This window comes from Schistocerca cancellata, chromosome 5, assembly GCF_023864275.1.
Source record: "Schistocerca cancellata isolate TAMUIC-IGC-003103 chromosome 5, iqSchCanc2.1, whole genome shotgun sequence".
Classification (NCBI taxonomy): Eukaryota; Metazoa; Arthropoda; class Insecta; order Orthoptera; family Acrididae; genus Schistocerca; species Schistocerca cancellata.
In genome coordinates this window covers 105778725-105850813 of record NC_064630.1, presented here as the reverse complement: position 1 = coordinate 105850813, position 72089 = coordinate 105778725, and positions in this window count along the sequence as shown.

Here is a 72089-nt window from a genome sequence, read left to right as displayed (position 1 = left end):
GACTTACTTGCTTTATCAGAAATGGCGCAGAACATAGGTTCGAAACTTAACCCATCAAAAATACAAGCAAACTTAGTCGCTCACACTTATTACTCCTAAGCTCAGAGAATATCCTACACCCTTAATAATAAACAGTACAGAAATGACGGTATCTTCTTCTGCAAAGAATTTGGCGATAATTCTCGGCTATTAGCTAGAATGGACTGAACACATAACTGCAGTCTGTAAGAAAGTGTTAGCATCACTTAAATCATTACAAAAATATAAAAAAGTGTTTCCTCTTAAGCTTAAAAAGAAACTCGTACTTTTGCTATTACTCACTATCTTTGATTATGATGCTGTTGTTCTCCAAAGACTTCCGTATGGGAGCCATCTCCGGCTGGAACTGGCGATGGATCCTTGTGTGCGATGCATTTGCGATGTACACTACTTCAACCGCATCATTCCTGACTATCAACTATTACCACGGTTTTGTGCAGATAACACTAGAGATTATCACACATTGTGCTCGCGCTATCGTTTACTCAATCATTGCTGTCGTTCTTATTTATCTTCAATCCGTACTCTACTATCTGAACAGCACAGCAGAAATACTCGTTCTCAACAATGTAAAATCCTCTCTGTACCACTAAAAAACACTGCCGTGTTCTCTAAATCATTTTTCGTAGCATAAACTCGACTTTGAAACAATCTTCCTCAAAATATTAGAGAAATTAAAGTCCTTTCATACTTTAAAAGACAGCTACTGATCCACCTTCTGTCACAAAAAGTTATCATTTCTTGGAGCTCACTCACTTAACCGTCCCTCCCCAATCCCTTTTCCCACCCCCTTGTGTTTAGAGTTCTCTATTGAAATTCCCTTCTTCCCTAGTGGTCATTGTCACATTCATTTCAATCCCTTCCTCTTTCATTAACCATTCTTCTAAAGCGAAACAAGACTTAAAAAATGCTAAACTAATCAGTATGACTCTTAATGCCTCAACAATTTTTTTATTATTGTTGTTATTGTTGTTATTATTGTTATTGCTGTCGCAAATTATTCATCAACGCTCCATCTTTTATTGTTAACATTAGCTGACCCATCACACAATGCTCTTGGCAGTCTGTCTCCATTTTTCCTGGTCTTCTGCATCTCGAAGTAGCTGGCCCCATGTTTTGTGTGTTTTCTCCTTTATGTGGACTATCCATCGACTCGGCGATATTTCCTCTTCGACTTTTTTTTGGATGGTCGTCGTTGCCATGTTATCCTCCTGTCGTCGAATTATGTGACCATAGTACTGCAGGATTCGCTGGAAACAAAAAATGGACAGCATTTTGTCTGTCTTGAGTTCTTGAAGGATTCATTTGTTGTTCCGTTTGTCCAGCCATATTTGCAGCAACCTCCTACGTGTCTGCGTCTCAAGAGCATCAATTCTTTTGCGATGCTCTTCAGCTATTGTCCATGTTTCAGCGCCACAATGGAAAATAGGAAACGCCAGAGATTTCAGCACTCTCAGTTTAGTACGTCTGGCTAGGTTTCGGTATTTCCAAATCACTGTCAGCTTCGATGCATCATCCTTACACAGAACTATTTTACTTCATATTTCGTGTGTAGAGCCATCTTCTTCCCGAAACACTGTGTTCAGGTTGACAAAGTGATTAATTTCTTCATATTCTGATAGTACATCAGTAGCTGGTAGTGATTCACCTCTGTGAGTTATCATCATCTTGTCTTTTTCGTAGTAATTGACCATCCAAGTTTCTCGCTTTCTCGCTGAACTCTATCCGGTACATCCTTCAATTCCCCTTGTGATTCTGCCCACAGACTAGTATAATCAGAAAATGTTAAATACTGATTCTTCGTCCGATTCGGATCCCACCAGTCCAGTCATGAAGACTTTTTCTTGTAGTATATTCCCAACAGATGTTTACAGAACCGGCGATAAAGAGCACCCATGTCTAACTTCTTTTCATCGTTCAAAAATACTTGAAATAGTTTTATCTGATTTGCCTTACTGTGAGGTAAGAGATATCTGATAAGGGCAATAGACGATCAGATCTCTGCTGGTATGCTCCACAGTTCTTTCCAACGAACACAGACGAAAGCCTTTCAACAGTCCAGGAAACCTAGAATTAATAGGATTTTGAATTCCCTATGTTTTTCGTTTAGCTGTCTTACACTGAGGATCTAATCCCGTGTTTGTTGTGCACAAATCCAGCTTGCTCTGGTGGTATTTCTTTACCTATGTAGGTTCTCGGGAGTTCAGGGATAACATTTAGAAGAATCTTGCTGGCATATGAAATTAATGAAATGGTTTCGCTGTTCTTACAAAGCTGGGCATTTTATTTCTTATGCAACGGAATAATTAGTGGCATGGTCCAGCCTCTATCCAAGTTCCGTTATTCCATACACTGTTACATATTTCATGCATGATTTTTAGACGAAATCTCCAAATGGTTTGATCATTTCAGCAGTAATAAAGTCAGGCCCAGATGCTTTGTTATTTTTCAATTTAGCTGTAGTTTTTGGACTTCTTCTTTTAAGATGTCGAGCTCGCTGTGTACTGGAATGTTTGAACTATCAAGTTTCCAATTTTTATCCATTTACAACTTGGTGCAGTATGTTCTGCACCGATCAGCAGTTAGTTCTGTCTTAGAGCTGTACGTACCATCTTCGTCTTTTGTAAGCCATGTTCCTGGTTTGGAGGATCTTGTCAGTTTCTATATTTCATTGAACAAACACCTGGTGTCATTGCAGTCTCAGAGTTTTTCAGTTCTCTCACATGTTCCATTGGTGTAATTATTTTTCTCTCATCAGCAGTTTTTCTGTATTAAAAACGATAACGTGTGGTACTGACGAGTTCCCTGTTTCCTCTCATCTCCAGTACTTTCCTGTCCTCAATGATTTTTATGCTTTCGTTAGTAAGCCAGTCATTTTTATGGTCCACTTTTCGGGTACCTGATTACTTCCTCAGATGTTTTAACTACTGTCTCCTTCAGCAAATTCCATTTCTCTGCAGATATCATATTATCTGACTAATCGGCCAAAAGTGTTTCTTGAACCTGATTATTAAAAATTTCAATTTCAGCCTTTCGCGCTAATCATCTTCCTTTTGGCGGTGTCGCTTTACATTTCGACAATTTCATTCCCAGTTCCAGACACACAAGCTGATGGTCAGAACCACAGTCGGCACTAGAAAGAGTCTTAATGTTGTTAACTGACGATGTCCATCTTAGCCAGTCAAAGAATAGACAATCTAGGTGTTACGTCTTTGTAGAACGTGTTGGCCGTAACAAATGGAATCAGTTGATCTCCACGGTCATTTCTATTGCTTAAACCATGGCAGCCACGTACTACATCTGATTAGTCCCACCTTAGCATTAAAACCTCATTCTACTTTGGTAACTTCCTTCTTGAGTATTGACTCTAGGAAGATGGAAAGAGACTTATAAGATTCTCCTAACTCTTCATCATCAGCTGTTGAAGTTAATCCAGATGCCTGTATTGCATATACACTCCTGGAAATTGAAATAAGAACACCGTGAATACATTGTCCCAGGAAGGGGAAACTTTATTGACACATTCCTGGGGTCAAATACATCACATGATCACACTGACAGAACCACAGGCTCATAGACACAGGCAACAGAGCATGCACAATGTCGGCACTAGTACAGTGTATACCTACCTTTCGCAGCAATGCAGGCTGCTATTCTCCCATGGAGACGATCGTAGAGATGCTGGATGTAGTCCTGTGGAACGGCTTGCCATGCCATTTCCACCTGGCGCCTCAGTTGGACCAGCGTTCGTGCTGGACGTGCAGACCGCGTGAGACGACGCTTCATCCAGTCCCAAACATGCTCAATGGCGGACAGATCCGGAGATCTTGCTGGCCAGGGTAGTTGACTTACACCTTCTAGAGCACGTTGGGTGGCACGGGATACATACGGACGTGCATTGTCCTGTTCGAACAGCAAGTTCCCTTGCCGGTCTAGGAATGGTAGAACGATGGGTTCGATGACGGTTTGGATGTACCGTGCACTATTCAGTGTCCCCTCGACGATCACCAGTGGTGTACGGCCAGTGTAGGAGATCGCTCCCCACACCATGAAGCCGGGTGTTGGCCCTGTGTGCCTCGGTCGTATGCAGTCCTGATTGTGGCGCTCACCTGCACGGCGCCAAACACGCATACGGCCATCATTGGCACCAAGGCAGAAGCGACTCTCATCGCTCATCGTCCCTCCATTCACGCCTGTTGCGACACCACTGGAGGCGGGCTGCACGATGTTGGGGCGTGAGCGGAAGACGGCCTAACGGTGTGCGGGACCGTAGCCCAGCTTCATGGAGACGGTTGCGAATGGTCCTCGCCGATACCCCTGGAGCAACAGTGTCCCTAATTTGCTGGGAATTGGCGGTGCGGTCCCCTACGGCACTGCGTAGGATCCTACGGTCTTGGCGTGCATCCGCGCGTCGCTGCGGTCCGGTCCCAGGTCGACGGGCACGTGCACCTTCCGCCGACCACTGGCGACAACATCGATGTACTGTGGAGACCTCACGCCCCACGTGTTGCGCAATTCGGCGGTACGTCCACCCGGCCTCCCGCATGCCCACTATACGCCCTCGCTCAAAGTCCGTCAACTGCACATACGGTTCACGTCCACGCTGTCGCGGCATGCTACCAGTGTTAAAGACTGCGATGGAGCTCCGTATGCCACGGCAAACTGTCTGACACTGACGGCGGCGGTGCACAAATGCTGCGCAGCTAGCGCCATTCGACGCCCAACACCGCGGTTCCTGGTGTGTCCGCTGTGCCGTGCGTGTGATCATTGCTTGTACAGCCCTCTCGCAGTGTCCGGAGCAAGTATGGTGGGTCTGACACACCGGTGTGAATGTGTTCTTTTTTCCATTTCCAGGAGTGTAGCTTGCAAGATGTATTGAATTTCACTAGTATTTATTACTTTTTGTTACTAATACGAATTATTGTCCTTGAGCTTATTACGTAATGATTAAGCGATGTCATTCTTAATTCCGCCATTATTTTATCATGATTATCAGTGCTACGGTTATAATAATAATAATAATTATTATTATTATTATTGTCAGTTATTATTTTTATTAAAAATGAAAATTATTGTTGTTGTGATGGGTATGTAATAGTTTTTTATATATGTTGTTCCTGGTCAGAAGTAAGGGAGGGCCCTAAGGCCCTAGTCTGGTCACACTAAATAAGCAATAAATAAATAAATAAGTATGAAGGTGAAAGCCTTTATCCTACAGACAAGTCATTTTTAAACACAATTGTGAAATTTTTCTTAAGAATACAGGTCCTGGAGGTTATTAATTACTACACTGTAGGCCACTTAATCAGACATTGTCCATGTGACACTGCATTAACTACAGTGTATCTGAAGATAATGCTAGGTAAAAAAGTAATCCGAGCGTGCCTGAGTCAGATTCCATAAAAAGATTCTGCATGTGCGTTTTGGCTGCTTGTGAAATAAGATCTTCATTCTTTTGACTGCTGTAAGATGACGCCCATGAAGATCACCAGCAATGCCAGGTTAAACGTTGAACATAATGCATTCGCACACTCAGAATATGTTTGACGAACAGTACTTTTTCTCCTTACGATGAAACCGCAGAACACTGCAAGTAACGTACGACGTACAAAGTGTGATTCCGATGAAGAACAATTGTAACAGTGGGGCTACTCGTCAGTCTGAACGAAGATCTGGTCTCACAGAAAGTACTACAGTGCGCTTTGAAATCAATTTGTAGCTGATACTTACAAGGGAACATCACCAATCTGACCTCATATTGTAAAGAGGGAAATGCACACTTACAATATATCATACTCAAAAATAGATCCCATGTACGTATATATGATTATAATTAAATGCAATTAATGAGCCTAAACAACTGGATAATTGTAATGAAGTGCAGTTGATATATATTCATTTGTTTACACGGTATTTGTGAATCGTAAAGAGATCCGTGTCACAACTACTTGCTGGGAACTGCGCAATTTGACACACTGAACAAAGCACTATCGCTTGTTTGTTCACCGACGTTATGAGACTAATCTCTTACTAACTCCAATTTAGACCTACAGTACTTGTCGCTCGGCCAATAGGTGCTGCAGTGGGGAGGCACCAGTAAGAACCGTTGCGCGCAGATGTTTCAGAGCTGTATATTCAGAAGTTCATAGTTCCGAAGTATCGGAATAATAGTTCAGATTTTCGGACAGGATCTCCTTTTCCGCCTTAAAATATCAGGACAGGTTGTTGATATTTCCCTCTGAGTATAAGGGTTATCGAATAGTTTCCGTTTCAAAGCGTTGCTGCAGCGTATACACAAGCTATCAGGGCTTCGATGCAGGTATATAAACACCAACATGTAGACAGGGAGTTAGCAAGGCATTCTAATGGAAATTTTTCTATCACCCCTCATAACTGACTGCATCAGAGAAGAGGCGATCATTGCCTGTGACCAGTTAAAGTTTATTAACAGGTCATATTTTTACGTTTATTCCTTTTGTTTAGATCAAACAAGTCTGCCGAAATCGTTGTTGAATCTGTCACATTCCAGATACAAAAAAAAGTATGTTATCAAAAGGAGCTTAATTGGTTAGCTATGACGTCTGTAATTTTTTTAAATGTTTTTACCTCCGCAATATCATTATAAGATTTTACCCGGAAATAATTACTTGTTTTTACTCTTTTTTGCGAAGTGAGTGAGAATTAAATAATTATTTTTATAGCCATATAGAAGCATTAACGCTTAAACAGCTGCGGTAAAGGTGCGATAGTTGCGTGAACTCATTACAGAGACGCGCCTCGGTGATTTTGTGCACAGCTCAGCAGGCGCTGCAAATGATATATTGATTAATTGAACGCGAGGCCGTAAATGAAATACTCGTAGCGGTAAATCGGAAAACGGAGCTACTGACAGATTCAACATTCGTCCGATGTCACCACAGCTAATGGTACACTGACAGCCAGTGTCGAAACACTGTGAAATTAAATAGCGCCAGTGGAAACAGAGTGGAATGAGGGGGAGGGGGACGGGGGGGGGGGGGCAGTGGAAGCTACGCAAAACGCAATAACTGCGGCCGGTGGAGCAACCGTAACTACAGGTGGATCAGCGGAAGCTGCGTTTAATTGCTCCGAAAGACAGAAATTAAAAGATTCTAACCCATTGTGTAACCACCACGAACAGGGAAATCTACTCTTGCGATCCTGCGCAGAACAGCTTTATAATTCACCAGAGAACAGCGGAGACGGAGTGTACAGGTTTGGAAACTGAAAGAAGTTGTGATCCATGCTGTAACATTACATAGAGCTCGTCTGTTCACAAGAGGATGTGTCAACCACATTTACTTACCCTGCACCTATATACTGCTCCTCCCTTTCCTTAGTTGTCACGCCGTCCATACCTCGGTTTCAAGAATACATTGTAATCAGTATTAGAGCCACCTTAGAACTGAATACCCCAGTGTTACAGTGTGGAACATGTTACTGAAGATCCTGTCATTCAAATCCCACAAATTGGAACTGTTGCAGGCATTAAGAGAAAGAGATAAAGGAAAACGAGCTGAGTTTTGTGCTTAACAAAATGCAGACTGAAGAGGATTTTCTTAATAAAGTTGTGTTCAGTGATGAAGCCAGCTACCGTGCCTGCGGTAAAGTGAATCAGTATATTATGCGGATGTAGTGTGAGCGGAAACCACGTCATGGAATCCTACATGTAAGGGACTCAATTAATGTAAATGTTTTTTCCATCGTAACAAGGTATACCATCCTTTCCTGGTAACAAGTCAGCTGTAACTGGCATGTCGTTTCTGAGCGTGCTTAAACATTACCTAATGCCTCAATTACAACAGGATATAGGCATAGACTGTATTTTCCAGCCAGATGGCACACTATCACATAATAATCGTAATGCTGTCGCATACTTGTGCAGGAATGCGACGATTTGGAATGGACGTAGTGGACCAATAGCCTCTCCACCACGATCACCTAATTTAACTCAATGGATATCTGTGCATAGGGTTGCGTTAGAGACAAGAGTGTTTGTTCTTCCGATTCCGGGCATTGTAGACCAGCTGTGACAATAGGTCTACATCTACATCCACATGAATACTCTGCAAATAACATTTAAGTGCCTGACACAGGGTTCATCGAGCCATCTTCACAATCCTCTATTATTCCAACTCGTATAGCGTGCGGAAAGAACGAACACCTATATCTTTCCGTGCGAGCTCTGATTTCCCTTATTTTATCATGGTGACCGTTTCTCCCTATGTAGGTCGGTGTCAACAAAATATTTTCGCATTCGGAGGAGAAAGTTGGTAATTGAAATTTCGTGAGAAGATACCGTCGCAACGAAAAACGTCTTTGTTTTAATGATGTCCACCCCAAATCTTGTATCATTTCAGTGACACCTTCTTCCCTATTTCGCGATAATACAAAACGTGCTTCCCTTCGCTGAACTTTTTCGATGTACTCTTTCAATTCTACCTGGTAAGGATCCCACACGGCGCAGCAGTATTCTAAAAGAGGACGGACTGAAACGTCCCCTTTGAACAATTTTACATGTGAAACGTCCACTTAGAACAATTATACAAGCCTGTGCTTAACCTGACACACAATAATTTTAGCGCAACGCAATCTGACTATCAAAAATCCCTGCAAAAGAATGGCCCTGACTAACTTTAACCTATACCTTTTACAAATCACTTACCTCACAAAAATCTTCGCTACTCAAGCTACTGCAAAACAGCGAGCGCCACTACTGCCAGCTAAATAAAAGATTCAAACCACTGAAGGTACTAACTACTGATAGGGATAGTTAGCAAATGAAAGATATTAATAGAGAACAAACAATGTATTTACCTTAATATTCATAATTGACATTCAGTCTTACAGATTATGAAAACTCCGCCATCTCTCTCCCCACATCCACCACTGCTGGCGGCTCACCTCCAACTGCCCAGCGCTATGCGCTGTTCGCATCCAGCTATAGCAGTTCATGACAACAATGGCAGACAACAATTCAAACTAGCCACATACTGCACACAGCACAGCCAGTGATTTTCATACAGAGTGCTATGTAACGTTGCCAATAAAAAACATAAACAGCAAACTTACATAAAGAAAACATAAACAGCCTACTTACATAGCCCCCATGCTCCCCACAAAAAATTTTACAAATGGTGTTGGGCACTGGCCAATACAGATTTGAAAAAATTTTTCATAATTACAATCACAAAGATATCAAATGCACACACTGATTAATACAATGTTGGTCAAAAGCTAAAATTTTCTCACAGTCAATAAAGACAGTCCTGATCATTCACCACAGTAAAACTGCCGTTTCTTTTATCAAAGTCTGAGCAATAAAGACAATGCACACGGAAGTAGTGGATGTCCATGCAGTCTTGAAGAAGTAGTGTTGTCCTTCCAACAGAAAGACAGTGCTGACTCTTGAAATGCTGACAGGTAATGGGCCACAACAGAGCAAACCCACAGCAGAGTCAGTCGACGTGTTGAAGAAGATTGGTAGGTAGGTCATCACAGAGCAGACCCACTGCAGTCCTGGTAGAGAGTATTGGTGGGCCACCAGAGGTGCAGACCCACTGCAGTCCTCGTAGAAATAATGGTACTGGTGAGTCAGCAAAGGTGTAGACCCACTGTAGTCCTGTTAGAGATGGCCAGCAGCCATCTGGTGCGACAGTGCAGGTGCACAATCACCATTGAAGAGTCTTGCGTATAATAGAGCAAGTCCATGAACCACCACTTGTGCACTCACAAAGTTTTTTGGAATTGTCCTTAGAACCAGCAATGCTGTTATCCAGTCCCTTGCTGAATTATTAACACACGTGCAAACACTATCAGTCCCTACTTCTCACATATTGTCCATATACTATGACCAACAGAATGTGTGCAGTGAAATGAATGCTTACAAGCTACTTAATTTGATTAACTGGCGTCAATTACAATTATATAACATAAGAATACAATTACAAAGATACAAAATACTTCATTAAAAACATAACAATACAGATAATATTTGTAGTAATAGGTCTTTACAAAAGAATAGAAATAAACATATACATCAGTGTTACAGGAATTATGACATGAGTACAAAAATAAAAGATCAGAATAACTTTTGAAACGTCAACTTCACACATGAGCATTAATACAAAACAGAATAAATAAAGTCTAAGCATCTTTACAAAGAAAATAACAGAGTATTAGAAAAATTCTACAACATAGCTCTCATCAGCTAAACACATAAAGACAGAAAAAAAACACAAATACACAAGGGTACACAAACACATAGTGGGATAACACCAAAAGGAAAGGACAACACACAATTACATATTGGGAAAAAGCAGCAAAGAGGAAAGGACAGGGTTTGTTTTCAGTGTAACATTTGGTACTGCAGTCCACCCCACAACTTCATTCGATAGATCTTTCGTCTTATTTCAACATTTGTTTCCACCAAAAAAATCCTATCCAAGCATGCTTTCTGTATTTACATGTTCACACATTGCTTACCTCATCATTTATTTCCAAGAAAATCCTACCTATACCTCGTTCCTGTATTCTATCCATATTTCTTTCAAAATAATTATTTCTGATTGTACAATACTCATTGGGGCCCAAATCTTTCTTCGCAATGCATTCTTTACCTATTCTCCATAGTCAGTTTCTTATATAGTCTACCCCCTCTTAAGCTAACTTAAATCTACTGAGCTCAGATATATATACCAAAGGACGAGGCAATGCAGCATCACAACAAATCAACACAAACAGAAATGACAAAGAAATGCAAATTCGCAAAGCTAGCAGCATAAATTACCAAAAGTCAAATTCAATAACACTATGCCTGGCAAACAGCAGCAACTTATACCTAAACATGACATAGCGCAAGCAGAAAAAATATTACAGTAAAAACAACAATGCAGACAAGGGAAATGCATATTCACATCTTAATGTCTATGTAATTAAAGTGGTGCACCATAAGAACTTATTGTAAAAAAAATATTACCATGTACCTGAAAAGAAAATTAAGTGTTACTGTTACGAGTTACTTCTTATTGTTCTTTCCTTTCCAAGTGCTCCTTTTTTAAAGAATGTGGATTACAAAATTATCATTTAATAGATCTGTTGACAGAAAGAGTTCACATTAGCAAATGCATCTCATTTTATAAAAGCAATGCTGCAACACAGCTGGAAACCAGATATCAAATGAAATAAGCAATTACACAAACCAAAGCATAAAAATATCATTCAGTAGTCATGTGACATTTCATTTCATAAGTTAATGGCTCTCAACTCTCGTACAAAGACTCTTGTCATAATCAGGTGTGCAGATGTAAAAATATTTCTTGTCATTTCGTTAGGCATTTCAGTAAATATCATAAATTTTTAAGTAACGAGGGTGTCGCATTAGCGATGAAAGGCACATCCTAATGGCTTATTCTCCAGGTGTTTGACACAGCTGTGTGCCCACAACGCATTACAAAAATCATATGTTTTCAAGTAACGAGCGTGTCGCATTAGCGATGCCCTCTACAAAGAAATGTCATTAACAGGAGTATAGGCCTCTCTTTGTCCTTCTCTTCCACCTGTGCCTTTGGCACACCCTAATGGCTTTCTTTTCTACCTGAGCGTCTGAAAAGGCTTGTTCTCCAGGTGTCTGACACACCTGGGTGCCCACGTCACATTATGTGCAGGTGGTCACTTAACTTTCTTACGGAAATATTTACGACAGTAGTTTCCGCTACAGTGACAGTCTCATATAAAAACATTTCACAGGTCAAGAATTTTATTGACATAAACATACCTCAACAGCATAATACACATCGTCGTCGTAAAAAATAACATCATAACACCTCAGTCAAATGTCAAAAACGTCGTAGCTTCCTCCAATGATTTCAAAACCTAAAGAAAATTCTCTGCTCATTTCAGTAGTGTCATCTACCTCAAACATACTTTAAAAATCATGATCTCATACCAAATACATCATTCAAAGCTCTCATAGTATCACAATGGTTCCAAAAAAATATGAACAGTTCACAAAGTATAGACAAAGTACAATTTCTTAAGTGTGAAGTAATCCAACTCTGTAATTGCGTAAACATGTGTCACTGACGTAGTAAAAGGATGTTTGTTTCTCTGTTAAATGATCAGATAGGTGTGTAATTTATGTGTTAGAGAAATATGGTACCGATGTGTAAAGTTGTATAAGCAAATACCATATTAGCTAGGGCTCCTTGTGCTTGCCAAACACATGGTACACAAAGTAAGCGTGTACCCCCCTGAGGTTTATTGTAATTATACCCTCAGGTGTTACAGATTACAGCAATGGAATGAAATGTATCACGAAAAACTTTCTTTGTAATTCAAAAATCTTTAAAAATAAATGTTTTAAGTACAAAATTAATCACTCAAATACGTGTCCAGTAGCGCTAAATGTGCGTCTTGCTCTAAGATAATCTCTGGGAAGTGTCGTAGTTATTGTCCTCCGAAAGCTAAGTTCTGCAGAAGTCAATGTACTTACCTCATGATACACAAAAGTGAAATGCTTTGCGTATAGATATCATACTTATTACGCTTATTGCCGTGATGAGGAAAGTACTGTGCTGTAACGTATTGTTGTCCTACGGAAAAGGCTGTCTCCTTGTAGCAATAGCACAAAAGTCACCACTAAAACATGTTTTACTTTACAGAAGAATTCAGAAAAACTGTGCAGATATCAAACAGATACACCGCAAAAGCAACATTGTAAATTGTCACTCATTAGTAACGTCGTGATATAATCGTGTAGCTGTCACACAAACCAACCACTGTGTCATCTGGCATTTCACAGAAAGCACCTCAAATCCAGAATCCACTCGTAAGCAAACCAAAATGTTGCATGTTAACAGTTTCTTAAGTCTGACAAATTGTACAAGTAGCGTGAAGTGAAAATTGCAAAGACTAAGTTAAAAAGCAAATTATCTGTCAATAAGTGGTTTGACATGAGAAATGTGGTGTAAACCTTTACTCTTCCTAGTACGCAGAGTTTCAACTTCAACGCAATTATCATGTGGTATACGTCGGATTCTGTAAGGTCCATTGTAAACTAGAAAGAATTTGTGACTCAAGTGTTTCTTCTTATGTGACAATGAATGAGCTTTAATGAGAACTTTCTGACCAATATATAATTTCTTTGCATTTGCTTTACCGTGTAGTTTTCTCCTTTTCTCTGCTGCAGATTTTATATTTTTAAGAGCCAAATCAATTATGTCTTTGTGTCGCAGTTTACGTGTATTCGGGAAAGGTACAAGCTCTCTGATTCTGTTCGGTGGTTCTACATTCTTCAGTACAAGAGTAGGTGGTAAAGCAGTGGAATCATGAGGCATTTCATTCAGCACATTTTGAAATAAGTGTAAATATCTGTCCCAATGCTGATGCTTTCTGTGACAATAAAGTCTGCAAAGCTTATTGATTTCTTTCATAATCCGTTCAGACGGGTTACAATGTGGTGAATACAATGAAATAAAAACAGGTTTGATTTTATGATTCCGAAGCATGCGTGACCAAACAGCAGATCTGAATTGCGGTCCGTTATCTGAAATGACTTTACTAACGTGTCCAACTTCACGTAAGAAATTTTTAACAAAGGCGTTGGATACAGACCGTCCAGTGGCTTTACGTAACGGAGTGAAAGAAACAAATTTTGAAGTAAGTTCAACAGCGACTAGAACGTACGAAAATCCATTCGATGTTGTGACAAGGGGTCCCAAGAGATCAACAGCAGCAAATTCTTTTAATTTAGAAGGAATGATAGGAAACAGCGGAGCACGATGTGAGACAGTAGACGGTTTCGCCTTTTGACAAAGTTTACAAATAGACAAGACTCTTCGAATTCGCTTTTCCATATTGTTAAAATAACAAGTCGTTCGAAGAATATGAAAACATTTTCGTGGGCCAAAATGTGCACAGCTGAAATGAATGTACCAAATGAGCTTATTAACAAAATCGTCTGGAATGCAAAGTACCCATAGCTTGTCATCAACAGTGCAGCGTTTGAAGAGTATGTTGTTTCTAACCAGGTAATAATGCCGAATCTGAGTGTGTGTCTTTTCATGCCATTTACCTTTGATGTCTTTCCAAATCGGATCTTTATCTTGTTCATGAGCAATGTCCTTTAAAGATGTGGTGATGAAGTTTTCAAAGGCGACTTTCTGAATGTAAAGAATACTGAAATTTTTCTCGAGGTTGCCTTCTGTGTTACTTTTCTCAAGCCCAGCCGGTGCGCGTGACAGTGCGTCCGCAACAATGTTCTCCTTGCCGGGAATGTAGACTATTGTGAAGCGGAATTCTTGCAGAAACAATGCCCAACGTTTTAACCTATCATGATTTAATTTTGAAGACATAAGAAATTGTAATGCACGGTGATCACTGTATACTTTTACGTGCTTACCAGAAAGAAAGAAACGGAATTTGTTAAATGCCCAAACGATAGCTAAAGCTTCTAATTCAGTAACGGAATAATTTTTTTCAGATTTTGTTAGCACTCGGCTAGCAAAAGCAATGGTTTTCTGAACAGTAATGTCATCTTCTATGGCTTCTTGAAATAAATGGGCACCAAGACCAACTTTGGAAGAATCAGTGCTAAGGCAGAAATCTTGTGACAGATCTGGATGAGCTAGTATTGGCGCGTGAAGTAACGCTTCTTTCAAAGAATTGAATTCCAACTGTGCTTGTTCGTCCCAGTTCCAAATAGTATTTTTTCCAGTGAGAGAACAAAGTTTTGGTGTAACTAGAATTTGCATATTCAGAAAACGACGGTAAAAATTTACGAGACCTAGAAAACTGCGGACTGGTCTTTTTGTGGATGGAACTGGAATGGCTCTGATTGCTTCTAACTTTTCAGGATCCGGCTGAATGCCTTCAGAAGAAATAATATGTCCTAAAAACTTCACCTTTGACCTACCGAATTCAGACTTTTCCAAGTTAACTGTAATTCCAGATTCTGCAAAAATACGTAACAAACTGTTGAGGATGCGGTTATGTTGTTCCCATGAGGCTTCTGCTATTAGAATATCGTCCACATATAAGGTGATGTGACGTTTTAAGAACTCAGGTAATATGGAATTTAACCCGCGAATGAATGCTGCTGAAGAAATGTTCAAACCAAAAGGAAGTTTCCGAAACTGATAACAAACGCCGAAACAAAGGAAAGCTGTGTATTTTCTACATTCTGGATGTAGTTCGATCTGATAAAAGCTTGATCTGAGATCAATGGAAGATAACACTTTTACACCATTAAAATTTTGAAGAAGTTCTTCCATCGTCTGCGGCCTGTCTGTTTCAGGAATAATGATAGTATTGATTTGTCTCGAATCTAAGACAAGTCTGATCGATCCATTTTTCTTCTCAACAACATGTAACGGATTGTTGTATGAGCTTACTGCAGGCTCAATAATGCCCTCGTCAAGCATAGATTGTATTACTGTTCTAACACGGTCCCTATAATGTGCTTGAATTACGTATGGTCTTACACAAAATTTAGTATGCTCACGAACACGAAATTGGTATTGAAATCCCTTGATTGTTCCTGTTTTGTGAGTAAAAACTGTGGAATGTGCTTGTAAAATCTCAAAATGGTCCTGCCTATCAGTGTCATTACAATTCTCAATTGTTTGAATTTTATTCTGAATTAACTCATTAATTTCAAATATGCCGTCGATGTCATCCCTGTCAGTACTTGCAGAGTGATTGTTAGTGTCTAGTTCCGTAGAAAATTCCGAACTGTTATCTAACAGAAGGTAAAGCCGATTAATTTCCTCATCATGGTTTGAGAGCCAGTCTTCAAATTTCAAAGCTATTGACTTACCTTCTTTCTCTAAACTTATTTCAGCATCGTGAAAACTTATGATTGCTTTATATTCATTCAAAAAGTCTACTCCCAGTATAATTTCCGTCGACAATAATGGAACAATAAGGAAGTTCATAGAGAAGCTGTGGCTTTGACAAAAGAATTCTAAGTTGGTTTGTTGGCGTACATCTACACTTTTTCCAAAGATTGCACCTTGTAATTTAATCTTACGTAACGGAAGTGTGGGGCAATCGTTCGCTTTGTTGCATTTGCTAAAAGCTGTTTCGCTAATTACTGAAATGGGACTGCCAGAGTCAAGTACTGCCGTAAATTTTACGTCATTTACAGTAATATGAATCACAGGATATGCAATGTTGTTATGTTTTACGTCGTGTTCCTGGAGTAAGATGTCCCTAATGTCTTCCATTTTTACGTAATTACTAGCTACGGCAGCTGCGTCGTCAGTTTCATAAGTACGTCTTGTGGCTGCCAGTGGTGTGAGTCATCGCCTATTGTCTCTTTGTTGGCGCGCGTCGTTATTGGGATTTGGAGACCTAACTTCTACAAATTCATCGTGACGAGAGTGCTCTGCTCTGTTTAAATCTCGCCAGTTCTGATGCAATTCAGGTCTGTCGTTACGATCATATCGTCTGTCGTCATGTCGGTAGTTTCCATAGTTTCTTTCTTGTCGGTCACATGGTGGAGAATTTCTCCTTGAATCGTAACTACGCGCTGGACCGTTGCGTCTAAAGTTATTCTGTCTCCCTTGATAATAGTTATTTTGGTTCCCATATTGTCTGTTTCTCTGATTGTCTCTGTGATAGTCATTACCGCGGAAAGGTGATCTTTCCCTGTAACTATTACTCTGCCAGTGGTTGTCATATGGGTGGTGTCTGTTTTGGTCACGATTTACGTTGTAAGAATAGGTTTGTCGTGGCCATTTATTGTTTCTGTCGTCACGGAGTTGTGACAGATGTGACCTGTAATGATTGTTTTCCTGTTTTCGCATCCCGCGACTGTCTGTGTCAATTTCCAGTTCTTGTAACAGTCCCTGAAAAGCTTCAATGTCGTCTTTGCAACGTCCTGCTAAAATAATATGTCTCAAATGTTCAGGCAGTTTGATTAAGCAAATGCGGATGAGTTCTGAGGGGCTGTATGGGTTTGACAGGTACTGATTCTTGTGCAACATGTCTTCAAAATATTTCACAAGACTGGAAAATTCAGATTGTTCGAAATGTTTCATCATTATGATGTTATGTTTTACACGGTCTTGTGTAGCTTGAGACCAATATGCTGAGAGGAAGGCATGATAAAAATCTCCTTCACTGTGACAATCGTGAATGACCGATCGCATTCTTACAGCTGGTTCATTCTCCAAGTAGCCACACATAAATTCTAATCTGTGTTCTAATGACCAGTTGGGAGGAAAACAATGAGAGAATTGATGGAGCCACGCTTGTGGATGAATGTCGTTGCCAGAATTCTTAAATGTTTTGAATTTACGTGTAGTAATGAACAGCTTATAGTCAAAATCATCATGTCGGCGAGTAGCATGTCGGTCATTGTCACGTCGTTTCGGCGGTTCCATCTCAAAATTCGGTGTACCTTGCCAATTTCTTTCATAATTACCGAAATGCCCTGTGCTATTATTTTGTGGCTTTTCCGTATTTCTAAGTTCCTCTTCCCGTGTTGGAGCGCGAGTATCCTCTGAAATATGTAATTCTTGTATTATCTGTGTCAGCTGATCTTGTACTTCCCGGATTTCTCTTTTATACTGTGTATTAATTTGATTTTGATTTTGTTTGAATTTTCTTATTTGTTCATAGTCTTCTGTGTCAGTGAAGGCTACGGGTCTTGTGTCATTCAGATCATCATCTACCTTTGTAGATAAGTTAGTGACCTGATCCGAAAGTTCAGCTACTTTCTCCGATAGTGAACACATTTCCTCAGTGTGTTTTTCTGAACCAAGTTTCAGAATGTCCATTTGTGTTGAAATCGAATCTACTGTGTTCTTTAAGTTTTCCTGAGTTTTTGCCAGTTGCGTAACCGAATCGGTAGATGCAACTGAGTCAATTTTAGCCCACAAGGTCTCATGATTTTCATGAACAATGGTTTGCAGTTCTTTTATGGCTGCTTCGTGATTCTGTAATACATTCTCATGACGCGAAAAAATAGGTTGGAAATGCTCACAAATTTGTGTTTTTACGTCATTACGGACTTTCTGACATTTCGATTCTATTTTATGTAACTCAGTAGTTAAATCTTCACGTGTTTGTTCAAGTATATGTTCCACTGAGTCTAACTTTTGAAGCTTTTGTTCCATTGTGTCTAACTTTTGAAGATTCTGTCCCATTTGTTTCTGATTTTGTTCAAGCGTTGTGTCTAACTTTTGTAGCCTTTGTCCCATTTGTTGCATTAACTGTAATAACAATGCACTGGTGTCTGAAACATGTTCCTCAGTGCTTTTCGGCAGTGAATTTGCACCGGCAACATTCACATTTTGACAAGCGGAAGATGTGTCTCGACTCATTTGAGAAAACGGTGAGGACGCAAAACCTGAATCTACAGTATTTGCAAAATTGTGTCCTATCATTTCGGATTCCTGAGGCGAGCTGTTGCCGACCGATCGATCGACAATGCTTCCCTGTTCACTACCTGTTTCACTGCCTACGCCATTGTCTGACGCCCGCTCCATTTCCCTATGCACAGTTACCAAATTACTACTTTGAATATTAGTTAATTCACTACCCAGTGGTGCTGATAAGCTACGCTCGTCGTCACTATTATTTCTCAATTTAGTTTGGAGCCTAGTGTTACGTTTTTCACACGCCATTATTGTCACAATATTTCACACGACAACACAGAAAAGCACAACTTGAATAGCAAAAACAAGAGAACACATTAACATAGCACTGAAAATAATATCTAGTTAATTGCAGCAGCGAAATACTTGGCGCAAAGCTACATGCATGCCACAACTGTTTTACTGTACAACAATGAAAGACTGCAACTACAAAGGAGATTCTCTCTACAATTACGCGCTAGCAATAAACAAAAGCTACACTAAATACACAAACTACAAGAAAAAATCAGAAGATTCCAGTGAGGTATCCTAGGCTAAGGGTCGACATATGAAACGTCCCCTTTGAACAATTTTACATGTGAAACGTCCACTTAGAACAATTATACAAGCCTGTGCTTAACCTGACACACAATAATTTTAGCGCAACGCAATCTGACTATCAAAAATCCCTGCAAAAGAATGGCCCTGACTAACTTTAACCTATACCTTTTACAAATCACTTACCTCACAAAAATCTTCGCTACTCAAGCTACTGCAAAACAGCGAGCGCCACTACTGCCAGCTAAATAAAAGATTCAAACCACTGAAGGTACTAACTACTGATAGGGATAGTTAGCAAATGAAAGATATTAATAGAGAACAAACAATGTATTTACCTTAATATTCATAATTGACATTCAGTCTTACAGATTATGAAAACTCCGCCATCTCTCTCCCCACATCCACCACTGCTGGCGGCTCACCTCCAACTGCCCAGCGCTATGCGCTGTTCGCATCCAGCTATAGCAGTTCATGACAACAATGGCAGACAACAATTCAAACTAGCCACATACTGCACACAGCACAGCCAGTGATTTTCATACAGAGTGCTATGTAACGTTGCCAATAAAAAACATAAACAGCAAACTTACATAGAGAAAACATAAACAGCCTACTTACAGGACAAGCGCGATGTAGGCTATCTCCTTGGTAGATCTGTCACATTACGCAGTCTCCTTAATAGATCCGTCACATTTCCTAAGTATCCTGCCAGTGAAACGCAATCTTTGGTTAGCCTCGCCCACAACATTTTCTATGTGTTTCTTCCAATTTCAGTTGTTCGTAATTGTAATTCCTAGGTATTTAGCTGAATTCACCGCCATTAGATTTGACTGATTTATCGTGTAACCGAAGTTTAACGGATTCTTTTAAGCACTCATATGGATGACCTCACACTTTTCGTTATTTATGGTCAACTCCCAATTTTCGCATCATACAGATATCTTTTCTAAATGGTTTGGCAATTTGTTTTAATCTGCTGATGACTTTATTAATCGATAAATGGCAGCGTCATCTGCATGAAACCTAAGACGGCTTCTCAGATTGTCCCCCTAATCGTTTATATGGGTAAGGAACAGCAAATTGCCGAAAACACTACCTTGGGGAACGCCAGAAATCACTTCTGTTTTACTCTGTGACTTTCCGTCAGTTACTACCAGTTACTACGAAATAACACAAGGAACTATCAACATACAACAAGACTTGCCTCACAGGATTTGGCAGGTAACTGATTAGAGATGGGACATTTGTCGTGTTAGAAAAGGTAACCTCATTGAACATAAAAACTTCAAGATATGCTGCATTCAACGCTGTATCAAACACTTCTGTAAGTTATTTACGTTTTTCAAAAACTAATGTTACTTTGTATCGTTCATTTATAAACACGCTGTAAATGTTTTTAACCCTTTGTTTCCTGACATAAGAAAAAATTTACTTTTTAACATTTTCTTTGCAGAATTTATGCTATTGTGGCCTCAAATGACGGTAGGATTTTTTGTAAAATTTTATTTTATTTTTCACAACTTTTTTCTCTCCTGGTACTTAGAAGTACCGTCAGACTCCATGTACAGAATCACAACATGCGCAGAAAAATGCTCCAATTTTTGTAACTTGTACCTTATTCCACAAAAATATTAAATATTTTTACATTAGAAAATTAATTAACCGAAATATGATATTTCTGATTTTTTTTTTTTAATTTCACATAAATTTATTCTAGAGCAACTTCACAATACATAGTAACTTAGCTATACATTTTTGACAGTATATACATATCACATATTTACTGATACCTCAAGAAATTGTACGAAACAGTTCTTTTTCTCATTGCAGCACAAATACACTTTACATGTACTACATTGTGAATGTGGTCTCGAATGAATTTTATTTTTCGCACACATTTCGCATCGTCCTCTATTACAACTGAACACTACAAAATGGTTTCCCCGGTTGCCAAGACGTACATCCTTCGGAACAGAAAAGTTATCCTTCCTTCTCTTTGGGAGAGTTATTTCATCTTTACCAGAGTTTCTCTTTTTGAGATTTGGCACTCGCTGTTCATTCATTAGCCCTAGTGCCACAGCACACCTGAATTTCAGCAGTGGCAGTGCCCCATGTAGATAACTGAAAATGCCGTAAGCATTGACAGAAGCAATTTCTATTGCTCCCCAAAAGAGACGGTACCACCATTTCTTTGATCGCTTGTCAAGACCATAAGTTGAATGTAATCTGTCTGCATGATCCACACCACCCATGTTTTTATTGTAATCACATACAATAACTGGACATGGTATAGTCATACTAGTTCCATCTTTCTGTTTTCTTGTCACTACGCTCGGTTCAGTGCCATAGAAGTTTGACGCAAAGTACACTACTTTATTTTCCTTCCATTGAAATACTGTTAGGTCTAAAGATGACTCTCTGTGATTGGATTTAGACATTTTTCTTTAGGTAAATTCCCTGGCAAACCTATCCTGTTTGTTCTAATTGTTCCACAGGCAAATGTATTTACCGATTTCTGTGTGAGAAAAAGTAGACAGAACAACTAGTGAGAGGTAACGCATTGTTGCTACAATAAAGTGTTCGCACAACCTGACAGTACTAATAAGTCCGCCTGATATTTTCCACTTTATCTCATTCACTTGTAACGTAATGCTTCAAACTATTATAAAAAAACAAAGAAGGTAAGTACGTACAATGGAAAACTCAACGGAAGTTTCAATAAATTGCGCACAAATTCAGGCAACACCATGGAAACAAGCACATACGATCTTCTGTTTCCACAGCAGCGCGCGAAAAACAATTTCAAGCTCTGACCGCCAGAGAGGTCTATGTATTGCACAATAACATCTATGAAACAGTAGAGCAGAGTTACTGTTACGTACTGACGGGCTCTCAGATCACGAAACAGCACCACGAGAAAATAATTAGAGTCAAAACTTACTGGTACTTTTAAGTACCGTCAGGCAACAAAGGGTTAAACAGCAATCTTATACACAAAAATATGCTATTTCATTTTCTTTCTCGCAGTCGGTTTTTACGTGTTGTATTTATAGTTCATCGGCTTGCGATAACAATACTACTATGGAATTTCAGTCAGCATTAAATACAAGGAAGAAGAAGATATGAACTTAGAGAGGGGGGAGAAGGAAGCGGCCAGAGAGAAAGGGAAAGAAAAAGAGATGGAGAAGGACAGAGAGAGGAATTTCAGTCAGCATTAAATACAAGGAAGAAGAAGATATGAACTTAGAGAGGGGGGAGAAGGAAGCGGCCAGAGAGAAAGGGAAAGAAAAAGAGATGGAGAAGGACAGAGAGAGGGTAGAGAAGGAGGTTAGGGAAGTATATGTAATTCCCATACACATATATACAACAATTGGGGGTTTTAGTCAGCATTAAATACATGGAAGAAGAAGATATGAACTTAGAGATGGGGGAGAAGGAAGTGGACAGAGAGAAAGGGAAAGAAACAGAGATGGAGAAGGACAGAGAGAGGGTAGAGAAGGAGGTTAGGGAAGTATATGTAATTCCCATACACATATATACAACAATTGGGGGTTTCAGTCAGCATTAAATACAAGGAAGAAGAAGATATGAACTTAGAGACGGGGGAGAAGGAAGTGGACAGAGAGAAAGGGAAAGAAAAAGAGATGGAGAAGGACAGAGAGAGGGTAGAGAAGGAGGTTAGGGAAGTATATGTAATTCCCATACACATGTGTACAACAATTGAGTGGATAGGTGGAAGAACGTGGTATTACATATTAGCAACGTCGCCTTTCCTTGTGGAACAGGGAGGTATGAGTCCCCTCTGCGATGTGTCGGCTTGTGGTAGTTCTAGAAGACACCGTTAAATGACTGTAGCGTGCGGAAGTAGCGTGTGTCCACTGGAAAAATGTGGTATGTGGCCGAGACAGATATGACTCAGAGTGCTCAAGTCTTCTGCGTAACGGGGTGGATAGTTAATCGCTTGAATGTTACTCCCAGTGATCAGGTGAAGTCAAATACGTGCAAAAGTGCTGTAAATATATTGGAGTGAAAGATAAGAAGCGTAAAAATCTAAGAGACAGTGGGAAGTCCTATGTGAACAGACAAAGAAATGAATGAATCTGCTGTGTGTTCTGGATCAGTGTACAGAAACTAGATGAAAGGCCTATTTCGTTAATGGTCAACAGCAAGTTCAATGTAATTAGTTGTGGTAAATATTACTCACTTGATGGACGAATAAGGACATCACCATAGTCACAAGAATTTTCTATCTGTTGTATGTTCCATTCTAAAGTATTGTGTGTCACATGTGTTGGTTACGTGTATTATTTAATGCTGTACAGTACCTTCATAACAATAAATGTCTGATTCTAAAATGGTTTGTTGTTATGACATGATTTTGTACCCCTTGCTACAAATGGCAACATCCACTAGAGTGCAATAGAAAACGTACTATGTCGCCACTGTAGCGCTCTCCAGCTCGATCCACGTAAATACGGAACAAACACGATTCCTGTAAAATTACGAAATGCGCCATACCACGTTCTCCCAGCCATCCATTCATTCATTTACAAAACGTTGAAAGGTGGCTACACTGAGCCACAGCGCCAGAAATCGCGCCAGAGAGTATTGTTCCGCCGCCTCCACTGGCAGTGATTATTGAGACGCAGCGACAGGCAGTTCTTGCCGAGAAGTTGTGGTGGACACTGCTTGTAGCTGAAGTCAGAGTGAGATGTGGTAATGGAGAGTGTTGTTCCATGTTTTATGCAGTGGTTTGATTGGAGAGATAGCAGATGTTGTTCTAATGGAGATATTGTAATGGTCAGAGTGCATTTCGTCAATATATATGGAGGTATTTTCTTTAATTCTTTTATTCTTTCAGTGACCTGAATAATGTATCATTACAGGTTCAGTCAACAAAGCATCTGGCGTGTGTTCTTGTATTAGAGTTTAATTTTGGTTTTCTTGCACAATTATAGTATTTCTAATTTTCCTTTATCACGTCAGTATAAATGGTACTTAAAATTTCTTGTCTTGTTGAAGAAGAACCGTGCCAGATGTGCGTTGAGTCACACTACCACACACAGAACAGCTACACTTGTGCTTTGTTGGCTTCGTAGATTTTATAGTTGCTGGGGACTTAATTAATTAATTGTATTAACTGAAATTTTCATTTGCTTCTTTGTTGTTGTTCTATGCAGTCAGATAGCGTAATAATACTAGTCAGGGCCATCCGTTTACGAGACTTGCGTAATCGGACATACAGCGACAGAAAATTAAAAAGTATTAGCATTGCATTCTTATATCTTTATTTTAATTAAGCCCCCATGCACGTGGCGACCGCTGCTTCGGATCGTCCCTTGGAATTCTTCTGATTGTAAAAATAGTAGACAGTAGTATTGTTGTAGTAATTTGTAGTTTATTAATTGTAGTCTATTTTGCATGTGTAGATTTGGTAATTGGCATTCTTGTAATGGTACTTTTCAAAATTTAATTTTTATTGCCTTGTATACGCGTTTGACGATTTAGTGCAATTATTTCAATTGTTCGTTAATCGTGTTTGAGGGAAACTTTTCATGTAAATGGTATTGTTCGAGATAAGGAGGCATTGTGTGTAATTTTCGTACAGTGACGAGTTTTTTATGTTTTGTAAATGATTACGCGGTCAATGAAACAGGCAAAAATGATGGATGGTCAGAATAACGAAATTGTTGACATGGCGAACTCGGCAACACAGGACAACAGTATGATGAATAATGGTGTTGAAAACAATTTAATAAGTAGGGAAAATAGTCCGGAAACAGTTCAAAATTTTTCACAATCGAAAAATTCTCAGATTACGTGGTTAACGACAGAAGAAATGGAGCAGTTAATGAGTGCAATATTAAATTTCGGATCACAGTTACGATCTGAATTAAAATCAATGGGATCACAGTTACGATCTGAATTAAAAACAGAGATGGAAGCAATGACAACACGGTTATGCTCAAAAATAGGAACAATGGAAAGTCGGCTAGGATCTGAATTTAAAACAGAAATAGGAACAAGTAAAACCGAGATGGAAACAATGGAAACACAGTTAGGCTCACGAAGAGGGACATGTTTTAAAAACATGAAAGATGAATCAAAGAAAGAAATTAGAGAAGAAGTACAACCGATTTTGAAGGCTCACAGTAATAGTTTAATTTCAACAGAAATCGGACAAGAGGAACAGGACAGAGAACAGGAAGAAAAAGATAGCGTGATAGTACAAAATTCTTCAGAGTTAAATTTACATCGTGCACACGATAAGGAAGAAATAATTGAAAGAACCGAGGAATCCGTACCAAATGACAGAATAAATAACTTAACGCAACAGTGTGAACAGTTAACTACTAAATGTGACAATACCGAAACCCGAGTCGCGACACTTACGGAAGACGCAAATAAACAGAAAGAAAAAATAGGTGACTTTTCGGAAAGAGTTGAGAAGACTTCAGATAAATTGGCAAGTGTTAGTTTAAATGGGGACAGAGATTCAGATGACACAGCTCCATTGCCATTTTCAGAAACCGAAGAGTACCAGAGCATAAATAAACATGTTGAAAATCACGGAAAATTTAATGAACGCGTTAAAAGGGAGTCTGAGGCATTAGGAAAGCAAGTCAAACAAATTGAAAGCAAAATCGTAGGAAAGGACGGTAGAAGAAATTTGGAATCACCGATAGCAGCGGGTTTTGAAGAAAGTAATTTATTTCATTTACGAGAAGCAACAAGAGAGCGCCAGGCGCGCGAACTTGACAATAATCGATATTGGGACCGGGACAGACGCGGTAGGTCTTTGTCGCCACGAGGCGAAAACTTTGACTATAAACACTTCTTAACTGTTCGGAAATTTAAGATCTTCCGCAATTCTAAGAATGACATACATCCATGTTCATGGTTAGATCAATTTACGTACGCACTTCCGCCAAATTTGCCACGAAGTCACAAACTGGAATTAATGTGCAGCTATTAATGTCCTCAGGGGATTCACTACTCTTAAGTGGATATGTGCCGTAGCGAGCATAGGGCCCCGAGCTGTAGTGGTGCTATTTCTCTTTTAGTTTTCTGTACCGCTGCCTACTCTTTCACTATTCTTTGCATCTATCGAAACAACTCTTCGACTATCAATCTATCTAGAGAGCGTGTAAAAAATAACCGGATATGACTATTTTACCCAAAAGTGATTTCATAAATTACCGTTTGGACTTACTGTATCTTCGGCAGCATTCATTCGTAGCTTAAATGAAATTTTACCTGTTTATCTTCGTGACAATATTACTTCATATGTTGACGATATTCTTATTGCTAAACGTTCTTGGAGTGAGCACAACAAAATTTTGGATTCATTATTACGTATTTTTGCAAGAGTTGGCATTACGGTGAACTTAGAAAAATCTGAATTTGGTCGTTCTCAGGTGAAGTTTCTCGGTCACATTATTTCTACAGAAGGTATTCTTCCTGATCCAGAAAAATTAGACGCTATTCGTAATTATGCTGTTCCTACTACAAAACGTGATGTTCGTAGTTTTCTTGGTGTCTGTAATTTTCTTAGACGCTTTGTTAGATTGGACGATTTGGCCACACCTCGTTTATGTGAACTATCTGGAAAGAAATCTAATTGGTGTTGGGATGAGGAAGCTCAGTCAGAATTTGAACAACTTCGTGATGCTTTAGTTGCTGCTCCACTTCTTTCACACCCGGATTTATCTAAAGATTTTTGTTTGTCGACGGACTCATCATACAAAGCCTAGGTGCACATTTATTTCAAGAGATAGAAGAAGACGGCGTTGTAGTACAAAAGACTATTGCATTTGGAAGTCGTGTTCTCTCTAAATCAGAAAAGAATTATTCGATTACGGAACTTGAAGCTTTGGCTGTTGTTTGGGCTTTTACAAAATTTCGCACATTTTTGTTTGGCAGACATACTAAGGTTTACACCGATCATCGAGCTCTTGAGTTTCTTATGTCGACAAAATTAACTCATGGCAGACTGTCACGATGGGCGTTGTACTTACAGGAATTTGACTTTAGTATTGTTTACATACAGGGTTCTTCAAATATTGTTGCTGATGCTTTATCACGTGCACCTATGGGTTTGAAACAAAGTGCTGAAGAGGACTGCAAGGAAAACAATTATTGTTTGATGTATATTCAAGGTGTTGCATTTGAGAACTTTATTTCGTCTTCGCTCCAGGACATTGCTAAGGAGCAAAATAAGGATCCAATCTGGAAGGACATTAAGGAGAAGTGGAAGAGAAAGGAAAGCGTAGCGATTAGACAGCATTATTTAGTTCACAATGACATTCTTTTTAAACGAAAATCGGTCGACAACTCTGTTTGGTTAGTTTGTATTCCTGATGAGTGGGTTAATAAGCTGATTTGGTATACGCATTTCAGTTATGCACACTTTGGTCCCAGAAAATGCTTTCATAAATTACGAGAAAATTGCTACTTCAATAATATGGAAAAACGTATTCGATTTGTTCTTGCCAAATGCAAATTATGTCAAAAGGCTAAGCCGCCGACAGTTTCTCACAGAGCACCGTTGTTTCCTATCATTCCAGCAAAATTAAAGGACATGGCTGCAGTTGATTTGTTCGGTCCAGTGGTTCGATCTACTAATGGTTTTGTGTACATTTTCGTAGCAGTGGAGTTGACATCAAAATATGTGTGTTTTACACCGTTACGCAAAGCAACAGCTCGTTCAGTATCTAACACTTTCATCAAACATTTTCTTAAAGAAGTGGGTCATGTTGATAAGGTTATATCAGATAATGGATCACAGTTTCGTTCTAAAATTTGGCTTCGTACTCTACGGCGTCGTAAAATTAAACCAATTTTCATTTCACTTTTTCACCCTCAATCTAACGCTTCAGAGAGATGGACGAAGGAAATCAATAAATTGTGTCGTCTTTATTGTCATCAGAATCACAGAACTTGGGATCAGTATCTTCATATTTTTCAAAACATTCTGAATGAACTTCCTAACGACTCAACTTCTTTACCACCTATACTGATATTAAAAAACAAAGCACCGACAAATCGCATTTCTGAAATCGTTCCTTTTCCGCCTACACGGAAACTGCGGCATTCTGAAGTTGTCAACCTGGCTCTACAAAATATTGCATCTGCGGCTGCTAGAAGAGAGAAATCAGCTAAGCGTCCTGGTCGTTTAAAAATCTTGTCAGTTGGTCAGAAGGTGTTAATTAAGTCTCACCGTCTGTCTCACAAAGGAAAAGGCTTGTGTCGGGAATTTTTTCTGCTTTATAACGGCCCATATAGAATTCGCAAAATTATTCATGATAACACTGTCGAAGTAGAAACTCTTAAATCACGACGCTCTAAGGGAATACATCATATATCTAACGTTAAAATTTTTGTGGAATGATATACTTCTGAAAAATTTTTGTAGAATGACATACTTTTGAGAAACTAACAGCTACATGTAAACATGCGGAGAGTACAAGGATACCGCGCTGTGTTTTGGCGGCGGCGTATACTCAAAGCAACAGTCAAGTCTGCGCGCCGCACAGGGCAGTCGTTGACCGCAAACAATCAGTTCCTACGTCACGCGCCTACAGCTGATCGAGCGCTCAGTGCGAATGCACTGACAGCCGTAAATAAATACACAGTCTAATTTCTCCGACTAAATTCAGTATAAAGCTATAGTGACTTGATGAATTCTGTTATTAACATTCAGTATTTTTCAGGATACGGTTCTATAAAATATTTAAGAACTTCAGGTAAATTCTGTGCGTGTCCGACGTTAAGACGACTTGCTATCGAGAAAATTTCAGGAAAAATGTCATTTCGAAGAAGAAAGTAATAAACTAAAAAGGTAATTATTAATTGAGTTTATTTTTCAGGTAACATATTTCCACTTAGGTACGTACTTTAGACGTAATTTGCTGCTCGCAATTACGTGATTCATACTTTGTGCTAATTACATGTTCAATGAAATTACTTGTGAAGCGACGTGCTTGCGTACGTTAACTGATTTTGACAATGATTATTAATGAACTGGATTGTTACTTGTGTATATTATGCATCGCTTGGCTGCACTGCTTTTTCACTGATGTCATATTTTTAATTATGTGCCTGCTGTGCCTATTTATTTAAATTATAATTGTCACCTGATTAATTGTGCTGATGTGGTTAGGTATGTAAGTTATACTTTGTGATTTATCTGCTTGCGCCTTCATGTTTACTTATTAAGATACGATGCTAATGACCTGTTTAGTACGTAAGATATATGTTTACTGCTATGCGTATGGATTGCACATTTACACATTTCTGCTTGTTGTCATAACTATACTTTAATTTGGTATATAGCAATGCTGATGTACAGTGTACGGACATGGAGTGTGGGTTACGATGTGGTATGGGTTACGGATTGTTCGCTTGGCGAAGCCTCGTTATAGAAATTGTGCTGCATCCACTTGTTGACATTCTGTTCACTACTGGTATATTTACTCGCTGTTACTTGTTTTGCTTACGCTCAGTGCTTTATATTTTAACATAAGAAAATGAACTGCAGTAATTCGACGAGCGACTTTAGTACAAGAAACATCATAGAAGTCACATGAGCTGGAGGTTTTATGAAAGCTGTATAAATGTATGCCAATAGGAAGGAACCTAACGACATGACATACCAACACAGTTATTACACTGCATTTTTCGTGAGCAATTGAAATAGGCAGTGACACTTGACACAAGAAATACTCCACATGTTTGCTTCTGTTTGCCATAATTCTTGAAGTGGTGTACACACTGTGAAAAATTAGGATTCACACTCCGTAATCGTACTTAATTACTGAGAGTTATTCGAACTAAGTCTTTTAGAGGTCATGTATGCATTCTTTGTTTATAATTCATAATGAGTAGAAGATTTTGGTCAGATGGATTACACAGAGGTTGTGTGTTGAGAGTGTGTCTTCGGATTGTTTGTGATGATGAGGTTTGCATTAGGATTTTATCTGTACTTATTCGAGGAGACTGACTAGAGGAAAGAGTTGTTATGGAAGTGAAATGATACTGGCAATAAGGTTTATATGTATCGACGTATTGAAGAGGTATTATGGAGGTATTGAGATTATATGAAGTTGATTGGAGTTATGGTGTATAAGAGGTAAAATAAGTGAGGTGCATATTTTTTTTTTGTTGTTGTTGTTGGTCTATATGGAACAAGGAGGATGAAGATAGCAGACTAGAACACTAAAATGGAAGGAAGATTGTCTACACACACTTTGTTAAATCACTAAGCAGTATGTACTTTTTTTTGGAGAGAGGAAGTTGCATATCTTGGCACACTGACAGTTGTTCAGCAACCGTACATTTTGATCTGGCTTGGCAAACATTGGTCTTGACATGATGACTATGACGTTAACTTAACTATTATTGACTGTTATACATTGCTGTCACTACTACTTGATACACATGATGAACATGAAATTTTGACAGAAGTGGATTCACACAGTTAGCACTATCCAATTACACAGCAGTACTTAATGTGGATGAAAGATGAGTGAGTGTGTTTTGTGTGTTTTCCTTTCCTAATCCTACCCACCTATCTCCTAAATATTATTTTATTTGTTTGTAGTGGCTTGCACTGACACCCATAAATATTATAGGTTTACTGATGTTTGTGTATTTGTAATAGTAATATGACAATTATCTGATATCATTTGTGTGTTTGTTATGATTTGTATGTTTAGTGTAAGAGCATTATAAAAGCAATTGTGTGTGCATTCAAACTGTTGTTCACACCTGCACCTGTTCAAATTGATGTGTGACACTAGGACATGTTTAATTTCTGCTGATGAACTGAGTGATCAGTAATAGTGAATATTATGGACTGCTGTCTGCACCTACTCAACATTGCTGGGTGCCACTGATGGACTGCTTCTACTGAAATGATGTGACCTGATGGAGTCTGCACCTACTCCACAATATTGGGTGCCACAGATGAAGCTACTTCTATGGAAATGATGTCATCTTTCGGTGTCTGCACCTACTCAACAATGCTGGGTGCCATTGATGAACTGCTTCTACTGAGAAATGTGACTTGTTGCTGTGTGTACCTCTTCAACATTGCTGGGTACCACAAATGGAACTGCTTCTACCGAAATGATGTTACTTCTTGCTGTCTGTACCTCTTCAACATTGCTGGGTACCACAGATGGAACTGCTTCTACTGAAATGATGTTACTTCTTGCTGTCTGCACCTACTCAACATTGCTGGGTGCCACTGATGGACTGATTCTACTGAGATGATGTCACCTGTTGCTGTTTGCACCTACTCAACATTGCTGGGTGCCATTGATGAACTGCTTCTACTGAGAAATGTGACTTGTTGCTGTGTGTACCTCTTCAACATTGCTGGGTACCACAAATGGAACTGCTTCTACTGAAATGATGTTACTTCTTGCTGTCTGTACCTCTTCAACATTGCTGGGTACCACAAATGGAACTGCTTCTACTGAAATGATGTTACTTCTTGCTGTCTGCACCTACTCAACATTGCTGGGTGCCACTGATGAACTGCTTCTACTGAAATGATATCACCTGCTGGAGTCTGCACCTACTCAACATTGCTGGGTGCCACTGATGGACTGCTTCTACTGAAATGATGTCACCTGTTGGAGTCTGCACCTACTCCACATTGCTGGGTGCCACTGATGGACTGCTTCTACTGAGATGATGTCACTTGTTGCTGTCAGCACCTATTCAACAGTGCTGGGTGCTACTGCTGGAACTGTCAACTACTTGTTGTGAAAATTTGTATAAACTGATTTTTTGTGTATTACTGTCTGTGAAAAGTTATAAGACTCTTACCTGATCATATTCGTCATTGCTGACGCTATCGATTGAATTGTTTAACCACATGATATTTCTGTAAACTATTATGTAAAGTCATATGTATGAAAGAATTTGTATTCCTTACTGTATTTTATATATTAGGCTATTGTAAGGTCAGTGCAAAGCCAAAATTTTATCTAGTTATATGATACTTACGTATTAATATTATCATTTATTTTTGTCTGTATTTTTTTCTGACTAATTTGGTGGTATTTTCACCACCAATGCTGGCAAAAATACCATCAAATTCTAGCCCGTGGAGGAAGGGCATATGAAAGGTGGCTACACTGAGCCACAGCGCCAGAAATCGCGCCAGAGAGTATTGTTCCGCCGCCTCCACTGGCAGTGATTATTGAGACGCAGCGACAGGCAGTTCTTGCCGAGAAGTTGTGGTGGACACTGCTTGTAGCTGAAGTCAGAGTGAGATGTGGTAATGGAGAGTGTTGTTCCATGTTTTATGCAGTGGTTTGATTGGAGAGATAGCAGATGTTGTTCTAATGGAGATATTGTAATGGTCAGAGTGCATTTCGTCAATATATATGGAGGTATTTTCTTTAATTCTTTTATTCTTTCAGTGACCTGAATAATGTGTCATTACAGGTTCAGTCAACAAAGCATCTGGCGTGTGTTCTTGTATTAGAGTTTAATTTTGGTTTTCTTGCACAATTATAGTATTTCTAATTTTCTTTTATCACGTCAGTATAAATGGTATTTAAAATTTCTTGTCTTGTTGAAGAAGAACCGTGCCAGATGTGCGTTGAGTCACACTACCACACACAGAACAGCTACACTTGTGCTTTGTTGGTTTCGTAGATTTTATAGTTGCTGGGGACTTAATTAATTAATTGTATTAACTGAAATTTTCATTTCATTCTTTGTTGTTGTTCTATGCAGTCAGATAGCGTAATAATACTAGTCAGGGCCATCCGTTTACGAGACTTGCGTAATCGGACATACAGCGACAGAAAATTAAAAAGTATTTGCATTGCATTCTTATATCTTTATTTTAATTAAGCCCACATGCAACGTTGCCTGTTTCACTACTGTAACGTAAACCGACAAGTCCGATGTCACGAGAAGGGTTGTCCGATACGAAGATCTACCGTATATGACATTCGAATACTGCGGATAGATGCGGTATATGGCAAAGTGTAGCCAGTTATCTGAACAACGTGTTCTAGATGGATGTCTCGTGTATACGGCATCACTTCGGAAGTTAATCTAATTGTAATCTTGGGCTATAAACGACATATTCGCATGGATTAATAGCATATCGAATAAAACACAAGAAATTCGGGTTTCTGGGGTCAACAGTAATTGGGATGGACCTTCTGTATCCGAAACACAATCGATAGGCTTGCGACAGCATGTTTAGCCATATAATTCAGAAATCTGCCCATGAAAACTGCATTTTGCGGTGCTCATACCTCGGACCGTATTGGTGATAAAGAGTTACGGTCATACGTTTTGGGTAGCCCTTGGCCTAAGTACCAATTTTACACAGAAGGATCGTCATAGTTTCATTATTCTACAGTACAAGGTCAAAGTACAAATATTACACACTTCCTCCTGCTTGAGTAGATGGAGTTAATCGGTTGATTCTTATTACTTTTGATGTGGTCGATGGTGGGCTTGATGTGGCTTGTGGAGACACCATTAGTTCGAATCCTCGGAAAAATCCCGGAAAAATATTTTTATTTACTATTTTATCGCCGTCACGAGCGGATCAAAACCAGGCCGAAGATGCCAAGACGGCTATGCACAGAAAATGGCAGAAATTCTTTCGATATGTTCCTGAGATCCAGATCTCGAGCAACCTTGAAAATTTTCTTGAAATCTGTATCCGTTTCCAAGGTACATAATATCAAAGTTACCCTATTTGTGCACTTAAATTCGCCGTGGGGCAAAAAGAACTTTATTAAGTGAGGTAGCATCGAGAAACATGATGTAAAGTGTCTCCATTATCATCAGAACTGTTTTGGGGACTGCACGTTGTAGTAATTAAGCACATGCAAAAATTTTGTGCATATAAAATCCGATCTGAGGTGTTCAATTAGTTTTGCGTTATTTCAATATCACATAAGTAAACTATCAAAATTTTACTGTCTCAAAGTTCTTTCATACGCGTGACATGTTCTGCTGTGGCAGGGAAAAGAAGTGAACCTGCGGAAAAATGCTCCTATCGGAGAGCAATAAAGGAGAATATGCTCCTGTTTAAGAGAATCTGAATCAAAAGTGGGGTACCAGCCGGCTCATTCTACCTTCCAAAGTCCTTTTAAAAATTTTACCGAAAATATTGGCATGCGAACATATTTGCGCTCTTTATGCTGAGAGGAGGCACTGGCTGAAGGAAAGAGACGGAGAAGTAATAAATACTGGTAGGTAGTAGGCAGTAGTTGCGGTGTAGAAAGTGCGAAGGAGGCAATGGCAGTGTGAGAGAAAAAGACGAACACAGTGGCAGTGGAACTTACGAGTAAACATACTCAAAGAGTATACTTCGATTTTGAATGCCTTTGAATTTGTTTTAGTGTAGAGCAAAATACGAAACATAATATTTTTTTGTACGTACCCATACAGCTGTTAATAGGATGAAACAGCCCCTTGTAAAAAAGGTTCTAATATTTCTGTTGAAATGGTAATAGACAAAAAACTTCAAATAAAAGTTTCAACGGTGCACTTAGATTTGTCAAAAAGGCAGTTTTTTTTTCGAAATTCGCTCCCACACACTGTGTTGTTTTTCATTTCGAAAAATGTGTGTGAATTCCTAAGGGATCAAACTGCTGAAGTCATCGGTCCCTAGACTTACACACTACTTAGACTAATTTAAACTAACTTGTACTAAAAACAACACACACACCCCTGCCCGAGGGTGGACACGAAACTTCGGCGGGAGAGGCCGCGCAATCCGTGTCATGGCGCCTCTAACCGCACTGTCACTCCGCGTGGCTTTCATTTCGACATTTGAATAATTCCAAAGATGTATTCCAAAGATGCACTTGTCAGAAATTAGCTAGCAATATCTCTATATCGCTGCACGCGTGTCCTATATGTGTTCACTTCAAGAGCAATTGTCGTGCTGGCTTGTCTAATAAGTCTTTCTAAGACAAACATATTCTGAATGTATTTTCTTCATATGTTGTTCTATAAATATTGTGCAATCTCTGGCGACTGCCATCTTAACAGATTAAGTCAGCGCAAGGACGCACGCTGCCTGGATAAGGCATGCTATAGGCGTCACCTGCGATCGTCGGATTAAATAACGTCTTTAGTCAAAGATCTACAGGACTGTCATCCTTCCCGTTGCTCTCTAGGCCACCGAGTGTTCGCCATTTACAAAAGAGGCAAAACAACGTGGCCGCGCAGAGTGGCAGCGCGGTTTGAGGCGTCCTGTCACGGACTGCGCGACTCTTCTCGCCGCCGGAGGTTCGAGTCCTCCCACGGACATGGGTGTGTGTGATGTTCTTAGCATAAGTTACTTTAAGTAGTGCGTAAGTCTATGGACCGATGACCTCAGCAGTTCGGTCCCTCAGGCATACACAAACGTTTGAAGATTTTCGAAATTTTTGCAAAACGACGATTAGGAGTCATGGAGACTAAGATACTTGTATGAACTGGTGGTATCACTCGACTGGATCGTCAAATCACACTGTGAGGGAACGTTTCTGGGTTGCCCCGATCCAGAAGAAAATGCGAGAAAGCGCTGCGTGCAAAGGCCATACTACTGCAACGGCAGCATACACAGTGGAAACCAATTGAAAGAGACCCGAGGGACTACCAAGGCAACGATGGACCGACACTCTGCACAACGACCCGAAAGCTGTAAATCTTCATCCAGACATGGCTAGCGATCGAACAAACTGAAGACAGCAAATTCACTCAGAGGACCCTGCCGCCAGGCGGGACAAAAACTGAAGAAAAAGAAGATTGTTCAACATATATTTTTTCTTTTAGCTTAATTAAATATAAAACATCTTTTTGTATTTGTGTTTCCATTTTACATTTCGTGATTTTTTTTTTTTACGTTGAGGCCGTTTCAGATTTACTTATGTTATATTTGAAATTGAAGTTAAAAGCTTCTGGGTAATTCGGCAGCGTCATATTTCCTCTAAAATGATCGACGTTTCGACCCCTCTGCTGGGATCTTCCTCAGGATCTTCCGGTGTCCACTACTACTAGAACGCTGTCAGAGACGAGTGTCGCGTCCTCTTATAAAGGGGAGTTTTGCCGCGTTCGTGCTGGAGAAGTGGTAGTATTGGTTAAAATTCTTATGGCTACCATTGGTGGGCCATAGTCATAGTTTAATAGTCCCGCACTGATGCAGAAGAAGGGGTGTGGTTGGCTAAACTCCTGTGGATACTATTTGTGGTCCGTCGTCATTGGATAGATAGGCACTATTCCACACTTACGCTGGAGAAGGGTTATTGGTTAAAATTCCTCCTACTGCTATTGGTTGGCTGTCATCTTTGTCTGGATTCGAAATGGACAGGGCTAGATAAGGGGAATGTTTACCCAAAATATTATTGTCCGCCGTGGTGACTTGCAGCCCATTGTTTATGTTCCTCGCACACCGCGGCCGTATATTCACTTCCTTGACAGCGGCAGCCTATAGCCGTCCTCTCTATTGAAATTGGGTGCATTCTAGGAAATTCAACCGCTTCTCGGACCTATCTTCTATAAATTTTTGTTTCCTTAGCCAGCACAAGTACTTATTAAAATCGATGTGCAGAGACACAGTTCTCATGGTGTTCCCCTAATGCCGATTTTGCACTTTGTCTTAACTGTATGTACCGTTCGTGTTCCTTAATGCGTTCTTTAACAGTTCTTCCCGTTTCGCCTGTATACACTTTGCCACAGCAACATGTCACTTGATAGAAGCCTGCATTGTGAAGGCAATCAGGTGCAGCCGTTTTCCGTCGCAAAAGTAGGATGTCTGAATAAAATTTTTTTTAGAATTCTGCTCATACTGTCAGTGACCCCAGAATTGAACGGTAACCTAACGGAGTGAGAAGGCGGTTCCTCGTCATTCTTATTAGCGTTATTAATAAATCGCCTAAAAGCCCTGTCGACTGAATAACTATCATAGCCATTTGCCTTCAATGTCCGCTTCAAAAAAACTCAATGTTGTTGTCATCGCTGATACGGAAGTCACGTGAAGACAGAGTGTTGAGTACTGCTTACATCTGAGCTGGATGGTGGTGCGAAGTGGCATGTAAATACCTGTTTGTGTTAGTCGGATTTCTATACACTCTGTGACTTAGAGTGTTATCAGATCTTCTGTAGACCAACACATCTAGGAACAGGAGACCGACCTCACTCTCAACCTCCACGCTAAATTCGATTTTGAGGTGAATGCCATTTAAGAAATTGTGGAACTTATGACGTTTTTCTTCACTGTGTGGCCACATAACAAATGTATCGTCCACATAGCATAGCCAGCAAAAAGGCTGCAAAGGAGCACTATTTAATGCCCATTGCTCAATATGTTCCATAAGAACGTCAGCTGCAACTGGCGAAATGGGTGAGCTCATAGCAAGGCCGTCAGCCTGTTCATAGAATTCACCGTTGTATTTAAAATGGCTCGAACGAAGATGTAATTCAGTTCAGTCACAAACATCTATAGCTACATTGTCCCTTATGATCTCCATTGTATCTGATACTGGGTCGTTGGTAAATAACGATTTCACATAGAAGCTAACAAGAATGCCATGTGCAGATATCTTCACTGGGCGTATAATTTCTAAAAAATCTTTCGAATATTTGACAAAAGTATTTCTTTTACCAACTAGATGTTTCAGTTTACCAGATAAATGACGTGCTAAAAAGTATGTCGGCGAGTTAGTCCCACTGAGGACAGGCCTTAAAGGAACAGATTCTTTATGTATTTTGGGTAGTCCATACATTCTGGGTGAGACAGGTATTCGAGGTATTAGATTCTTTGTAATAGAGCTGTCCAGTCGTTAGTCTGAAATCAGGTTTTTCACTTTCCAAACGATTCTGTTCGTCGGATCGCTTTTTAACTTGCGATACACAGGATCAACCTATGATAATCCACAGTGTCCAAAACAACAGTAGCATTCCCCTTATCCGATTTGGTTACAACGATGCTTTCGTTTCCCAAGAGTTCAATAAGAGATTTTCTTTCCTGAACCGACATGTTGCTTTTGGGAGGTTCCGGTTCCCGTAGAACTCTCGACAAATCTTGTCTTACTTCTTCGGCCTGCCCTTTCGGAAGACGATCAAAGATGCTTCGACGGCACTTCAGTATGTATTCTGTTCAGCATAGTTTCGAAATTCAGACCTTTGCTCAGAACTGAAACAGCTGCTTCATCGAGTACTTCTGACGAGAGATTCACCACTACTCGTTTCGGATCCACAGTAGCGTCTTCCTTCTGAACTTTAACCGCTAGCTTCTCGAACTTCCCTTTTTGTTTCACAGCACTGAAATCCGAATACCTTGTTCAATAATCAAACGTTATTCTGTCCACTTTATCCCGTTCTGGAATGGGAGAGTGTCGCGGTACGCCAGATAACGTGAAAAAGTAATATTGAAGAACTTCGCAAATATAACAAAACTAACGCCGTAACGAAATAAATATTATCGCAGAAAATTCCCAATTATCTAATTTTTAGATGTGTTTTAAAAGTTTTTAAGCATTTTAGAGTCATATGATCAACATTAGAACCCTGAAAAACTGGAATATCGGTAACTTGACACTCCGGGAAGCTCGACAATCCTGACACATTTTTTAACCATGAAAAAAAACATAAACACGCACGTATTTTCGTAAAAAGCTAATTTAATTTACAGTAATAATCATGCTTACAAACTATTACAGAGCAGTGAATATATAGCTCTGAAAAGACTGAGATTATATTTAAATAAATCCTAAACTGTCATTAAAAGAATAAAACATAAATAATACTGTCGCACAGTAATAGCACTTTGATTAATAAGTCAAAGAGCTAACTTAAGCTTACTTTGAATAAGGCTCAGGGCTCATTAAATAAAAACAATATCCCAAAGTTAATGTTTTATTACAGTTTATAAAGTTAATACAGTATGCCTAATACCTTCAGTCAAAAAGTATGTAAATAGCGGGTTTTAATTGGGTCTTACACACTAAAAATATTTAAGCGTTTAAAAATAACTAATACAGTACTGTAGTAACATAGTAATACCGTACTAGACTATTACTAATATTTAGAAACGGAAAATGTAACATTATGTATGTATTTAATTCTCTACTTTATACAGATATTTAACATTGCTCTAAATGGCATTATTAGGGCTAGAGTGTCTTTAGAAAGGTGCAAATGTCGACCGACTGACTGGATTACTGAATATGAAGTCGTTGATGACTGGGCGGATATCCAATTCATCCAAAACATCTCGGTGGGCATGAAGAACAGCAAATTTGTTCAATAGCTTCTGTCCCATTGTTGATTGGAGATATGACTTCAGACGTCTAAGGGCGCTAAATGACCGTTCTGCTGTTGCTGTCGTGATTGGAACTACTTAGAGAAGCTTAATGCACGTCACTACTTCATGTAATATATCACAACTGCAGGCTCTTGTGTAATGTACTTTGCCGGCCGCTGTGGCCGATCGGTTCTAGGCGCTTCAGTCCAGAACATCACTGCTGCTAAGGCCGTAGATTCGAAACCTCCCTCACGCATGGATGTGTGTGATGTCCTCATGTTAGTTAGGTTTAAGTAGTTTTAAGTCTAGGGCACTGATAACCTCAGAAGGTAAGTCCCATAGTGCTTAGAGCTATTTGAACCATTTGTAATGCACTTACATCAAGCATGTTTTTTTTTAAGATCAGATGTTTTTTATTAGCGATATCGGCTAAAACATACTGAATCGTAAGTGCCCTCTCTCAATGTCTAGGTTATTTTCGAAAAACTCAGTTGATTTTTCCAAATTCATTTCATCCATGTTTACTGATAGCAAGCACCTTGTTCAACTGCAATGACCTGTGTGAGTCCAGCTGAAGCAAACCGATCAGTAATGCTACACTGCACTGTTTCACAAACTTAAATGTAAATAGCTTTGTAGTATTACTCTGGGGTTTTGAAAGTGTGCGGTGAGCTGGCTTCGTTGTTTTCATACTTCTTTGGTAAATTTCGGTTCAGAGGAAGCGAAGGATCATCAACTTGTGAACGTTTTCCTTTTAAACACAATTCCCAAAAGTGTTCAAAACTATCACGCCTTCCGTTCAATATACAAATCAAGCCCTCATATATTTTTTCCTGATCAGCAACACTTACATGAGGGCATTGAGTTTTCCATTGACATCCCCTACTGGGTTCACTGCACGGCAATAAAGACGTAAAAAGAAATAAGTCCTGAATTGTAACATTGACTCACGGTAGCCTGCACATTTGTAGCCTGCCTCTGTTTTGTTCTCTGCAGAAAATGTTTCAAAAAACTCCAGAAGTTCTTCAAATTTATTCAGAATTCTCAAGACACTAGAAGCTCACATAGTCCCTCGAGTCGGGCAAAAGGTTCGTAGACCAGCTTGGTCATTGGCGCTCTCACAGCTATGCTTCTGAAAAGTCCCATTCCTTTGTTAGATTCCCTTACGGTATTTATTAAGTCCTTGGCTAGAGCCATAACTTCCCTCATAAACGTAAGATGGAGGTGACTGTCTACAACTGCCAAGTCTAAACTGTGAGCAGTGTAGTGCACATAATGTGCTTTTGGTTGTATATTCAAAACTAACTTTGCAGTCCTTTGAACCTACCTCTCATGTTCTCTTAAGTTATCCATTGACAAATCAAGACGAGCAAAAACGTCTTTTAAAATACTAGACAGAGATTGTGATCCAGTGTTGGGGGTCTCGTATAAACCAATAAAATATTCGTTGATGATTAAGGAATCATCGACAGTACGAATACATATTGACACTTGTCCGTAAATCGAAGAATCACTTGTTTCGTCAACCATAATAAAAAAATCTTTAGTCTTCTTGATTGAAGCCAATAACTTTCTCAACACAGGCTTTCCTAGTAGATCAATAATCTCGTTTTGAATATCTTGGGATGTCCACTTACACCCCCAACGCCCTAACCAATCTTTAAATTCAGGTATTTCATTCTTTCAGAGTTCCAACAATTGAATAAAAAATTGAGTTTAGATCTTCATGCCCTCTGTTTGCTAGTCCTTGTCGGCATAGAAATTGCACGATAGTAAAAATTGTCCCAAGAGTTAAACGGCTTTTCTTCATATCACTATCTATCTGTTCATTCAGTTTCGAGGTTACACTTCGGTTAGTGATAGAATTTAGTTTCAGAACACCTTCTTTATGTGTAAACGTATTTTCATGAAGACGGAAATTTTCCAAAGCCTTTTCCACTTAGAAAACCCTACGGAAGTTAGTGCATCTTCTTTTTTCGAAGAAAATTTTAATAGATTTTTAGCAACTACCTCTTTGCAGTTTTGCAAAAAACTTTTTCGGTAGATGCTTTATATTCTAGCCATCAAGATTTCTGAAATGATCTTCCCTTACCGGATTGTCTAGGTTTCGACTGTGAACGGTTCTTGCCTGAAGACGACAAAGCAATTGACGACACAGTAATTGTTGGAGGTTGACTTGCAGTACCATCAACTTCCAAGCGCGCCTGTTGGTAACAAATTTATCGATTGTAAACTTAATTCACAGTACACTAAGAGACTAAAGTAATCGAATAAAATATAGCCATATAAAATAGTCCACTATAAACTAAAGTTGGAATACTAAAACTCCTGCAACATGCACTTGAACGAAACTATCCACACTGAATGACTGCAACAGCAGGGTGGGCTTCATATAGCCGGGACATCGTAGTGTCTCCAAGCGTCAAGGCGACGTGAGGCGGAGGGTTCCAGACGCTTGTGCTCCAGTCCTTTTGATGTCGCCGCAGCCGCAGCGCTGTCCCGCCGGCGCCAGACTTGACCCGAAGATCCGCGCACCGGGACAAATTCTAAGTGACCTCGCAGCACCATAACACTATCATGATTCACACCACTCGTTTTCAGTTAACCTGCTTACTACCATAATAATTATTTGTTTTAACTCATAACAGAAAGTATTTTAAAAGGTAACTATCATCAAACAAGGAAAATAAAAAAAATTCCAAAATAGTTTTGTGATTTTACAAAGCATACTATAGCTAATAATTTTTTTAAATTATTGGGTGGGGGGGGGGGGCTCAGACCCTCCAAACGAATTTCTGAGGGGGCTCAGGCCCCCTCAGGCCCCATGGAGTCGGCGCCTGTGGATTTACATAAATATACCAGTTGGGGAGGTACATAAAGCACCACCACAACTGGAGCCCAAAGTGAGCAGCTCGAACCAATTGCATAAATATATCCGAATAGATGTACAAACAGATATATAACTATACCTAGTTTTTGGTTAAACTCATAATCTAAAACTAAAACTTAGATGTAAATGTATATTTTGTGTGTGTAGAAATTCCAGGTGGTACATATTTGAACGTTGTAAAAATAAACTATTTCATACACCACTTCCATCAAAATCCTACAAGTAACCTATCCATGTGTGAGAAGTGGCTGCAGTAACTGAACCTGGGGCTGCAGCTTTGAAAAAAATACAAATAATCAGAATAATAAACCAAAAACTACAAAAGGTAGGAGTGCTTGTGGACGACAAGACATAAATGAGCAGGGAGCCAGGCTCTCTACAGTGAAACATTTTAAATTGTCTACGTATTTTAGTGAATTTACATTTGTGTAAGTTTTCAGTGAAAGCAAAAGGATTCATATGCTAAAAGTAGTGGATGATAGTGTTCAATCTGAGTGTCTGACATAGATAGTTTAGTGCAGTGCATATTTCATAAGAATTTGCTTGCCAGATTTAGTGTAAGGTAATTTAAAGTAAAGCGTGCATGAAGATAACTTGAGAGCACAGATCACAAGATAATTTTGCAGTGTTTTTGTTAATTAACAATTCACTAGAGATAAAACTTGCTCTGCAGTTGCAGAAAGTTCTATATAGGTGTACTAGCTGAATTTATATACAGAGTCAAGTTTTGAGTCAATTTGAAGAATTTTAGTTAATGATAGCTTAATAACTGAAAGAAAGTGAACTGAAATAGAAATTTCTAATTTCTGTGTGTCTTTTTTAAATATATTGTGACACAATTTTACATATTGTATGTGTTATATTTCTTGTGTGTGTCTTGTGTATATTGTATATTGAATAACCATGGGTAGGCCACGCAGAGACAAACGTACCCAGAGTGAGGCTCTGCCTGATACGAAAGTGGGTGATAGTGTCCACGAGATCCAAGTAACTGATCCATCGGAGAATACCCGTTCGCAAATTCCTCAAAAGGAACCAGAACAGGGACCACCAGCTTACGATTTTACTAAAAAATACTGAACAAGCTCAAGTGAGCGCACATGTTGACGAAATTAGGCCAGAAACGAAGACTGATTTCACAGCATCAGCTGATTGTGCATCAGTAGCTGAAGGTCCTAGTCCTGATTTTCTTGCAGTTATATATTCGGGACAGACAACGCGAACAAGCACTATTACGTCAGGTAAAAGACGTATTACAAGCAGAACGTAACGAACGTTAGAAAAGAGAAAAAAGAGCGCGATGCCCTTCTTGCTCAAAAATTAAACGACTTTTAGAAGAACGAATAAGGCTATCGCAGGAGTTGGATGTGATAAAACAGCAAGTTTCGGAACTTGTAGAACATCACAAAGATGTGCCGGAAAAAATCAATGAGCTTGACGATAGAGTATATAAGATAGACAATACCCAGACCGTGCTCGAAGGTCAAGTAGGATTATCAGCCGGATGATTGACGACCTCACACTGAGCTCAGACTAAAGCATTGACGAGCGTACCTCTGATGCAGTAGGCCGGTTGCGGGTCGTACCACCCATCACACATCAATCGAGATGGGCCGTTGATAAACATGATCAATACGGCAACTTTCCAGTTGGAACTTCCTGGCAGATTACAACTGTGTGCCCGACCGAGACTCGAACTCGGGACCTTTGCCTTTCGCGGGCAAGTGCTCTACCAACTGAGCTACCGAAGCACGACTCACGCCCGCTACTCACAGTTTTACTTCTGCCAGTACCTCGTCTCCTACCTTCCAAATTTTACAGAAGCTCTCCTGCGAACCTTGCAGAACTAGCACTCCTGAAAGAAAGGATATTGCAAAGACATGGCTTAGCCACAGCCTGGTGGGTGTTTCCAGAATGAGATTTTCACTCTGCAGCGGAGTGTGCGCTGATATGAAACTTCCTGGCAGATTAAAACGATCTGGAATCTGCCAGGAAGTTTCATATCGGCGCACACTCCGCTGCAGAGTGAAAATCTCATTCTGGGAACATTCCAGTTAATATATGCCGTGGCGAAAAATTTTTCTGCAAGAGTCAGCCAAGCCAGACTCCATCAACATTTACGGGCATTGTTGGTGCCGCGTATTCAGGCGTATTACCAACCCTTGCCCAAGTAAAACTTGAGTAGTCGGTGTTACAACACAGACAGTTTCAGATATACAACGATGAGAAAAAGGTTGTGCATCCTGTTATCTTTATAACAAATTTTAAAAACGTTTTGCATCTCTCATGGACAGAGAGGCAGAAGATTCAATTTGTCACATCCTGTATAACAGGAGAACCAGCGCTGTGGGCACTAGAAACGACCAAACAGTGCCCGACGTTTTCTGATTTTGAAAACAAATTTCTTGCAAGGTTCTTGTCCTGATCTATACAGGAATGTTTAAGAAAACAGGTCTACAACCCCGAACTGTTCAACCCCCGCCGGCTATTGGGATGATTCGATGTTGGTAAGAGATGTATTGATAATTCTCAAAGGAAAACTACCCATTGCTATTCGAGAAAAACTCGTGCGTGTCCCAGACACGGACTTAGACCAATTTATGTTAATACTAGATACTTTGGATTTAATACGAAAAGATGGACGTCAAAACGAATATGTCAATGCGGGGAGTAATCAAAACAACAATAAATCACGACAGCGAATAGTAGCAGCCCCAGAGAGAACAGGTTCGGGAAAAATAATCACTCTTAAAATGGTGAAGCGTACAATAATAGGCAGGTGGGACAAAACCAGCAACCGAGTAACAGTAATTGGAATCCTAACCATGCGGAAGGAAACCAATACTCACGACCTACTTACTCACCGAGTATAAACGGCAATGAACAATACAACCGTAAAAGGAGTGGTGAATGAGGCGGCAACTACAACTTCTCCCAGAAAAACATGCGCACTGCCAACGACCACTGGAAACGCCAGGGCCGGAAAACTGGCAGGCACAAAGTCAAATGGCAAGTAACAATGCACCGACCCATCACATAAACGTTATGCCGATGCCACCGCCACCGCCGCATCCACCTAACCCTAATGCGGAAGTGTATTTACCACAGAGTCAGTCTTGCGCTCAAAACGAGAGCGTGAGGATTGTGGACGTCACAGATGAGACACGTGCAGCTGCAGACAGGCCGTCAAACACCGTCCCACCGCTGTAGGTCCCTGCCAGTCGGTCGGCAGTGGAGGAGAAGGGGGCGCGCGGAATGTAAACTTGTGTATGCTTAGGTTCAAGGATGGCCAGCATTTAAAGGAAGAACTAATAACTGAACCGCGACAGCGAAGGGCGGATGATATGGAATTAATTGAGGCTGCCTTTCAGGCCAAAATTAATGATATTTTAATAATATTTAGACTGGACGCCGGTGCCAAGACATCCATGATAGATGAACAATTGTTTCGTTGTGGGGACAAGATCAGGGAGCTGCCGATTTTACCAGTAGAAAACTGTAGAGTGGTGGGAGCCCTATGTGGGAAGGGGAAGTTCATAAAAAACCAGGTGCCAGTAGAGCTAAAACTGGAAAAAGAAGCATTTACGAGCTCATTCCTGGTGGTTATAAAACCTCGCCGTACCCTGTATTCAGGGTTTAGATGCTCTTCGTGAAATGAAGGCGAAAATTGACCTGCCACGGGGCATCTGTAACTTAATAGGCCATGATAAGCAGATCGAATTGGTGTAAATCAGGACGCCTGATGAATGCACGAACTATTGCAGCCACATTAGCGTAGTGATCCCTGACAGTCCCACACTAACGGAGTTGAACAGTCTCTCAGGAGAGAGGGAAAATGATACGGAAGATGCCTGGGTGCAGGAGTCTCGGAATATTAAGTAAAATATTGTCGGAAAGGTACCCGCATCCACAGCAACAAAGTGAACTGACACAGTTGCTGAACAAATTTTGTCGATGTATTTACCAAAAGACCCGGCATAATCACAAGGTATGAGTACCTTATGCAAGTATCCAAGTCCGAGCTCACGATACATTCTGCCGTGCGACCTATTCCATTCCCTGGTCACTCAAAAATGTAAATACATACATCAAAAAAAGTTTTGCATCACCCCGGTTCCCAGAACTCCCGAAGATAGACGTTGGCTGTGGATAATGTATCACAGACACAGTTGCTTTGTATGTTGTCACAAAAGCCACCCAAAGATGTAAACAACCATGCAAAAGCAGCGCCTATTAGACGGAGGAGGTCCGACAGCCGATCAGTTCCAGTCATTACACCAGGAAGGAGGAACACGGCTCGTGTTGTCTGTAGTTCAACCATGCCTAGACGGTCAATATCGCGGTTCGACCGCGTCCACGTTGTCACTTTGTGCCAGGAAGGACTCTCAACAAAGGAAATGTCCAGGCGGAGTGAACCAAAGCAATTTTGTTCGGACACGGATGAGGATACAGAGAGACACGAACTGTCGATGACATGCCTCGCTCAGGCCGCCAAAGGGCTACTACTGCAGTGGATGACCGCTACCTACGGATTACGGCTCGGAGGAACCCTGACAGCAACGCCATTATGTTGAATACTGCTTTCCGTGCAGCCACAGGACGTCATGTTACGACTCAAACTGTGCGCAGTAGGCTGCAAGTTGCGCAACAGGTATTTAGATGCCACTTCGCACCACCACACAGCCCAGAAGCAAGCAGTACTCAACACTCTTTCTTCACGTGCCTTCCGTATTAGCGATGACAACAACTTGGAATCCGAGTTGAATTTTTAAAGAGGGCATTGAAGGCAAATGGCTACGATAGTTATTCAGTCGACACGGCTTTTAGCAATTTATTAATAACGCTTATAACACTGGCTGCTTACGTAGCGTGTGCTATCTGTTTACCATACCTGGATTACTACGCACTATGTTTCAGCAGAGCTAATAGTCCTGTCAGGGCATAAGCCACGTATAACTCCTACTCCTCTTTATTTACGTTCTGAAACTATATTGGTGACCAATTATGGCATTTAGAAGCAGTGCAATGTTGCCCTCTGAAAGGAATTTTGGTATTTTGACCGTGATGTGCCTAAAAGAGGTTGCGTATCGGACGTGAAAGTCAGAATTACTTAATTATACAACAACTAACAGATAATATTTTTCCTATTTAAACTGTTCAAATGATAAAGAAAAACGGTCGCCAGCCTAATTAGGCATAGGAATGTGTAACATTCCTGTTCAAAGTATATATGTATAACTAAATTCAGTGGAAAGACACAACCTATACTTTCTCACACGAGAGTGCATTGAATCCAGTCACAAGCATATGATAACGTTAAAGAAAGTGTCGACAGTCATAGCAGAACAAACCTGTTTGCTTAAATACAGTAATTAATGACACACACTTTCATATTCAAGGTTTAATCTAACTGAATAGCTTCAATAACATTACTATTAGAACTCACTGCTAAATTATAAATCTGGGCATGCATATAGTCTCACTTCATCAAATGTTTCTCTACTTGGCATGAAAATTAATTATAGTTCCATGGCATACAAATTCTCACTGTCCTCTAAAGAAAAGAAGTTACTATGTTCATAGTTAATGATCTTTCTGATAATAATTTTCTGTCAGTGAGCACAAAAGGCAAACTATGGATCCTGTTGTGATGGTAATATGCACATTCAATACAAATGAGGATCAAGAATGTAGCAAGTATAAGTAGGCCTATATAACTCTCAACAGTGACAGTTTATAACTTTTACTGTAGTGAGACACAAATTGACGTAGTACTAAGACAATGATTCACCTTTTCGCAATTTTCAAGAGGCTGCACTATGATCATGTAATATGAAAAACTCTATAAGCCACAGAACATCTGCTTCTGAAGCTGACATCAAATTGTTTTAATGTATATTTGTACTACTTTATTACTTAAAATTCATTATTCACTTTAGTCTTTTGAAAGCCCACAAACTTTTAATAAGTAGTTTTAATTCCAAAATTATTTTCAGCAAGCTTCATTTCCTGTATCACACACTTTTGCCACTTTAACATTGATTAGTTTCGTCTTACTGTATTCAACTGGCATTATTTAATTAATGACTGGGGTTTCCTATTTTCACAAAACGGACACTCAGTAAGCGTATTTAGCATGGGAAGAACCCTAAGTGGATGTATGACTGGGGATAAATCTAGATAAGTTTTCAGGAATAGCTTTTAGTTTACCTAATTTTTGGAAACTAACAAAACATCTACATAAGATGATCCTTCACTGTACATTTCTACGATTCCTTTATTCCGTTGCAGTGATTGTGCAATGTGGTGACTAGTACATCCTCGCAGGTGGATTTGCAGTTGGTAATGTTGAGCTCTGTCACTTCTTGGTAGCAACATACCTCAGATAAATCAGTATCACTTCCAGAATAGAGCCAGCTATTTATCCATCCATCCGAGGCTTTGGCACATTGGAAAACGGCACAAAAAGCCTCTCTCGCCACCAGCACAATACACGACCTTAACATAATATGTTGGCAGTTAGCTAGCTCGTCCCCGACTAACTCGTTGTCCCACCTCTTCCTTCATGCCAATCACATTTAGCAGGCCCTGCATGATTCCGTTCCCGAGGACAACCACAACACCTGTAATGCATATAAAGAACTAAGGACCCTAAGTGAGCGTCAGCAAACACAAAGTAGCAAACACATTTTGAACAAAAAAAAATTAATTACACATATTGACATTACCACAAAAAATTGTTCACACAAAAATTACAATTATATACAGTAAGTTTTGTCTCCCCCAAAGTGAGGCAAAGGCCTTAACTGAGACAGATACTACCTTAAATAGGATCAAATCATGACATCAAAGTTTTTACAAAAGCAATAAGCAATCACTCTTATGGTATCGATACAGTCAAATAATATTTACAACAGTTTAACTACACAATGTTAAATAAAACAAAAAGGCAAAACAAATTAAAAGAACCTTAGAGCTCTGGTGTTACACGCTAATAAGAATGTCGAGGAACCGCCTTCTCACTCCTTTAGGTCACCGTTCGTTTCTCGGGTCACTGACTGCATAAGAAGAATTCTATAGAAAAATGGTATTCAGACGTCCTACTTTAGTCAAAGCAAAATAAATGATTTTTTCCGACGGAGAACGGATGCACCTGATTGCTCCACAATGCAGGCTTCTATCAAGTGACACGTGGCTTCGGCAAAGTGTATATAGACGAAACGGGAAGGACTATTAAAGAAAGCATTAAGGAACACAAACGGCACATGCGGCTAAAATAAAGTGCGAAATCGGCAGTAGCGGAACATCATGACAACTGTGGCTCTGACATCTATTTTAATAAGTACTTGTGCTGGCTAAGGAAACAAATATTTATCTACATCTACATCTACATGGTTGTTGTTGTTGTTGTTGTGGTCTTCAGTGCTGAGACTGGTTTGATGCAGCTCTCCATGCTACTCTATCCTGTGCAAGCTTCTTCATCTCCCAGTACCTGCTGCAACCTACATCCTTCTGAAACTGTTTAGTGTATTCATCTCTTGGTCTCCCTCTACGATTTGTACCCTCCACGCTGCCCTCCAGTACTAAATTGGTGATCCCTTGATGCCGCAGAAAATGTCATACCGATCGATCCTTTCTTCTAGTCACGTTGTGCCACAACCTTCTCTTCTCCCCAATCCTATTCAATACCTCCTCATTAGTTATATGATCTACTTATCTAATCTTCACCATTCTTCTGAAGCACCACATTTCGAAGCTTCTATCCTCTTCTTGTCCAAACTAGTTATCGTCCATGGCTACGCTCCATACAAATACTTTCAGAAACGACTACCTGACACTTAAATCTATACCCGATGTTAACACATTTCTCTTCTTCAGAAACGCTTTCCTACCCATTGCAATTCTAGATTTGATATCCTCTCTACTTCGACCATGATCAGTTATTTTGCTCCCCAAATAGTAAAACTCCTACTTTAAGTGTCTCATTTCCTAATCTAATTCCCTAAGCATCACCCAACTTAATTCGACTCTATTCCATTATCCTCGTTTTGCTTATGTTGATGTTCACCTTATATCCTCGTTTCAAGACACTATCCATTCGGTTCAACTGCTCTTCTAAGTCCTTTGCTGTCTCTGAAAGATTTACAATGTCATCGGCGAACCTCAAAGTTTTTATTTCTTCTCCATGGATTTTAATAACTACTCCGATTTTTTCTTTTGTTTCCTTCACTGCTTGCTCAATATACAGATTGAATAACATCGGGGATAGGCGAAATCCCTGTCTCACTCCCTTCCCAACCACTGCTGGCCTTTCATGCCCCTCGACTCATAACTGCCATCTGTTTTCTGTACGAATTGTAAATAGCCTTTCGCTCCCTGTATTTGATCCCTGCCATCTTTAGAATTTGAAAGAGAGTATTCCAGTCAACATTGTCAAAAGCTTTCTCTAAGTCTACAAATGCTAGAAACGTAGGTTTGCCTTACCTTAATCTAGCTTCTAAGATAAGTCGTAGGGTCAGTATTCCCACACGTGTTCCAATATTTCTACAGAATCCAAACTGATCTTCCCCGAGGTCGGCTTCTACCAGTTTTTCCATTCGTCTGTAAAGAAATCGCGTTAGTATTTTGCATCCGTGACTTATTAAACTGATAGTTCGGTAATTTTCACATCTGTTCAGCACCTACTTTCGTTTGGATTGGAATTATTATAGTCTTCTCGAAGTCTGAGTGAATTTCGCCTGTCTCATACATCTTGCTCTCCAGATGGTAGAGTTTTGTCAGGAATGGCTCTCCCAAGGCTGTCAGTAGTTCTAATGGAATGTTGTCTACTCCCGGGGCCTTGTTTCGACTCAGGTCTTTCAGTGCTCTGTCAAACTCTTCACGCATTATCGTATCGCCCATTTCATCTTCATCTACATCCTCTTCCATTTCCATAATATTGTCCTCAAGTACATCGCCCTTGTATAGACCCTCTATATACTTGTTCCACCTTTCTGCTTTCCCTTCTTTGCTTAGAACTGGGTTTCCATATGAGCTCTTGATTTTCATACAAGTGATTCTCTTTTCTCCAAAGGTCTCTTTTATTTTCCTGTAGGAAGTATCAATTTTATCCCTAGTAAGATAAACCTCTACATCCTTACATTTGTCCTCTAGCCATGCCTGCTTACCATTTTGCACTTCCTGTCGATCTAATTTTTGAGACGTTTGTCTGCTTCATTTAGTGCATTTTTATATTTTCTCCTTTCATCAGTTACACTCAATATGTCTTCCGTTACCCAAGGATATCTGCTAGCCCTCGTCTTTTTACCTACTAGATCCTCTGCTGCCTTCACTATTTCATCCCTCAAAGCTACCCATTCTTCATCTACTGTATTTCTTTCCCCCGTTCCTGTCAATCGTTCCCTTATGCTCTACATCCTCTGCTTCTGTCGGTTTATCCAGGTCCCATCTCCTTAAATTCCTACCTTTTTTCAGTGTCTTCAAGTTTAATCTACAGTTCATAACCAATAGATTGTGGTCAGAGTCCACATGTGCCCCTGGAAATGTCTTACAATTTAAAACCTGGTTCCTAAATCTCTTTCTTTCCATTATATAATCTATCTGAAACCTGTCACTATCTCCAGGCTTCTTCCATGCATACAACCTTCTTTAATGATTCTTGAACCAAGTGTTAGCTATGATTAAGTTGTGCTCTGTGCAAAAATCAGGCGGCTTCGTCTTTCATTTCTTAACCCCAATCCACATTCACCTTCTACGATTCCTTCTCTCCCTTTTCCTACTACCGAATTAAAGTCACCCATGACTATTAAATTTTTGTCTTCCTTCACTATCTGAATAATTTCTTTTATTTCATCACTTTTTTTTTTTTGTCATCAGTCTACTGACTGGTTTGATGCGGCCCGTCACGAATTCCTTTCCTGTGCTAACCTCTTCAGCTCAGAGTAGCACTTGCAACCTACGTCCTCAATTATTTGCTTGACGTATTCCAATCTCTGTCTTCCTCTACAGTTTTAGCCCTCTACAGCTCCCTCTAGTACCATGGAAGTCATTCCCTCATGTCTTAGCAGATGTCCTATCATCCTGCCCCTTCTCCTTATCAGTGTTTTCAACATATTCCTTTCCTCTCCGATTCTGCGTAGAACCTCCTCATTCCTTACCTTATCAGTCCACCTAATTTTCAACATTCGTCTATAGCATCACATCTCAAATGCTTCGATTCTCTTCTGTTCCGTTTTTCCCACAGACCATGTTTCACTACCATATAATGCTGTACTCCAGACGTACATCCTCAGAAATTTCTTCCTCAAATTAAGCCCGGTATTTGATATTGGTAGACTTCTCTTTTATTTCCATCATTGCTTCCTCGATGTACAGATTGAAGAGTAGGGGCGAAAGACTACAGCCTTTTCTTACACCCTTCTTAATACGAGCACTTCGTTCTTGATCGTCCACTCTTATTATTCCCTCTTGGTTGTTGTACATATTGTATATGACCCGTCTTTCCCTATAGCTTACCCCTACTTTTTTCAGAATCTCGAACATCTTGCACCATTTTATATTGTCCAACGCTTTTTCCAGGTCGACAAATCCTATGAAAGTGTCTTGATTTTTCTTTAGCCTTGCTTCCATTATTAGCCGTAACGTCAGAATTGCCTCTCTCGCCCCTTTACTTTTCCTAAAGCTAAACTGACCGTCACCTAGCGCATTCCCAATTTTCTTTTCCATTCTTCTGTATATTATTCTTGTAAGAAGCTACGATGCATGAGCTGTTAAGCTGATTGTGCGATAATTCTCGCACTTGTCAGCTCTTGCCGTCTTCCGAAAGTCAGATGGTATATCGCCAGACTCATATATTCTACACACCAACGTGAATAGTCGTTTTGTTGCTACTTCCCCCAATGATTTTAGAAATTCTGTTGGAATGTTATCTATCCCTTCTGCCTTTTTGACTGTAAGTCCTCCAAAGCTCTTTTAAATTCCGATTCTAATACTGGATCCCCTATTTCTTCTAAATCGACTCCTGTTTCTTCTTCTATCACATCAGACAAATCTTCACCCTCATAGAGGCTTTCAATATATTCTTGCCACCTATCTGCTCTCTCCTCTGCATTTAACAGTGGAATTCCCGTTGCACTCTTAATGTTACCACCGTTGCTTTTAATGTCACCAAAGGTTGTTTTGACTTTCCTGTATGCTGAGTCTGTCCTTCCGACAATCATATCTTTTTCGATGTCTTCACATTTTTCCTGCAGCCATTTCGTCTTAGCTTCCCTGCACTTCCTGTTTATTTCATTCCTCAGCGACTTGTATTTCTGTATTCCTGATTTTCCCGGAACATGTTAGTACTTCCTTCTTTCATCAATCAACTGAAGTATTTCTTCTGTTACCCATGCTTTCTTCGCAGCTACCTTCTTTGTACCTATGTTTTCCTTCCCAACTTCTGTGATGGTCCTTTATAGAGATGTCCATTCCTCTTCAACTGTACTGCCTACTGCGCTATTCCTTATTGCTGTAACTATAGCGTTAGAGAACTTCAGACGTATCTCGTCATTCCTTAGTACTTCTGTATCACACTTCTTTGCGTATTGATCCTTCCTGACTAATGTCTTGAACTTCAGCCTATTCTTCATCACTACTATATTGTGATCTGAGTCTATATCTGCTCCTGGGTACGCCCTACAATCCAGTATCTGATTTCGGAATCTCTGTCTGACAATTATGTAATCTAATTTAAATCTTCCCGTATCTCCCGGCCTATTCCAAGTATACCTACTCCTCTTATGATTCTTGAACAGGGTATTCGCTATTACTAGCTGAAATTTGTTACAGAACTCAATTAGTCTTTCTCCTCTTTCATTCCTTGTCCCAAGTCCATATTCTCCTGTAGCCTTTTCTTCTATTCCTTCCCCTACAACTGCATTCCAGTCACCCATGACTATAAGATTTTTGTCCCCCTTTACATACTGCAAAACCCTTTTAATATCCTCATACACTTTCTCTATCTGTTCAACTTCAGATTGCGACGTCGGCATGTATACCTGAACTATCGTTGTCGGTGTTGGTCTGCTGTCGATTCTGATTAGAACAACCCGGTCACTGAACCTATTCATAACGAATCCTACACCTGTTATAGCATTTTCTGCTGCTGTTGATATTACCCGATACTCATCTGACCAGAAATCCTTGTCTTCCTTCCACTTCACTTCACTTCACTGACCCCTACTATATCTAGATTGAGCCTTTGCATTTCCCTTTTCAGATTTTCTAGTTTCCCTACCAAGTTCAAGCTTCTGACTTTCCACGCCCCGACTCGTAGAACGTTATCCTTTCGTTGATTATTCAATCTTTTTCTCATGGTAACCTCCCTCTTGGCAGTCCCCTCCCGGAGATACGAATGGGGGACTATTGCGGAATCTTTTGCCAATGGAGAGATCGTCATGACACTTCTTCAGATACGGGCCTCATGTCCTGGGGATACACGTTACATGTCTTTAATGCAGTGGTTTCCAATGCCTTCTGCATCCTCATGTCGTTGATCATTGCTGATTCTTCCGCCTTTAGGGGCAATTTCCCACCCCTAGGACAAGAGAGTGACCTGAACCTCTGTCCGCTCCTCCGCCCTCTTTGACAAGGCCGTCGGCAGAATGAGACTGACTTCTTATGCCGGAAGTCTTCGGCCGCCAATGCTGATTATTTATCAAAATTTAGGCAGAGGCGGGGATCGAACCCGGGACCGAAGACGTTTTGCTTATGATCAAGGACGCTACCCCCTTTTTATTGTTTAACCAATTTTTTTAGAACCGCTTTTTTTATTTTTTGTTTCTTTTTTGGTTTGTTTTATTTTTATTTTTTTATTTTCTTTTGAAAGTCCCTTAAAAAAGAAAGAAACTAAGTGCCACCGCCACTTTTCATCCTATAACAAAAAAATCTTGTCCACTTCAGGCGTTGGCTCCTGGCTAAACTGACTCCAGAGAGCTGCCTATATACCAGGGGAAATATGGGAAATCAAGGTTAGGGCTATCCTTACAAACAACAAAATCTTCCTTTTTTTAATTTTATTTTTATTTTATTTTATTTTATGTTATTTTATTTATTTATTTATTTATTTATTTTTTGTGTAGTTTCGTTGCGTATTTGATCAGAGGCCTTCTGCGCCCCGCTGGTAATATGTTGAGTCACGTCTTATCGAAATTGATGTGTTCCGTTGAATTGTTCAGAAATGTTCATTGGTTCAAACAGGAAACCTTCTTCTCTCTTGGCTTAACACATTCCAGCTGCGAGGCGGCTCGTGGAAAGCACTCCCAAGGAAGTTCGAGAAAAGTTGTCGGTATTTTGGATGACGGACAACGACATAATGACGGTCATTGAGGTATGTCCCACAATCGAGTACAGAGTCTACGGTTTGTCCAAATAGGTAGTGAATGGCATGTCCGCGAATCCAATCTACAGCATTGGTCTTTGTCCGAGGAAAATAGTTACGTTCCGGAAATAATAATGAAAGGGGAGTAATCCGATCCGGAATGTCCCGCGTTAGAAAAGCCACAATACGTCGAACCAAGTGCCAAACCTCCGCCGCCGGACCGCAAACAAACCGATGTTCATCAGTGTCTGGCAGTTCACACGTGGAACATAGAGGTGATTGGTCGAGGTGGATACGATGAAAGCGAAATTGATTGATTTGCTTACCATTGACAGTTAGGTACCAGACAGATTGAACATTCGTGTCAAGGGAACAGGCCAACACCGCGCGCCATACATGACGCCAGTCAACCTGGGGGAACTTTTGTTCAATCGGGTTAGGTGGTCGACCTAATTGGGGGACATTGTATACTTCCTTTGTCTTGAGTAAAAACGGTCTTCGTAAGTTGAGGCATAGATAACTGAGTTCAATAAAGAAGTACCGTATATAATGGAACTGGGCCGGAACATCCGAGATCATCACTGGGGCTGACAGTGAGACCGGCGAATATGCCGACAGGAGGAGACCAGTGAGGCTCGTTGGGCAACGTGTCCATACCATCATCTGGGAGCTTACAAATAGGGCGCGAGCTTTATCCGGCACGTGAAACAGACCTATCCCACCTCGTTCACGGGGAAGAGTAAGGGTTGCATAGTTAACTTTGAACAACAGCCGAGAGCTGACGAAAGATGCCATCGCTGCCAACATGCGACGTGCCACAGTAATCGGGAAAGGTAGAACTTGTGCTACATGGGGAACTCGGGATGCGATGTACAGTAAGTGTCCTGCCAATAAAACGCAGTCTTTGGTCAGCCTTCCCCACAACATTTTCTATGCATTCCTGCCAATTTAAGTTGTTCTCAATTTTAGTACCTAGATATTTAGTTGAATTTACGGCTTTTACATTAGAGTGATTTATCGTGTAACCGAAGTTTAACGAGTTACTTTTAGCACTCTTGTGGATGACCTCATACTTTTCGTTATTTAGGGTCAATTGCCACTTTTCGCACCATTGAGATATCTTTTCTAAACCGTTTTGCAGTTTGTTTTGATCTCCTGATGGCTTTATTAGTCGATAAACGATAGCGTCATCTGCAAACAAGCGAAGACGGCTGCTCAGATTGTCTCCAAAATCGTTTATATAGATAAGGAATAGCAAAGGGCAAAGGGTAACGCCAGAAATCATTTCTGTTTTACTCGATGACTTTCCGTCAATTACTATGAACTGTGAACTCTCTGGCAGGAAATCAGAAATCCAGTCACGTAACAGAGACGATATTCCATAAACACGGAATTTCAGTAAGAGCCGCTTGTGTGGTACAGTTCAAAAGCCTTCCGGAAATCCAGAAATACGGAATCGATCTGGAATCCATTATCAATAGCACTCAACACTTCATGTGAATAAAGTGCTAGTTGTGTTTCACAGGAACGATGTTTCCCAAACCCATGTTGACTGTGTGTCATAGACCGTTTTCTTCGAGGTAATTCATAATGCTCCAACACAATATATGTTCTAAAATCCTGCTGCATATCGATGTTAACGATATGGAGCTGTAATTTAGTGGATTACTCCTACTAACTTTCTTGAATGTTGGTGTGACACATTTACAGAAGAAAGGTCCGAGAAGCGGTTGAAATTTCCAAGAATGCATCTGATTTCAATAGAGATGACGGCTACAGGCTTCCGGCGTCGAGACTCCCCGCCATCAAGGAAGTGAATACGCGGCCGCGGTGTGCGAGGGACGTAAACAACGCGCTGCGGGTCATCTCGGTTGACAATAATATTTTGGGTAAACACTTCCCTTCTCTAGCTCTGTCAGTTTCGAATCTAGACAATGGTGACGGCCAACCAATAGCAATTGGAAGAATTTCAACCAATAACCCTTCTCCATCGTAAGTGTGGAATAGTGCCTTTATATCCACGGACGATGGGCCACCAATAGTATCTACATGAGTTTAGCCAACAACACCTATTCTTCAACATCAGTCCAGGAATATTAGCCTATGACTACGGCCCACCAATAGCAGCCATAAGAATTTAAACCAATACTACCACTTCTCCAGCACTAACGCGGTAAAACTCGCCTTGATAAGAGGACGCGACACTCGTCTCTGACAGTAATCTAGCAGTAGTGGACACCGGAAGATCAAGAGGAAGATCCCAGCAGAGGGGTCGAAACGTCGATCATTTTAGAGGGCATATGATGCGACCTAATTACCCAGAGGATTTTAACTTCAGTGACAACGGTCACGTAAGTTAGCTGACCTATATATTTGAAATTGTTTGCACGTTTTAGTTGTAACATTATGGAAAATCTGTAAAATAATGAAGAACTGCAAAATAGTTCTGTTAAAAAAAATATTGAATGCACTCTGATTTTGATAAAAATGGCTGTCAACAGATCTGGACGCACCGATGTAACGTACGCAAACTCAGCCCTTTTTTTATGTGGGTATTTCACGCCGTCAGAAGCTATATGGTTACATATAAAAGAACTGTATCTCTTATTTTGCTCTATGCTAGAATTTCTTCGCAGCCGATCAAATCGAAGTGTATCCTTTGGGTAGGTTTACTCTTTAGTAGACAGTGAGAGAAAAGTCCCTGAAGAAGAGTGAAGAAGACAGTGCCAGTGGGAGAGGAATACAGAAAACAGAAAGTGAGGATGTGGGTGAGAGCCAGTGATAATGATAGACAGAATCTATGAGAAAGACAACGAGACATAGAAAGATGGAGACAGTGAGAAGGAACAGCAGGAGTAGTGGGAAGAAATGAATGAGACAGCAACAGTAAGAGAGAACAAGAAAGATACAGTGTCTGTAAGAGGAGACAGTAGTCGTCAACCAAGGCGACCCTTGGTGTGCGACAAGAGACATAGTTGGAAAGCCACAAAGAGATAATGACAGTGAGTTGGGGCGAATGAGTGAGTGAGAATGGCCGACTGGGAGTGGGTCGAAATGAGAAACGTACAGCGATGGACTAGCAGGTGTGAGCGAATTACAATTACGGCAGTTTATGGGAGTGAGATGTGAGTTACATGTTAATAAGAGCGGGAATGTATTCCGATGCCAACATTTTTGCGAAGATTTTTAAAACTGCTGTGGAAGGTGGAATAAGTTAGCTGATACCCCGCTTTTCAGTCACAGTCTTTCAATCAGAACGAGGACATTCGTCTTTTTTCTGGTCCAATTTAAGCAGTCTTGCGCTGATAATTACTCATTTGCAAATCACCGCGCACGACGATCACAAGTATTTGACGAATGGACGTCACGTCGCCTTCACAGAGATTACGGAACGTTCAACGATGTACTCTTAGTCATAAGGCAAACGACGTCAATGTCGGGCGTCAGGAATCCATTTCCACCATTACTGTACGGGGTAAAAGCACCGCGTAGGGCTGAGCACCGGGACAGATATCACCTCCGTTAACTTTCCTTGACCTTTCGGCAGCTCTTCGTACAACAATGATATTTATCATTTACCTATCTTTGAATTAAAGCAAATGTTAAAGCAAATGCTTTACTGCTAAAGGTTTTCCCGTACTCGCCCATATCTATTAAACGTTTCTCATATTTAATTGCAAAAGAATTTTAACTTTAATATACACTGCTCAAAAGAGTTAGGGGAACATGAGCGTCTGCCATACTACAGTTAGCAATAATTGAGGACTGAATATGATACCTTTCAAAAATTGTATCTGCCATTAGCGATGGCAGATCGAGACCTTGACCGAATTGCGGTAGAGACCCAGCATGAAAATGGACAGAGAATAGAGGACAGTACAACAGACGATGCTGTATCGCGAGAAATGGGACATATAACGCACCATAGCGAGGATAATGTACGTCAGGCATAGAAAAAATAAGTCAGCATACGACAGAGGAGCAGGAAAGTAGATAAACAGTCGATGAGGATTCTAACTTGCGTCTTGAATACGTAGAACCCATAGTACAAGTAATCAGAGCTCCCTCACCACAGAGTACAAGGAATGCGAGCAGAAACGTGTCACAGCACAGTTCAATGCAATCGGTTGCGAACTAACACTTGTGCGAAAACACAGAGCGTAGGACGTCGGAAGGACCCACCAATCTGGCAGAATTATTACAACAAATTACGGAAACCATGACAAGGCAAAATAAAGACATAGCGAACCAAATTCAAATTCAGAATGCAGAAACCACAAGACAAATGCGTGAGATTAACAAAACAAAATAAAAAAATTCTGTTACACCTAAGTCATATTGAAGACGAGGCAAAAGAATCTCGGGAAGAGATGGGAAACTTAATAACAGGTCACAATCAATTGAGAACAGACACTGACAAGGTACAAGAGGACGTACAAACATTGCGTAATGACACTCAAGACGAGATCAAAACATTACGTAACACCCAGGGAGAAGTCAAGAAACTTGAGAAACAGATAAACGTAATTATTGGACAAGCAACAGGTTCAGCGCGTGAAATTGTTGAAAACAGTGTGCTACACAAACGTATCACAAAAGCAACGCTGAAAAGATATGATAACCGCGTAGTCCAAATAGAAGCGCAAACGAAGCGACAATTTCAGAAATTGCAAAGAGAGTTGTTGCAAACCATTGAAGAGCGTAGTGAACAGGATCGAACAAGCACAGAGTCTGCAACCACATCCGTACCTGTAACAGCACCGGAAAAACAAGCAATTAACGAAGATACCATGCATTTTCGATTCCAATCACAGGCGGAAAATAACATACGTGAAATCAGACATCCTGCACCGCAACAAACACGTTTCGAAATTCTTGATGAACAAACGGCACCACAAACATATGCGGAACCACAAATGTATGTTTCAAGACAGTTTGGATAGTGCAATGAAGTGGCAAGGTTAGCCAGACAAGATATCCAACCAATACGTGATAATGGAAAGCCAGGTCGTGAAGAGTACAGTGCAATGCATTCAGCTACACGTTCACAACCGACGGAAGAAAATTATTGCTTACCACTCCAACGATACTACGCAAGGGTACGCAAAAGTTACAGTGGACAATATCCAATGTATCCAATGGATCTTCCACAACCGGAAAGAACGACGGGAGAAATGATCAAAAACAAAAGTGGCGAAGAATCGCGAATTTCATATAGAACTATGAAGAAATACGACAACGATCATTTCCTCACAATCAGAAAATTTCAACACTTTCGAGAAGGAAACTCATTACAGCCACGAACTTTTATTGATCAATTCCGAGTTGGATTACCAGAACACTGGACGCTAGCACACAAATTAGACTTTATATGTGCACACACGTCAGGAACAGTCGCAGAAACCATGCAGATTGTTGCAGCGACATGCCGATCGTACGAAGATTTCAGAGAGTTTATCTCACGATATTGGTCCAGCGACGCACAGAACAGAGTGAAATACGAATTATTACAGGACCCATATTTTGAAAATTCAGGAGAGAAGAGTCCCGTGAAATTTTTCTAATTAATGGCAAAGAGAAATCAATACTTAAATGTACCATACAGTGACGGTGAGTTGATTAAATTATGCGCGACGAAGTTACCATTGTAATACCAGCAATCGTTAGTAGGGCGCGGAGGCAATGACGACGAAGCATTTAAAGGTATTCTAAGGGAACTAGAGTTTATATTTTCGGAAGATGACGCAAGAAAAAGACGAGGCGCACGTGAAAACGAAAGCAAAAAGCAGTGGAATCCACAAGACACAGTACGAAGAAACGACAATTACGAACCACGTGATAACTTCGCCCCAAGAAACGACAATAGATTTCAACAAAGAACCGGTTATGGATTTAGAAGAGAATATGGCAATAACTATAATTCACCCAGGAACGGCAACAACCATTGCAGAGGGAATAACGACAACCGGAAAGGGTACTGGAAAACCAATAGACCGACAAACTATCAACAAAGAAACCACTGTCAACAAGCTGAACAAGAAAAGGGAATACAGGTAGAAGAGGTGGAGGTAAGACCACCAAACCCCGATAAACGTTCGAATTGACAGCTAAGCGCCCATGCCAAAGAGAATGACGCACTGACCCAGGACAATTGCAGCACCTTGAACAGAAAAGTAAAAACCTTATCACGAGAAGAGAAGAAGGAAGAAACAAATCCGCAGGGACCAGATGAAACTGAAGACGGGAAAATAACAATATCGTGTTGGGACGAAATTAATTGGGAGAATACAGACGAGGAAGATAAATTACCAGAGGCATACACAACGAATGTAGGAGGAAAGGACGAAGTAATGAGTATTGCAGAGCTATTTGAGATGGAAACCAGGGAAAGCGAATTCCATGAGGATAATGCGCAGTCGACAGGAGTTGAAAATAAGTTACTAGTGGGCAAACAACCCAACGTATATAATGAAGGAAGTTATGAAGTGATAATTAGAGCATTTACATGCGATTAGGTGGAAGTAGCGACGAAGAAGGAGATGATAGACGAGGATGAGGAAAAAGTAGAGGATGTTGAAGAAAGCGTAAATGAAGGAAGACATAGAGATGAGGAAATAAAAGAGAGAGAAGTAGCAGTCGAAGCTTATCCTACAGTAAGTTCGAATTCACAAGGGAAATTCCTGAAAAGACTCGTGTATGATTCAGTGGAGGATTCGTTGATGCAAGAACAAGAAGAACAGAACCAACCCTTTCAAATTCAACCAATTGTGAAGGCCATGGTAAAGCATATCGCAGTCAATATTTAATTGGTAGCGGAAGTGAACTGACTGCGATCTCAGAAAATTTATTCATGTAGTGTAATGCCAATGAGGAATTGCCAGTTCTGAAAACAGGTAAGGTTAAAGTAGGAGGTCCTATTAGAAACAATGCTGCGGAAGTTACGAGACAAACAAGGTTAACTCTTTCGTGTCAAGGTCAAAAGATTGAAGCCAACTTCGTGATTATACCTAAACTAACTGTAGATTTGATTATAGGTGCAGATTTTTTAAATGAGAGACGAGCGATAATAGATATGGGGAAAGGTAGCGTAACATTCGGGAATGTCACACTTCTCTTTGAGCAAAAGCTAAAATTAAAAGAAATATCAGTTATAAACAAACAATTAAGAATGATGCGAGATAAAGAGGATGAAGAATTAGAATGGTATGCACAAAAGGGGGAATCGCCTCAGCTCATGTTAGAAGTCCATAAAGAAATCTATGAAAAATTGCAAGGAGTTCAAGGTATTTCGGAACACAGTAAAAGAGAATTAGAGGGTATTTTACGAGATAAAGCAGAGGTATTTTTACCTAAGACTGGCAGTATTAAACACTTTCAGTACAAGTTTGAAGTAAAACAGCACAAACCATTTAGAGTGCCACCCTATACAATCCATCTAAGCTACAGGAATAAAGTATTCCAGGAGATATCTAAAATGTTAGATGACGATATTATTGAACCAGCTACCTCCACATATAACAGCCCGCTCCATATTGTACAAAAACGAGATGGGAGCATCAGGTTAATGCTTGATTCCAGACAGATCAACACAATCATAATCACTGAGACAGATCGCCCAGAAAAATTAGAGGAATTGATACAAAACTTCCACGGTGCCAAGATATTAGAGGAATTGATACAAAACTTCCACGGTGCCAAGATATTTTCATCAACTGATTTACGGAGTACTTTCTGGCAAATAGAATTGGCCCCAGAATGTAGAAAATTTACAGCATTTATCGTATTCGGTAGATGTTATCAGTTTAAACGATTGCCATTAGGTTTAAACATATCATCAGCAGCATTTATTAGAGGATTTAATACTATACTCAGTCCTGAAATTTTACAAAAAATTACTTGTTATGTTGATGATGTGATTATAGCAGAACCCTCTTGGGAACATCACAATGACACATTAAATCAGTTTTTACAGACCATGAAAGAGCATGGGGTCACAGTAAATATAGCAAAATCCAAATTTGGAAAGCGAGAGGTCAAATTTCTTGGACACTTAATTTCAGAGAAAGGGGTAATGCCTGACCCAGAAAAACTAACGGCAATCAAAGAATTCTGTACTCCATATAATAAGAAAACTCTCAGAGGATTTCTAGGTCTCACCGGATTCTATAAAAAATTTATTTGGATCGACTCTCTCGCAACACCACGCCTATGTGCATTGACTGGAAAAAAACACACCATGGGTATGGGATCAACAAGCCAATGAAGAATTTTTAAAAGTGAAAAACGCACTAACAACATCCTGATGTAACACAAAAATTTTTTATGGCCACTGATAGCGCGAAAACAGGTTTAGGAGTTGTTTAATTCCAAGAATACGAACAGGCAGGGCTAAGATCATATAGAACAATTGCATTTGCCAGTCGGGTACTCACAAAAAGCGAGAAAAACTATTCAGTCACGGAGCTGGAAGCATTGGCCATTATATGGGGCTTCCAACGTTTTCGATACTTCCTATTCGGAAGAAAAACAAAAGTATACACTGACCACAAAGCATTAGAATTTCTCTTATCCGCCAAACTAACTCAAGGGAGGTTAGCCAGATGGATGTTAATACTAGAAGAATTTGACTTCACTATTACACACATACCAGGACCAGCGCATGCATTAGCAGATGCTTTATCTCGATGTCCACAGGGTGCATCCAATAACATAGGTTTGGAAGCAGCAGAAGACCAGTTTACAATGTAGTATATGAAACAAGTACCTTTCGAAAACCACATTACGACAGCATTGAAAAACAGTATTCGTCAAATGCAAAAAATGTATGAAGGCTAAACACATCACTTTCCAAACCAAACCACCTATGTTTCCAATAATCCCTAAAAGATTAAAACAAATAGCTACAACAGATTTGATGGGGCCCCTCTCACGCACGAAAAATTGATATATTTTCATGTTTGTCGTTTTGGGACTTACTTCTAAATATGTTACCTTGACACCATTAAAACAGGCAACAGGTCGTACTATAAGTAAAGCATTTAGACAAGATTTTCTCAGACAAGTAGGTCGAGTGGAACAAATAATTTCGGATAATGGCCCACAGTACAAATCAGTGCAATGGCAGAACACGTTAAAACAACTCAAAATAAAACCCATCTACATATCTAAGTACGAACCTAGCGCAAATCCAGCAGAACAATCTATGAAGGACATAGGCACTTTATGCCAATTATATGCAGCCAAAAGACACAACACTTGGGATATATACCTTAAAGATTTTCAAGAAGTAGTAAATGAAATGCCACATAGCACTACACTACTACCTCCAGTTACTGTACTTAAAAATATTGCACCCCCAAACATAACAAGAGAAAATGCTAGATTTCCTATTGTACCATGTAGACAGCACAAACAAGTCATAGCAACAGCACTCTCCAACATCAGAAAGGCAGCTATTAAAAGAAAAGAAAGAGGAGATAGAACAGCAATTAAAAGAACATTCTCAGTAGGCCAGAAAGTATTTGTAAAAACACATCATCTCTCCAGCAAACAGAAACACGAACTACATAAGTTTTACGCTGCTTACAAAGGACCTGTCATAATTAGCCGAATTGCTGATGATAATTCTGTGGAACTAATGAACCCAAAAACAGGCAAAACCTTAGGACTGTACCATGTGAGCCATAACAAAACGTTTGAAGATTAATTTTATTACTGATAAATAATCAGCACAATATTTTAAGATTATGTTGCAGATAAGATCGTCAGGAGAAAGAAGAATGAAGAGAGAGGAAGGTGGTAAAAAGAAAGTAGTTTCAATAAAAACAAAAACAAAAATAACACCAATAGTACCATAGATTTAGGTGAAGGGATAAATCGTAGATACTCTAACAGCATGAAATACTAAAATCCTGTACACCACGACACTACACAAAAAATGAAAAAAACGAATTTGAGGATTCTTGTAGAAGTTAAGACTCAATATATCTTAGAATTGTAACATGGAAAGGGCGCCGAAATTTGTAAAGCTTTTTAAGAAGGCGTAAAACTATGTAGGTACTAGACATATGTTAGATGATTATGAGTAAAACTTTTTCTAAGAACCATTGTAAAAACTCTAGCGAGGATGAGATGCAACGACCCACAAGTTGCAAAGCGAGAAGTATCAAGAAAGAAAAGGACGTATTTATCAAGACACGATGACTACAAGTCAGAAGCATCGAGAGAAGGGAAAGGACTGCGACCGGTGCCGGGACAGACAAGCAAACCCCGGACTTTCACCGCTCGTAAACCCCGGGAAGCCCCAATCAGCGGAGCGAGCAAGAAATGGCCCGACGAGAAGACCACTCGGGCAAGCCACCACTAGCAAAAAAATATGTGTAAAAGTCACAATACTGCTATTAAACAGCACGCTGATGCACAAAACTGAAGAAAACTTCCACAAAGTAAAAATGACATGCCCAAACAATTTATCAAACTGTTACTAAGAGGAGAACTTCAAAGCGACTAGTTATCAATAAATATTCCCATATCCTGCCCAGAGAAGAACCAAGAAGCAAGTAAGAAGCAGAGAAAAAGCAGGAAGAACAGAAGTTGAAGATTCGCAAGATTGAGACCAAGAAACAAGATGGGTGAAGAATAGACGACATACCTTCCCAAATCCCTATCCTATTGTAAATTAGTCGTCTGTGAAGTATTAGAACGAAAAACGACCGCTTTCAGCGACACATAACATTGACTTTCACGCATACAAAGTCATTAAATCACGAGATTCTGCGCTCACAGCTCCATTCCATTATGGGACATCCACAACAGCAACACACTTGCAAAGCCAACAAGGAACGACGAACTAAGTTGTACATCAAATACTTGCCCACATCCATCTCGCTCAAGTCCATCACCTTCATGCAAAAACAGTCGCCACCTCATGCTTTAACATTGAAACGTCCCCTTAGAACAATTGTACATGACTGTGCTTAAACTGACACACAATATTTTTAGCGCAACGCTATCTGACTTTCAAAAATCTCTACAAACGAATGCCCCTGACTAACATTAACCTATACGTTTCACAAATCGCTTACCTCACAAAAATCTTCGTTACTCAAGCTACAGCAATACAGCGAGCGCCACAACTGCCAGCTAAATAACAGATTCAAACTATGGAAGGCACTAACTACTGATAGGCATAGTTAGCAAATGAAAGATTTTTGTAGAGAACAAACAATGTAGTCATAATATATATAGCAGTTCATGACATCCAGTCTAACAAATTTCAAAACTCCGCCATCTCTCTCCCCACATCCACCACTGCTGGCGGCTCACCTCCAACTGTGCAACGCTACGCGCTGTTCACATCCAGCTGCCGCTGCCCAACACTACAATGGCAGACAACAATGCAAACTAGCTACAGACTGCACACAGCACAGCCAGTGATTTTCATACAGAGCGCTACATAACGTTGCCAATAAGAAAACATAAACAGTTACTTACATTGCCCCCATGCTCCCCACAAAAAATTTAACAAATTGTTTTGGGCACTGGGCAATACATATTTGTTAACATTTTTCATAATCGTAATTACAATAACAAAGAAATCAAATGCACACACTTATTGATACAATGTTGGTCAAAAGCTAAAATTTTCTCATAGTCCATAAAGATAGTCCTGATCATTCATCATAATAGTAATTACAGTTTTTTTCACGAAGTCTCGTTAGTAAAAGAAATTGCACACAGAAGTAGTGGAGTTCCATGCAAAGAAGTAGTGTTGTCCTTCCAACGGAAAGACAGTGCTGACTCTTGACATGCAGACAGGTAATGGGCCACAACAGAGCAAACCCACAGCAGAGTCAGTCGAAGTGTTGAAGAATATTGGTACGTAGGTCATCACAGAGTAGACCGACTGTAGTCCTGGTAGAGATTACGATATTGGTGGGCCATCAAAGATGCAGACCCACTATGGTCCTTGTAGAGATAATGGTATTGGTGGGCCATCAAACGTGCAGACCTACTGTAGTCCTTGTAGAAATAATGGTACTGGTGGGCCATCAAAAATGCAGACCCACTGTAGTCCTTGTAGAGATGGCCAGCAGCCATCTGTTGCGACTGTGCAGGTGCACAATCACCATCGAAGAGTCTTGCGGAGAATATAGCAAGTCAATGAACCACCACTTGTGCACTCACAAAATATTTTTTGAAATGTCCTTCGAACCAGCAATGCTGTTATCCAGTCCCTTGCTGAATTATTATAGTGAATGTAGTTTAGTATTAGAAGCAGAAAAAATTCTATGAAACTACACAGAGACAGGAAGAAAACAAATACACAAGGGTACACAAACACATAGTGGGATAACACAAAAGGAAAGGACAGGGTTCGTTTTCAGTGTAACATTTGGTACTGCAGTCCAACACAAAACTTCATTCCATAGATCGTTCCTCTTATTTCGACATTTGCTCCAGCCAAAAAATTCTATCCAAGCATGCTTTCTGTATTCTGTTCACACATTTCTTCAAATTCATCGCAACTCATTCTCTTATATAGTCTACCCCTTCTTAAGCTAACTTGAATCTACTGAGCTCAGATGCTAAACTAAGGGACGAGGCAATGCAGCAGCACAAAACAATTAACACGAACAGCAATGACAAAAAATTCGAATTGGCAAAGTAAGCAACAATATTACAACTAATATAAAGCGATGAGCAGCAAACAAGAAAAATAAATCAGTAATAAACTGGCTTAGCAGAGTAACACGAAGTCAAATTCAGTAACACTTTGCCTGGCAAACAGTAGCAGAAATAACTTATATCTAAATATGACATAGCTCAAGCAGAAAAAAACATTACATTAAACACAACAATGCAGTCATGGGAAATGTGTATTCACATCTTAATGTCTATGTAATTAAAGTGGTGCACCACAAAAACTAATTGTACAAAAAATTACCAAGTACTTGAAAAGAAAATTATATATGCAGTTACTGTTATTAGTCCCTTCTTATTGTTCTTTCCATTCCAAGAGCTCCTTTTTCGAAGAATGTGGATCATAAAATAATTATTTAATAGATCTGTTGACAGAAAGTGTTCACATTAGCAAATGAATTTTTTTTTATTTTATAAAACCAATGCTGCAACACAGCTGGAAACTAGATATCAATTGAAATAAGCAACTATGAAAAGCAAAGCATAAAAATATCATTCAATAGTCATGCAGGGTCGCCATATGAAACGTCCCCTTAGAACAATTTACATGACTGTGCTTAAACTGACACACAATATTTTTAGTGCAACGCTATGTGAGTTTCAAAAGTCCCTACAAACGAATGGCCCTGGCTAACGTTAACCTATACGTTTCACAAATCGCTTACCTCACAAAAATCTTCGTTACTCAAGCTACAGCAATACAGCGAGCGCCACTACTGCCAGCTAAATAACAGATTCAAACTACGGAAGGCACTAACTACTGATAGGCATAGTTAGCAATTGAAAGATGTTAATAGAGAACAAACAATGTATTTACCTTAACAGTCATAATATATAGTAGTTCATGATATCCAGTGTTACAAATTTCAAAACTCCGCCATCTCTCTCCCCACATCCACCACTGCTGGCGGCTCACCTCCAACTGTGCAACGCTACGCGCTGTTCACATCCAGCTGCCGCTGCCCAACACTACAATGGCAGACAACAATGCAAACTAGCCACAGACTGCACACAGCACAGCCAGTGATTTTCATACAGAGCGCTACGTAACGTTGCCAATAAGAAAACATAAACAGCCTACTTACAAGATTCATAGGATTGTGTGAATGTGTGAAATCAAATTATGTGATGTAGGAATTGTGCAAAAGAAACATGTGAAAAACTAAGTAAGTTAAGCACACCAGACAGTTAATGAACTACAAAATAACAGTCATTGACTATGGACTTAAGTAAACAATAGACTGTCGATAAAAATAAGTCATTAGTTCTGAAATGGACAGTATATAAAGAACAAAAGTAAGGCATAATAAACACTAAAACTATATGCCACTTATTTTCTCCTCATAAAAATAAAAGAATAACTATATTTTACTTATTTTCTCCTTATAAAAACAAAGACTAAAAAATTATCTTGTTGGATGTTTTCCCTTTTTTTTAACATTTGTACCATTTGTTCGGATAATATCTCAATACTTGTGTATGTATATTTCTTTTTCAAAGCAATTCTTGGAAATAATTCTTATTTGTTAGTGTAACAATGAAATGAGTGTCTAGAAACAAAAACATTTTACTTGTACATGATATTTAGAAAATGTGTTAGGAATAGATTTTACTTAATTACTACATTTATAAAAAAAATATTTCTAAGAAAATCGATGTGAAAGACTCCTCACTTTCGATAAAAAACTTCTTAAAAAAAACTTCACACTTAAATAAAGAAAGAAAATAATTAAAAATTAATAGTAATAATAATAATATAAATATATTCCTCTCTTGCCAATGTAAACATATTCTTGAAAATAATGTGGAAGAATATAGAAATATAAATTAGTAATACAAACTAGTATAGAACCAGAATAATGTGGCTGAGCAGTAGGCAACAAAATTTAGATAAAGTAATAATTTTTGACTGGCTTAGACAACGATTCAATCATGGCATAACTACAGTGCAAAAATTAAGTTGGAAGGGTGGTGATATGTAAGGTGTCAGGCAAATCCAACAACTTCCATGAAAACCTTGACATGTTAAGCAAATCCAGTAGTATGTCACATAGCTCCGAATAAATCGTGACATTAAACTAACCAAAGTAATACGAGTAACGAGTGAGCAAATGGAATACCACAGACTAACACAAGAATGCCTAAATGCATGTCATACCTTCCCACCGTGAGACAGACGCAGTTCCGAGGTGAGAAACAACAGAAGCCGAGAGCAGAACCGTGCTAAGCTAGAAGGCCCTACAATAAGGGACGGACACCCACGTAGCCAGCTAACCTCCAGGACCACCCCCCAGCCCATGTTAAAAGCTAGAGACCTCAAGAAGAACAGTATAGATCTTACGATAACACTAAAATGGCCACACCAGCCCAAGTTTTAGCGTGAGACTTTTTCGCGTCTCTGTTACGTCAGGACCACCCCACAGCCCATGTTAAAAGATAGAGCCCTCCAGAAGAACAGTATAGATCTTACGATAACACTAAAAGGGCCACAGGCCACACCAGCTGCAAGTTTTAGCGTGAGACTTTTTCGCGTCTCTGTTACGTTGCAAACTTTAAAAACATTGCCCCACCACGAAAAGTATAACGTTTCTCATTGGATAGACAGAATTTTTGTAGGCGGAGCTTAAGGTTAACATTGAGGCCCTGATTGGTCAGATGAAAACACAGCCAGATAGCTTTTTTTAAACCAACTTCGGTAAATTGTAGTAAGGAGAAGTTAGGAGAGAGTTGCTTCCGAGACGGCGAGATGTGAGGAGCTGCGCCGCCCTGACGCTGCCTAAACACCGACAAGGTAATGAACGCACGCGATGCCGCATTTTTGAGCGCATAAGGCTTCACTCAGAACTGCAAAAGTCTCATGTGTTACATCCCCATTTTAAGTAATACTTGTGTCGATCGTCAATTGAAGCTCATGGTATTCACATTTGCTACGTAAGTTAAAACCTGAAACTTGATGATTTTTCTGTTATATAATTACTGAGAAGCCACATCAGCCACTGTAATTTACGACAAGTTAGATAAGTAACTAAAGGTAACTGCGGGTCACTGTAGACCATTTTGATGGTTTTCTCTTTTGTGAAACTTAATTTAAACCTACATTATAGATGTGATATGTCATAGGTCATGCTTCGATCCATTGTAGAACTTGGAAACCCATTCAGGGAATATTCGTTCACATTTTTGTTGAACGCAGTTGGTTTTTATCATCCTGTATTAAAACATTTCCTTTTATCAATATTGCAATTTATAAACAATGTTTTGTGAGTAGAATATAATTTCCAATGATAAACTTAACTGCTTTTTCGACGTTATTTTACCAGCTATCTAAAAATAGGAAAGCCGGCGTCTCCTTACCAGCAACAGGTCCCAGGTTCAAACTAGTCAATTCCCTAAAAAATACGCTCAGAGCGTCGTTGCGCGAAAGTGGTAGGGAGACACGACTTAGAACAACAGACACCACGCTGAATGTTAGAAAATTAAGTACGCAACAGAACATCATTGCATCCTATATCGCTGACATAAAAAGAACTGAAATGTCCGACAGGTGAAAACAATCGCTCGTCCTGTCATCCAGGATACTTTACATTGTAATGAGAGCTTCAATAAGGTGTATGTCCTCTGTGAGCGTTTATCAGTACTTGACACCTACGTGGCAAGCTTTGTATAACTCTAAAGAGATGACCGTGTGGCTACAGTTCCCATTTTCCAGTGAAATCGCATGAGAGTTCTAGGAGAGCCTGTGGAGCTATAGGACGTCCACGAACACTTCTGCCAAGTATTCCCCACACATGCACGATAGGTTAAGGCAGGGTAGCCACCGTCGATCATTTCATTACTTCAATATCCAGGCCTCGCAAGACATCCCTGCTGATGCAC